Genomic DNA, 59,856 nt, shown 5'->3' with positions numbered 1-59,856 from the left:
AATTATAAATATTTTTATTTTAAATCTATTTTTCTAGCTTTTTGAGATGCAAAGTTGCTAATAATTTTTGTGTAGTCAATCTCTTCTAATAATTCTTTTTCAATCGATAATATAGCCAAACCACTTAATCTTTCTTGAGACATTATCGATCTTAAATAATATTTTATTATTTTTAATTTTGAAGAACTTCTTTCGACTGAGGCGACTGTTACGGGAATTGTTAACATTATTCTATAAGCAATGTAAGCATTTGGAAAAGAATCAAGTCTTTTTATTTGATTGAGTATCTCAATTAGAGTATTGTCTTCTGCTTTTATGATTTCCCTTAACACTTTTAATTCAGAAAATAAGTCTAAACCGTCAATATCGGAGTGAGTATTATGTTTTAAGGAACATTCAAGTTTAAGACAATATTTTTTCAAATTCTCATCATCTAATGATCTCAATTTTTTCCCACTAAATAGAAAACCAAAAATATTTTCATATACTTCAAATTGTTCAAATCTATTTTGAAGTGAAAAGATGGCTTTGTCTACTATGTATAAGAAGTAATCAACTCTAAATGATTCTTCAAGAGATCTTGTGATTTCATTATCAACATTCTCATCAAATTATTTTTTTCTATAAATTACACGGTTCTTACGAAATACAGGTTCTATATTCATCTCTAATGCAATTTTCTTAGCCGAAATCATAGTACTTGTAAATCCTTCTTCTCTATATGTTTTAAAAAAAGAAACTAAACCTCTTAATTGATCTATAGCGACATCAAAATCTAACAAATATTTTAAAACACTATTTACAATATCAAATAAAAAATATAATAAACATAAGACACAAAACAAAAATAATATTAGAAATTAGAATGATATTACCGAATTCAAAAGCTATGAAGACTTGATTTCCCAAAATGAATCGGACTGCTACAATATAGTTTTCTCCAAATTTAAAATATAAACTATTAATAGAACGAGTAAATTTTTAAGCTTTGAATAAGAGGGAGATGTAAGATTAGAAAAAAGAAAGTGAGAAGAAATAGAAGGGAGGAGGATATAATATATAAAAATAAAATTAGAAAAAAAATAAGGTAAAAAAAAAGATAACTTGTACATTAAAAAAAAAAAAGTACACAACTTTTTATTGAAAAGTCAAAAAGTCATAGTCATATCTATCATACTATCTCTTCATTGAGCCGTTTTGCATTTATTGTCTTGGTTCTAACAATTTTTTTTTTTAATTTAATCCTTCCTAATTAATTAAAAAATGGGGCCTTTGCATTTATTGTCTTAGTTCTAATATATATTTTTTTAATTTGATCCTACCTAATTAGCTAAAAAATGGAGCCCCCTAAAATTGGGGGCCTAGGACAAAAGACTTTTTTTTAAGCCTTACCAGCCGCCTCTGGCTCTGATGTGAGGGGTTAAATTAGCGGATTGGATTAGTGTTAAAACCGGTAAAATTTATAAATGAGTCACAATTCAAATAGCCTAATTAAATTATACTTTTCTCCTCTGGTAAATATAGATGAAATTGATCGATCCACATTAATTTAGTTGGAGGAATGTGTTTTTTCGGTAGAGTTTAGGACTCAACTCTTGTTCAAAGCTTGTCTATATATAGTATTATTGGATTGTTTTATTTTGGAGGGGACAAATCAAAAAAGTTGCTGCTGAATTGGTAAAGGATTATTACAATGAGCTTGAATCTCCCTGAAGAGAACGAGATATCGCGCCTCAACCTAAAAATATTTTATTTTCCAGAAAAAAAAACCCATAGATTGCAAGAAAAAGTGAGTTAGGAAAAGAATTTTATTTAATTGAAGGAAGATATATACCCTTGGTGCCTCTGCCATCCAAAAACTAAAACATATATACCCTTTATATTAACGTATATACACGTGTCATAATCTTATCCACCGATCCGACATTTATTAAATATCGAATCGACGGATAAGATTGTGCCACATGTTCCTATTTAGTCTTCCATTAGAGTGAACGGCATATATGCTCTAGTTTTTGGACGACAGGGGCATCAATGTCCTAAAAGTATAACGGAGGCTATTTGCATACCATTTACGATAGTTCAAGGGATATATTTATCATTTTTTCCTATTTTTTTTGGTGGAGCTATAGACTCAACTCTTATATAAAGTTTGTTGAATTATATAGTATTGTTGGGATATTTTATCCTGAACTAGGGAACAAGGCAAGAAAATTACTGTTGGATCGATGAATAATTGCTATAGTGGACTTAAAACTCATTGAAGATAGTGAGATACACGTGATATTTTATTTTCTTCATTTTGTTTTTTTTTTTATTTGTAATTGTACTTTCGCCAACAATGGACATTCATGATAAGATACAGTTATTATATATTACATCCTTTTAATTATATGGCATTATTTTATTAACGAAATTGCTATACAACTACTCTTTGTCAATTCCAAGTGTGTTAAATAAATTCATTTAAATAACCAAATTCAAACTAGATTTGCTATCATACCTCATTTTATCAATAATGTCGAATAAAATAAAATAAAGTTGTACAATTATTTCAATATTTTACGCTACTATTCAATATGTATTGATATTATCGTACTTCACGATGTATAAGATTTAAATGACACGACAAATGCATACTCCTTTATTTCAAATTAATTAAATTGTTGAGATATTTTTTATTTTTTTATTTTCAAATTAACTTAATTGTTCAATATTCAAGATTACTTTTAGAATATTCTTCCAATTTTACCCTTCATTAGTTAGTATTGGAATTGGTTATTATAATAAATGTTAGTTATTTTAATAATAAACTTGACAATAATTAATAAGGGTAAAAATGAAAAGCTATGTCCAATTTATGTCTTAATCTTCTTTTTTTAAAGGGTGTGGAACACCTCAATAATTCAATTAATTTGAACGGAGGGAATAGTATTTTAATTTTCAATTATTGAAGATGATGAGCAAAGAGCTGAAGTATTACGACCAAGTATATATTTATTACTATTAATTATATTTTGCTGAATAGGATAAGTCAGCGATATGATTTATAAGGATAATGCACTTATCTCTTTAATTAATAGTCAACACAAATGAAAATAAAACTATGGTTATAAATTTCAAAGATAGCTTCACGTACTTCTTCTCTGAGTGATGTGATTATCTTATTTGAAAAATTAAAATATTTTCACTTATCTAAGATTTTTATTAGTTTTGATGTCAGGTTGAATTGCCTGATCATCTCATGTTTAAATTGTTAGGGAAATAATTTTTGTTTATTTAATTTATAATTCTTCAATGTTAGTGAGTTTGACATATGAAAAATGATGAAAAAACATATAATTTTGTAATTGGGAAAATTATATAAGAAATATGTTTCTTTCGTTTTAATTTGTTTGTCATATTTTGATTAGGTAGGAGTTTAAGAAAGTAAAAAGAAATTTTAAATAAAGTATATGTCACATGTATCAAAATATTCTTTAATCTTGTAATATTAAACATGTCAAGTGAAAAGTTAGAATATTTTTTTTTAAAAATAAAATAAAATTTTAAAAAATCAATTAAATCAAACAAATTGAAAATTTATTCCGTAAGTTATGGTTTAAAGGTCAAGTGAAATTTTGGCCACTAGGACGACAACTACTTATTATATTGTCAAGTGCTTAAGCAAAAATAGGATGAATAAGAGCAAGGTATAAATGTAAGAAAACAAGTTATTTAAAAATAAGAAAAATAATTTTTCTAACGAAAATAGAAAAATATGTTCCAGAAGTGATATTTCATATTGAATATTGTGTTTTTCTCACCCTAACACACCTCATCTTCATCCGTATCCTCATATCCACCCACTAAATCAAAAACAATTTTTAGCGACAATAAATATACACAATTAACAAAGAGTGTTAAATTATTTACCGGTATTACTTAATTGTCATTGGATCCAATGTCGCTATAGGTTTTAAGGACATTTACATAGAGTATTAGTTGCCTCTAAAAATACATATTTAGTAGCAATTAAGTTATTACCGTTAATTAATTACCACTATAGATCATTTGTGGTGTATTGACCACTCACACCCCTCTCTCTCACTTTTCCATTACATTTGTGATCTAAATTATATACAAATATCTTTTAAGATAAAATTTTAGTATATATTTATGCATTGAATAAAAAATAATAATCAAAAACCACTTATAAAAACATTTTCCTCCTCCCAAACACACCCCTATTGGTCAAGCTATTCTTAAAACCATTAAATTTTGGATTAAATTATTTATATATTCCATTTCTGTTTAAGTTTGGTAGGAAAAGGGCAACAGGGGATGCATTTGGTGTGATGAACCAAAAGTAATCTAATTTATAACTATTCTATAGAGAATAATGTCATTAATCATTTATATTCTTATATCATAAGAGGGAATATTCAAAATAATATTTTTCTTCTTCTTTTGCAATTTGCCCAAGTATGGTTTCTGGCTAATTATCATTTACTTTTCATTTGCAAATGTACATTATACATCTGGACTTCCATGTGTCCTATTCATGTCCCTCTAATTTCCAGTAGTCATACGCAACTGAGTCTTTGGAATCGACTTTCATATTATATTTTATGTTCTTTAATACTTTATTCATCTTAATTTATGTGGTGTTTTTCGAATTTTGATATTCAAATAAATTTATATTTGATCAAAATTTTTTTATATATTTTTTAAATATTTTAAATTGTTAATTATTGTGACTTAAAGTACTTTTTACGTAATTTACAAATATAAAAAAATTCATTTAAAAAATTTGAAAATTTCACAAGCAAATTTCCAATCAAACTTAAATGGTTTGACTCTTGAAAAAACGAAAAAATGCTACATAAATTAGAACAAAGGAAATAATTATATTTTGTTATAATAATTAAAAATATCCAAACAAACGATATCGATGTAAATTTTTTTGGAGGTTATTATTAATTTATATGGAAGTTTTTGGATTATAATATATATGTCGACAATACACAAAATTATCCATACAATTGTTTATTATGAATATGGACATCTCAAAATATCTAAACATGTTGTCGACACTCTATCCACTCTTCAACTAGAATAAGTACACAGGGTTTTATCTTGCTGGCACAAAAGACTTTTTCTTGAATTGGAAAAATTATATAAATACACCGTTTAATCTATCATAATTTCTAAAATTTCCTTCTATTTAAAATTTTTATAAATATCCATATATAGATCTCAATCCTCTCAGTATATTAAGTAATGTATCATTTGCAATGTATCAAACAAACAATGAATGTATTCGAGAACAATAAAAAATACGAAATTTTTATAATTGAGGAAAATTTCATATTTTTTAGAGATAAAATGTAATTAGCCCCAATTATATGGGATTTGTGTAAGTTATACAATTTTTTTTTATCAGTATGTCTATTTGAATTATTGAGTCATATTATATTTAGAGAATCAATTCACTCAATTGATCAAACATACATTAATTCTAGTTAATATTTGGTGATAAAACTGTTGCTCATAACTGTAACTTAAGTTATCCCACAAAAGGTAGAAAAGGGAAAAAAATGACTAATTTGAAATTATACAAAAGAACGGTCATCTCTATAGGTTTAATGAAATAGTGACATAAATAAATGTATATAAATAGGTAATTGAGAGAAAATTTAGATGGATAACCTAAATTATATGTAATATGCTCTATTATTGTCGTACCAAAATGTTTTTATATTGAATCGTCAATTGACCGGAATTTGAAAAGGAAAATTTTATGCAGTGTAAATGCCAGAATTTTATTAAGGAAAATTTAAAAATATGAAGAAATAAATATCCTCAATGTATATTACTATAAAAAAATAAATTCTCTTTTGATATTGAGTAATAAATATTCTCCGGTTTGTACGTCAGTAGCACTTTTAAAATGCATTTTTAGCTTTTACATTATCAACTTTTGTCTATTTTTTTAAATTTATTTTTACTTGTAAATTGTAATGACATAGCGCACGCGCTCTCTCTCTTTAAATTGATTATCGATTTATAGGAAAAATAATTTTTCTTTGAAATTGAAAAAAAGTATGAGAAATTATGACTCCCAGCTTACGATTAGAAGTCTCACATCGGCAAAACACATGAGAGAGGCTGAGTATATAAGTAAGCAAGTTCTACCAACTAGTGACGCATTTTAAGCCATGTGGGTCTAGGCCAAAGTGGACAGTAACACTAGTGGGCTGAGCTATTACAAATGGTATCAGAGTCACTCATGTGTCAGACTGTCAACCTTGTCGATGTGGGCCATAGTTCAATTGAGTTTAGGCAAATTCTTGTAAGGCATGGCAAACCTCAGTGTTGAATCTAAGAAAATCCCATTCGGTGGGGGCAAACCTCAACGAGGACTCTGAGTCCATAGATGGGGTGTATGTGACGCCCCTTCTTAAGATTAGAAGTCTCACATCGGTAAAACACAAGAGAGATGTCGGGTATATAAGTAAGCAAATATTACCAACTAGTGACGCGTTTTAAAGTCGTGCGGGTCTAGACCCAAAGTGGACAATATCACTAGCGGGCTGGGCCCTTACACAAATAATAAGGGGAAATTACAGAAATCAATACTTTTAAGGCAATCGTTAAGTAAGATACATTACATTTTATACATGATACACTAATATGATATACATTTTATACATGATACACTAATTTGATGAGCGAGATACACTAATCTGATGCACGAGATACATTAATCTGATGCGCGAGATACACTAATCTGATGTGCGAAAATGAGGGATTTTGGAGATTTATGAAACTTATAGGGGATAGTGGTGATAAATAAACTAAAAGGTGGGATTTCTGTAATTTTTTCAAATAATAATCAAGTGTGATGCCCGACAAAGTATTGTTACATAAAAGTATTTTTTTAATCTCTTTATAAGAGTTCCCACCTTTTTTCCTCACGTAGTTATGTGACTCGAACTCACAATCTTAGAATTGAATTGAGAGTATTATCATCCGAATGCAACCCCCTCTTGTCAAATTAATTTTTATTGTTATATAACGATGAATTTAATGTTATAATATGACAAAATATGTTAAAAAGAATCGAAATAAACATTATATTAAAACTAATCATCCATACTGTCAATCATCTAAACAATCATCTAAACAAAAAGGAGATTATTGTCCATTAGAAAGTGAAAAAGAAAAGATTACACATGGCAACACGACATGATGTAAAGAAATATATATATTTATTATTCCTATAGTTGACATCAATAAATGCATATAATAAATGAAATTGGGAGAAGTCATATAGTGCATTATTGTGGTACCAAAAATGTTTTTATATTTAATTGACTCGTGAATTTTATTACAACGTGCTTTAATCTAAAGTTTTTCCCCAATCCCTGGGTCCCACCACCACTAACCCCGGCCCCCTTTCAGATTCTACATTTCTGAATATTCTTTTAAGAAATTAAAATTTATTTAAAACCCTAATTGAATCTATCATCTCTTATATGCACTTGTTCACCTCTTTTTAATGAAGAAAAAATTAATTAAAATTTTAAATTAGTCTTACATATTCAAATTTTAATTTTCAAAAACAAATTAGAGAAAATTGTATAACTAATTTTTTTTCTTATCGTGAATGTGAAGAAGCTACAGAGTGAAAATGTTAGTATAAAAAAATTCAAGTGTAACACTTGCTATATGTATCTTTATTGTCTATCTAAGCAATTGACTTATTGTTATTGGGGTTGGAGACTCGAAGTGTGTGCTTTCTCAAATCGCATGATATTTTGGATATCAAAATTCAAATGCTCTGTCTGTCTGTGACTCAAACTCACAACATTAAGGTTGAAAGTGAAGAATGTACTTTTACTTGTCACTTTGTATCAAGCTGAAAAGACAAAAACAAAATCATATTTTATCTTTAACAATAAGAACTTGTTCCGTAAATCATTTTTGAAGATCTAATACTTAAAAATCAATTAATACAGATATTGTAATAAAATACTCATATTAATAATTTTTAAAGAACATATAAATTTAAAATGAATGAATAAAAGTGAAGGGAGAACGTATTTTTTTACAACAAAACTGAAGTTTTTCCTCGGTGTAAGATGTGTAAATGATTTTTTAACGGTATTTGGTGTTTAAATGACTAATATGATAAGATGAGTATGTTACTACATCCATTACTCTAAAAATAAAATGTATATTTTTATTATGTAATATAATAAATTTTTCATTTTAAATTGTCTTGTTCTAAAATAAATGTATATTTTTTACTTATGTTATACTAATAAATTGTGATTTTATTTATTATTCCTGCTAAGTAAATACAAGACAATTTAAAATGCAACTGAGGGAGGGAGTATCTAGTTTGTACACATTTCAACTCATTATGGCCAAATAATTCATTGCTACACGACGTGAATACCAGAAGACAGACTCGCAATTTCATTGCTCCAAACTTGGAGGAATTAAAAATAATTAAAGAAAACAAATCACTTTAGAAAGGAAAAATACATATCAAAGTTGATGCTCGAAATTACTCTCTCTGTCCAATAATAATTGTCAACTATTAACTTGATACACTAAGAAACACTAGATAATAAGAGTAATAATATTATATCACCCTTTGAATATATTAAATTTAATGCATTGAAAATTATATTAGATATTAAATATTTAATAGCAAGAATAGAATAAATAAATTATCGTTTAATTTTTCAAACTGAGCAAATATTATTAAATAACTATTTTTAATATATGAACAAATAAAAATAGACGGAGCAAGTACTAAAAAGAAAAAGGAAAGCGAGAGAAAGACTTTTTTAATCGCAAAAGCCAAGTTCCGTTAATGTGATGATAATAATTATTAAAACATGGTTGACTTATTATATTATTAAATTTATCCACCAAAAGGGTATAATTGGCATATCAAAACTTGGTGGCTCCATATAAATACAGGAGTTGAATGCCCTATGTACGACACACAACTCTTTTAATTGCAAAAGTCAAGTTCCCTTAGTTCCTCACTCTATGGAGTACTAAGTTTTTCTTTTCTTTTTTCCTCAAGAATCTATGAGATTCTAGCCGATAACCTATCTTATTTTTAAGGTTATCAATTTTAGACTTCACTTATTATAATTATGGCGGTTAAATGTGGATCATCGCCGATGCATGCCACCTCTAGCGGATTACTACAAGGAGATAATCCGCTGCATTATTCACTCCCTTTGGTGATTGTACAAATATGTTTGGTGCTTGTACTCACTCGAGTCCTCGCCTATATTCTCCGTCCACTAAGACAACCGCGTGTTGTTGCTGAGATTATTGTAAGTTTTTCTTCTTTTACATTGTCTTCTTTCTCACGGCTTAAGCCAATAGTTTTACACTCTCCTTCTTTTGATCTAATATAATATAGTGCTAAATTTTCACTTCATTAAATGAATATTTCAATTAATTTATTTTATATTACACTTTTATTATTGAAGATATGAACTTCTCTTAACAAATTAATCATTATTGTTGCCTCCACGTTCAAAGGACTAATTTGGCGTCGAATTGTTGGTACCACATTTATTCATGCAACCAGAGTTTTTTTTTTTTTTTTAATAAAAATAATTAAAAATTCCACCTTAAGAACGTACATATTACTCCATTTAATTATTTATTCTTTTTAAACGTGCCTCGGGTAGGTTTTAACCTGACTGTTGCTAGCCAACTCTTAGGAAAAGCTGTCTAGAAAATATATTTTATGTATGAAAATCATAGTATCCAAAATTAATTTACTTATTGCACATCATATATATATATATATATATATTGACTTTGTAGCATGGACTTATAATATATGATGAAAATCAATTCTATAATAGAGGAGATTCTTCAGATCCTCTGCATCAATTGTGAAAAGTACATTTAATTAAAAATGGAGGGAGTAGTTAAGGTTTATAAATGAAAGAATCAATTTTTATAACAATAAAGCTTGGTTCAACTTTTTTGATAATTTTTTAATCTGATGAATGTAATTTTCTTGCTTTGATTGCTTATATTGATCAAGTATACACGTCGATATTTTTTAGGAGTCAAATTTTTTTTCTTAATGATATACATGGTTTCATGATTTTTTTCTTAATTGAATCGCAGTTTATAATTTGCTTCAGAAAAACTTAATCCTAAATCATCATTACTTTTTTTTTATCAGAGGAAAAATTCAAAATTTAAATCTAATGAAATTAAAATGAGTGACATCTTATCATAAATATACATTTTAATTTGAATTAGTATTGTAATATACATGTAATTTAAACCAAAACCAACATGCATGTTGATCAAGTGATCAATGTCCTAGATCCGCCTCTGGTACCATAAAAAAAATTGACAGTTGATTATTTTTATTTTTTGCTAGGGAGGTATTTTACTAGGTCCATCTGCGCTCGGACGCAACAAAAATTATCTAAACGCGATATTTCCACCAAATAGCCTCCCAGTGTTGGACACGTTGGCTAACCTTGGCCTTCTATTCTTTCTTTTTCTCGTTGGGACTGAGTTAGACCCAAGATCTCTTCGTCGAACCGGAAAGAAAGCTCTATGTATTGCCCTTGCTGGAATTACTCTCCCTTTTGTTTTAGGAATTGGGACATCTTTTGCTCTTCGATCCACAATTGCCCAAGGGGTTAATCAAGCCCCTTTTCTAGTCTTTATGGGAGTTGCCCTTTCTATCACTGCCTTCCCTGTCTTAGCTCGTATTTTAGCTGAACTCAAGCTATTAACAACTGATGTTGGTCGAATGGCTATGTCGGCCGCGGCGGTTAATGACGTGGCAGCATGGATTCTACTAGCTCTTGCTATTTCACTTTCAGGTTAGATACATGTTGAACATTTCTTTTTGGATAGTGTATAGTTGAAGAAATATAAATATTTAAATTCTGAATTCGCATCTTTTATGTTATGTTGTAGGTTCGGGGTCTCCTATTGTTTCTTTGTGGGTCCTGTTGAGTGGGACAGGTTTTATCCTTCTTTGCATATTGATTGCACCTAGAATATTCAATTGGATGGCAAGGCAATGTCCTGAGGGAGAGCCGGTGAATGAGTTGTATGTGTGTGCTACATTGGCGATTGTTTTGGCAGCGGGATTTGTCACTGATGCTATTGGAATTCATGCTTTATTTGGGGCTTTTGTGGTTGGTGTTCTTGTACCAAAAGAAGGGCCATTTGCAGGTGCTTTAGTGGAAAAAGTGGAGGATTTGGTCTCAGGGTTATTCCTACCATTATACTTTGTGTCTAGTGGATTGAAAACAAATGTAGCTACTATTCAAGGTGCTCAATCTTGGGGTCTTCTTGTTCTAGTTATAACTACGTCTTGCTTTGGGAAAATTGTTGGTACTGTTTGTGTATCTCTCATGTGCAAGTTATCTGTTCAAGAATCGTTAGCACTTGGTTTCTTGATGAATACTAAAGGACTAGTGGAACTCATTGTCCTTAACATTGGCAAAGATAAAGGGGTAAGCTTTTTTCATCTGTTTCATTTTACGTGACATTCTTTCGTTTAAAAAATAACCTTCATGACATGCTCTTATAGCATTACTCCAAAGAGTCTTTCGTTCTTTCTGAAACATATTTTCCAATCAAATAGACAAACATCATCATATTTTGCAAGTAACTAAAACGATATGTTTTGTGGTATTAATTTTGTAGGTATTGAACGATCAAATATTTGCCATTATGGTGTTGATGGCACTCTTCACAACATTCATGACAACACCGCTAGTTATAGCGACCTACAAGCCAGCCAAAATGGCCGTAACAGAGTACAAGCACAGAACAATGATGAGGAAAGACTCAAGCAAGCAACTTCGAATCTTGACATGTTTCCACGGCACAAGAAACATTCCCACACTCATAAATCTCATCGAAGCCACTCGAGGAACAGAGAAAAAAGAAGGACTCCGCGTCTACGCAATGCACCTCTTGGAGCTCACCGAAAGACCCTCAGCAATTCTAATGGTCCACAAGGCCCGAAAAAACGGACTCCCCTTATGGAATAAAGAGAAAACAGGCGAATCAAACCAAGTGATTGTCGCATTTGAGACATTCGGACAACTCAGCAAGGTGTCTATAAGACCAACCACAGCAATCTCCCCCATGTCCAGTATGCACGAAGACATAATTGCTAGCGCGGAAAGAAAAAGAGTTTCGATGATAATTGTACCATTCCACAAACATCAGAGACTCGATGGACATTTCGAAACAACTCGTGCTGATCTCAGAAACGTGAATCGAAGAGTCCTCGAACACGCACCGTGTTCAGTTGGAATAATAATTGATCGAGGACTCGGTGGGGCATCTCATGTGTCCGCTAGCGAAGTTAACTATACAGTCCTAGTTTTATTTTTCGGGGGCCATGATGACCGCGAAGCACTTGCCTACGGCATGCGCATCGCAGAGCACCCTGGCATTACATTAAACGTAGTCCGTTTCATAATTGATCCGGCAGTTATTGGAGCGAGTGTCCACGTGGACATCGCTCAGAATTCCGGTCCTGTACCGGAGTCATCACAAGAGGACGATATTTTTCTTTCTGATCTGAAACAGAAATCAAGCGGTGACAGTTGTATTGTTTTCCAAGAGAGTATTGTAAAGGATGTAAGAGAAACTATAGAAGTTATTCGCGGATTTAAAAAGTGTAATTTGTTTATAGTTGGGAGGATGTCTGAGGGACAACTGGTTTCAGCATTTGATTCAAGAAGTCATGATTGTCCAGAATTGGGGCCGTTGGGGAATTTGCTGATTTCCGGTGAAATTTCAACATCGGCATCAGTGTTAGTTGTGCAGCAATATCGAAGCGAATTACCTCAAGAATCACTAAGGTCTTTGAGGGTTGGAGATTCATCAAGAGTTGAGTCATCAAGGATTGGGCATTCAGCAAGAGTTGGACATTCAACAAAAGGAAATGATGGTGATGAAGAAGTAACTGAAATTTAATTTTTCTTGTAGAGGGTAAATAAGGTATTTTACCAAATATCACAAGGTTAAAATTATGTATATATGTTTCTTAACCTATGTATCGTTTTTTTTTTTGAGTGGGTTTTGTTGTAACGCAAAGCGTATATATCAAGTTAATTAAAGTTCTTGCCTCCTTGCATCATATTCGTAACTAACTTTAAGCTTTTGATTATTGTTGAGGTGTGTGGTTATTCCATCTAAAAGAAATTCTAATTGTTTGATAGATGAGAGTTTTATTATTTAATGTATTTTTAACATGCATCCTTACATGTGATCGATTTCATTTCACGAGTAAAATATGTTTTTTAGTATCATGTTGAAGTGTATGATCATTTCCATGTAAAATAATAAAACTCTTGAAAATAATAGTAGATTTTTATTATTTAATTGTATTCTAAGCAATCTTATGATATGATACAATTTTCTTCTTGTCTAATCAAAATAGGAAATGTCCCATCATTGTACAAGATAATCTTGAGTCCGGAGCCTAAAGGGCAAAAAAAAAATTGTCAAAAATTCCAGAAGGGCACATCACTTTTTATTCTAACCAAAAGGGCAAAATCGCTGCGTCAGCAGCGATTTCGTCTAAAAAAAATTTTTATTTTTTTAATTTAAAAATCGCTGCCACAGCAACGATTTTGTTATTTTTTTTTATTATTATTATTAAAAATCGCTGCCATTGTAAAAAAAATAAAATTCTTTTGCTGTGGCAGCGATTTTAAGTCAGAATATTTTTTTTCCTTACACATCGCTGCAGGGCAGCGTTTTCATGCCGAGTGCTATTATTTTCATGCCTATTATTACTTATTAATAATATAAAAATGATAAACAAGACGACAGTTTACTCAATAAAATTGTTGAAGCATGAGGAAAATTGAATTACATATCATAAATAATAATAAAAGAATATTAAATTCAAATTATTTTTTTTTAAATTCTTAACCAAATTCGCTGCTATAGCAGCGATTTTGAAGAAAAAAAGTTATTTTTTTTAAAGAAAAAGCAGCGATTTTTAATTTAAAAAAATTACAACATCGCAGCGATTTTTAATTTAAAAAAATTACAACATCGCAGCGATTTTTAATTTTTTAAAAAAATAAAAATTTATAAAATCGTTGTTGTGGCAGCGATTTTTAATTAAAAAATAAAATAAAAAAAATTTAGACGAAATCGCTGCTAGGGCAGCGATTTTGTCAAAGGAAAATCGCTGCTGACGCAGCGATTTTGCCCTTTTGGTTAGAATAAAAAGTGATGTGCCATTTTGGAATTTTTGACAATTTTTTTTGCCCTTCAGGCTCCGAACTCAGATAATCTTATTTTCCTTAAAAGGAACTGGTTGTACTTTTAATGAATCAATGCAATCAGTTAGTTACATTAATTTATTTTAATAAAGTCAACTCACGTTTCACAAACAACTAGTACTATCATGTCAAGCCTTTGTATATATCAGATTCACTATATGCTAGTCTTTAATTGTATTAAGAGATTTGTATGTCGGGGTGTTAATCTGTCGATTTGGGTCATGAGTTATTGATCAAAATTAAAATTAAAATCAAATCATTTTAATCAGTTTTTAAATTCTCAAACCAAATCAAATCAATTGTAATATATATTTATCGATTTGATTGTTATTAATTTTGATTTAGTTTGGTTCGGTTATTACCCAGCATAAGTAAAAGTAATCATTCATTCATAATGAAAAAAAGTGACAACAATTCATTCAAAATGAAAAATAGTTAGAACGATGACATTATAAAACTTCCAGTTACTAAATTTATTGTGCATAAAGCTTCAAAATATATAATCATTTTGGCTTAGAAGGAACTACGAAGGATAATGACATTTCTAGTCCTATCAAAAATTGACATGATACTCATATACAAAAATCAATAAGATAAATGTTCTCGTCTTATACATTTTTGCTTTCATAAATAGATTAAAAAAATGGATGAAACATATATAAGATCTTTAAATTGTTTGTAAAAATAATATATTACGTTTGGATAATAATAAAATATATGTATATAATTTTTCGGTTCAGTTTTTTCTAACAAAACCAAATCGAAACCAAAACTATCGGTTTTAAAAAGTCTAAAATCAAATCAAACCAAACCCAAATAAAATCGATTTATTTAATCAATTTGGATTGATTTTTATCCAAATAGTGAACACCCCTATTTGTATGTGTAGAGAAAAATAGAAAGCTCTCATTTATTGTTTTGTTGTTAGAAACCCGAATTATTGGAAATTGCAAAAATAAAAAATAAAAGGTTTGAATCGAGTGAAATGTATACATAGTAGTAAGAATTAATTCATAATATATACTTCGACTACATTGTGATTAATCTTTAGAATCTTTAGATGTTGTCCTTTAATTTACGTGTAGAAGAGTAAATTGATGGACTCAATATTATGTAAAACAAACGACCTTTTTAGTTCAAATTTTGCTAATATTTGTGGTCTAATTTCAGTAATCTAGACAAATTTGTTATGTCTGCTTAATTTGGAGTTAATCAAATTTCATTTTGAAAATTAAAATAGCACAATTTTTAGTAATATTACTTGAATCACGTCATATAAAATCATATGTCGAAAGCAATAAATCTGTAATGAGAACACCACCAATCCATTATTGTATTGTGGGATCCCTTGTATTATTTATAATGATGAAAAGACATACAACTTTTTTTCCTTTCATTATAAATATAGCAACTTTAAGTTGGCTTGAATGAGGAAAAAAAAAATTATAGTTATTTTTCAATGGGTGGCAAGTGCAACCACGTGATAATTTAGTCCCTTTAATTAGCACTTAAGATTGTGGCCTAGTGATTGAGAGTTATGAGGTCTCAAATTCAATTACTAGCAGAGATAAAAACACTAGGTGGTCTTTCCATCTGTCTTGTTGGATAGAGTTACTTAGTGGTAGATATCACGTAAAATTGATCGAGTTACACACAAGTTGATCTGGACACAACGATATAGATTAAAAAAATAACTTATTTCCTTTTGGCATAATACATAAACAGGACCTTTAACTTGGCTTCAATGGACAACTATGCCTTCGAACTTTGAGTGTGCACAAGTAAACACTTAAAGTTGTATAAAATTGAACAAGTAGATACACGTACGATGCCACGTATGACACAAAATTGTCATGTAGGGTGTCATGTAGGACGAATGTGTTTATTTGTTCAATTAATACAAGTTTATATGTCTACTTATGCATACCCAAAATTAAAGATCATAATTGTCAACTAACGCCAAGTCGCCAACTTATATTTATGTATTATATCCTTCCTTTTTTAAACTCCACGTTATTGTATACTTTGAATCCAAACGCCTTTTGATAACAATACTAGCTATCACATATCATATCATTATCTTTATTTAATATATATTTCCCAAACAATAGGGGGCATATGTAGTTGTAACATTTAACAAAGCCCAATAATGCCCAATAATAGAGATAAAGTCCACACATTATAAGCACCAATAATATGCTTACCTCTCAAATCAATTACGTATTTCAACTTTTTTTCCCCTCTTTTTTCAACACCAAATTTGTATAAAAATAATAAATTCCCATTAAATAAGGAGTTAGACCTGCGATATATACAAATTAAGGATGCCATCAGAGTACAAGTCCATTGACAAATTCAATAATTGATCAATGAAATGTTTTATTTTAAATGTATTACATCAATATTTCTGTCATTAACACGTGGCCGACAATGTGGTCTATTAATTTCTAATATCTTCAACCGACTAACTTTGACATAAAACCTTCAAAATAGACAAAATTAAAGGATAATGATGGTTAACTAATTTCCTATTAGAAAGTTATTACAAACTTTGTATGTAAAGAAATGCTTAGATTCAGTAAATCTAATGATTAAGAGGTGTACAAATTTGGCTAAGAGAAAATCCAGGGTCAATTAATTCAAATTATTGACTATTGTAATTTAAACTATATATGACTTCAATCATATTTTTTTTCTTTCTTAAAATTGAAGGTAGGGGGAGAGGATACGAGGTACGAAATCGAATCCTCACTAACAAGGTGAAAATTTACCTAGGCAACCAAGCAAGTTACTAAAAAATTGTCTCTCACTTGATCATTGAGCCATGCATTAGTGACAAGTATGCAAATAACATATGCAATCAGATCAATAATTGATATTATGTGTGAAAAAGCTAGTTTATTTTGGTACGGAATCGCCTTTGTTAGAGAGTGTTTTATTTCCTAATTTGGAACTTTTGAACTCAAATTCAAATTTAATCAGACTCCAATGTGGATACCGGACATGATGTAGAAACCAAAAAGAAAAAGAAAAATGGTGATTTAGGCTTGTGACTCTAGTCCAACTTATTGGGCTGCATTTTATAAAGAAAATGGGCTATAGATTTGATTTAGCTATGCAATATAGATTGAAAATAACAAGAAATAATGGTGGGACTAATGTTTTAGTTCAACTTGGACTGGGTCAGCCACCAAATGGGCCTCACAAGGCTTTAGACAACATTTTCCCCCTTGAGTTGAGGGTTTTCCGAAAATAGCCTCTCCACCTTTATGAGATAGTGGTAAGGTTTGTGTGCACTCTATCCTCCCCACCGAGTGAAATTTCATTGGGTATGTTGTTATATTCTTTTATTTTTTATTTTTAAAAGAGGCATTCTATTTCAAAGCAAAAGGTTACATAAGAGGACCAAACCTTACCTCATACAAGAGTAGCTAGAATGGTAAGCCATTCTTACAATTTTAGCTTCCAAAAATAAAGCAAAAGAGGAGGATTGCTCCTAGTACAATTAGGCTTCCAAAAAAAATGTCTAGGATAGAATACCTAGTACCATTCAAGAAGAGCTCAACCAGGGTCGAAGATAAAAGTGTTTTTTCCGATTCTAAAGTAAGGACAAGCTTCATCATCATTCTTCGTTGTGGCTATAATCTTCCTTGGTAAGTGTCTAGTTTCAGTAAAGAAGTCATTTTTTCTATCGAGCTCCGCAAAGTTGGTTAAGAGATCAGCAGTGGTATTTCCTTCCCAGAATATATGAATGAACTAAAAAATTCCCTATGAAGTCATATTATGGATGTCATTAATTTCCTCTTTAATTTTTATTTACTTTTTTCCAAGATCTAAATTTCTTATTTACTAGATTTAGAACTTATAAGGTAAATGACTACAAGCACACCCCAACACAAAGTGAACATGGTACAAACAAATTATCAAATGAATCATGTGTCTAACGTAACTTATATTCAAAAGCTGACTCAAAGACATAAGAATTGTCCAAGTCTTATAAGGAGTACTCCAAGATTCCCGTCCTTCACAGATGAGGGGAGGGATTCATTCCATTCATAAGAAGTTAATAAGAAAAGTTGAAGCTTTGCTTACTCTAAATAGATTTAAATTAGGATGAGCCTACAACTATTTAAAAAACGGCAAATCATATCAAACAACTTACACTGAACGACAATTCTCATTTTTTTATAAGTTATTTCAAAAGTTGTTAGTGCCTATTATTTTTTGAGCTAACTGAATAGATTTCTCAAATACTTTGAGTTATCTAATTGTCCACTTTATCATCTACTTTTAAATTATTTCAACTAGCTAGTAACTTCTTAATGAAGCAAAACAGACAGATTAATTAAGAAAAAGATGAAGATTAATTATTATTAATTCTTTTGTTTGATGAGTACTATTGACAAATATAATACTGCCAAAGGAAAATCCCGTATATAAATCAGCAAACCAGACAAGTAGAGATGAATAAGGTAACATATAGATATTTGAAATTTCCCATAGACATTTTAAGAAAGAGACAAAGCTTATGATTGATGCTTTTGTTTTGGCCCAATATGGATACGTAACGATTGAAATGTGCCTGATAGTGATACGACGTTAAATCAACTTCGAACCTAACCAAGCTTAAAAGTTAACACAAAAAAGAAGGATAATCCAAGACAAAAACCTCCATCTCATATTAGTTATTCACTTTTCCATCAACACGCCCTTAATATAAATAAGGACAATTTTACTAATTTATCCCTTATAAAACTTTTTGGAGAATTTACAAATTTGTTTACACTTTTTTAAGCAGAGAAATCTTCACATTTACATATGATTCAAATTCTGAGAATGATTATAAATTATCAGCTTGATCATCTGAGGATTTAACTTCACTTGTTTTTGCCTGTAAATCATCCAGATAATGTTGATAAATATACGATGCATATCCCCATAGTCCCAATAACAATGAAAAAACCTTCAATCCACTCATCTCATCTTTCAAGAACAACATCGCAAAAATTGGCACAACTGAAGATCCCAAATTGAGAATAAAGCCGAAGCCTTGTAAACCAATCCAACTGATCCAATGGCGTACAGCTGCCATGAAATCGCAGTACAAACCAAGTTTATAACATATGACAATTTCCCCGTTCTGTATTCTCCTATTTCCTTCTCCAAATCATTCCAATTACCGCTCGCAAAAAGCCCTGTTAACGAAGTAAGTGTCACGAAAAGACAGATGAAAAATGACATTTTCATGACTTCTTTTAACGTGCCACTTTTGAATACCTTTTGGAATGCTAGTTCTGTTAATGAGAACTGTAAAGCGTATCCTAGAGACCCGAATGTAGTAGCTGTAAATCCGATTAGCAGAGATATTTCTCCGCTATCACCCGTCTCATTCTGGAAAATAACAGCAGAGGATGAAAAGGAGAGAAGCACGATGGAGTTGAGTATAATTGCAGTGATTTTTTGTCTGTTGAGGAGGAAGGAAGTGAGCGCGGTGAACGCCAATTGAGAACCGGAAATGAGGGAGTAGGTAGAGACGGGAAGGTACTGTACTCCAATTGTAAACAACATAGAGTTTGCTACTTGAAATATACCGAGGAAGATGTAAACTGAAGCGCGAACAAATATACTAGCGCTATTAACAGGTTGTTCACTGTGATTTTTGGCTGAAGAATAGAAAATAAAAGGCAGAAGAATTGGGAATCCAGCAGTTTGTGCTAATGTAGCAATCCATCTGCTTTTGCCACCTTGTTCATAGTATACTCTACCCAACAGAGTGCCAGCTGCTTGACCACCAACAGTAAAAAATGTGAAGATAAATATTTGAAGCCATAGTATGAATTTACTTGATTCAAAGCTGCTGTTTTTCGCATTTTCAGACGACTCTGTTCTCTCTGCTTCTTCAACTGTCAAATGAAACAGGGAAACATAAAAACAGAGAGATCTCAATCAAAATTGACTTGTATTTTGGCAAAATCAAATCCAACGCGTCCAACTCTTTCAATCCGATTAAGTTTGGGCGAGTTATTAACTCGTCCATTCATTTCAACCCAACCCATTTCAGTACTTTGTTTTGATATGTAACCTTTAATTATTTGATCAAAATAAGATTGAATTAGGTCTTGTCTCGTTATATAACTCATGACCTAATTCCAATACTTTTTTACCCAAACAAATCATATGTGCCTTAAATTTAATCCAACCCGTCCAATATCCACCGCTATGGTAAATAAACAATCGTGCCTCAATCTAAATACGTAAATAAACAATCGTGCCTCATCAGTTACTGCAACAAGTTGGAGGCCATGAATCGATTCCCCAGTCAAAGCCATATAACTCTAGATTTATCAAAATTGATGCAGCGGCTTTGCCTATTAGATTTATCAAAATTGATGCATCGACGAAGCCAAAAATTCAAAGTAAGGAGATTCAAAATCAAAAGAAATATTTTTTGCATGTTTACATAGTATAATTTTTCAACGAAGAAGATTTAATTGACTTTGACTCGGCCTCTAAACACATATGACTATAAATTGAGATGACGATGAAGAATAAGAGTAACTAACAAGTTAGATGCAGCAACTTTTCATGAGCTCCTTCATCCATGCTAACGGACGCCTTCTCTAAGAAAGTTTGTATAAACCGTTTTTCTTCTTTTATTGATGAATGAATTATGGACACCCCAACCACATTTTATAAAAAAAAAATGTTTGTGGCAGGCTACTTCTCAGTTTAAAAATAATGAACTAATTTGATTTGACACAAAATTTAAAAAATAAAAAAGACTTCTTAATTTTGTAATTCTAAATTAAAGATAATAAATCATTCTTTCTTAAATCGAGAAGGAGAGGAAGTATAATTTATAGCTAGATTAACATTTCCTTTTCTACGTTTGGGTTTCTTGACATATTCTATCGTTTTTATTTGCATCTTAGGTGGATCGTTAATAAGATCTGTCCATTTTTAATTAAAAAAATAATAATTACACCCAACGTCCTTCTGTTCATATAATATATTTAATTTAAGTGATCTGCTTTAATAAGTCAGCATTTGTCCGTGTGAATCAGATTTTAAATTTTTTCTTCAAAAATATATGCTTTGTTATGAGATTTGATCAGATTTTTTCAAATTTTTAAAAATTAATTGCACTCATTCAACTTTAAAATTTACCATGTAAAAAACATTTTCATTTACAATTTCAAAAACTTAAATTTCTAAATTTCGATCTTAAAAATGTATAACTAAACTGAAGCTAATTTTAATTAGTTTTCTAAAAAAAGTTGATTCTATCCATATTGCAGATGGTGCTCACTAGACAGCAACCTCAGTATTTACTTGTTTATACCATATAAGTTTAAGTGATTATTTATGTATATTAAAATTAAAGGATTTGTTTATATATTATGTCTAATATATTTCATCAGTATTAGGCTAGCAGATTAGTAGATCGAAAAAACGATATCTATTAGATTTTTTCCCTATTTGATTTGATTTGTTGTTTGATTTGATTTTCGGTTCCAACCAAGTGTGATGCAGTACTTGAAGTAATTGTTACTCACTTAATTAAAGATCTTGAGTTCAAATCTTGAATATGATTTTTTTTATAAGGAGTAATTTCCCCAAATAAAGTCTTACACGACACGAATTCAAATTAATCAGTCTTCAAAATGAATACTTGAACATCAAATAAATAAATAAATAGAAGTAAATTACCACCAAGACATTTCAGCTACTAGGGCACTTTCAACGGAGAAACCACTATTTTCTGTCACGACCCAAACCGTCGTGAGTGACACCCACACTAATCCTCCGGTGGGAGAACTAAAACTATAGCCCAACTAATCAACTTAACCAAAGTAATATATATTTAAAACTATGGAAGCAGGTTTAAATAACAAAAAAAATGGACTCCCCATAAACTTCAAAGGTTTAAATAAACTAGCCAAACTAATGCGGAAGAACAACCCCTAGAACCTGAAAGTTATTGTACCAAAACTCTAATAATGACAAGTCTAAGAACAAGGGGTACAAACCCTGAAACTAAACAACACCTTTAAGAAATAGTCTGAGTCCAAAAAGAGTGAACTTAAACAAGAAAGATTCATGGCAGCCTGAAAGAACTGGCTTACATTTGAATCCAATCACGCTCATTAGTCATCTAGCTGAAGTCTATCAATAGCCACCTAAAGATGCTCTGTACTCAACAAAGAAAGAGCAAGTGCAGTATCAGTACACAACCACAGTGTACTGGTAAGATCACACAACTATCCCAATAAGTGAAACACATGCAAGTAACCACAACATTATAAAACAGGCATATACCGAACATATACAATATTAGTCATCTTTTCAAGATTAATGTAGCATCTCACATTCTCAATAATACATATTGGTTATCAATTTAGAGCAACATACAGTCTTACAATATCAATCATCATTAGATATGAACGTAATCATCACAAGTAGATACACAATACAATTTAATGGTCCTCTCACAGAACCCTATTCAATGGTCCTCTCATGGAACCCACACCCAAACTGTTAGCATACCGGAACGTGGTACCCGATCCAATGTTTATGCTGGAACGTGGCAACCGATCCCATATTTATGCCGGAACGTGGCAACCGATCCAAGTTAGTGTGTCGGATCGTGACAACCGCTTATTCAATAAACCACAGTCACAATCACAATGTATATTGTCACAATCATACAACAAGAAGTGATTCATGACATACAATTATTCAATTATCCTCATTTGCGATTAGGGTGATCAATAATGCAACATTCACATACATACTACACACATGTATTATAATGAAACAATTACAAACATATATCACACAAACATGAAATCACAACTATCACCTACCTCGAATCCAAGCTTGAATCCCCTAAGGCACTTGAATCTTCCCTTTCCAGATTATTTCCACTTGTTCTAGGTCTACAAACAATTAATATACGCAAGGATCAACAATCAAAAGTCTAATTATCCGAATTATAACAAATCCAATAACCCTAGACCATACCCAAGATCTTAATACCCAATTTAGGGCTTTTTCCACCATTAGTTTCAGATCAAAACCCTCCCCAAATAGTAATTAACCAAGAATCCAAGTTCTACGGATCAAAAACGGATTAGGGGAGTAAAATCCTTACTTTTAGTGCTAGAAGAGGTGGAAAACCTTCAAGAAATAGCCCTGGGTCATTTTTTAGCTCTTAAGAATAAACTTTCACAGAAAATAACGTTTTTGGAGTTTTATTTCCGACTTAAGTCACGTGTGTCCCGCTACGGCGGACCCCATCCCCCTACAACGAGATCCCGCTACAGCTGGATGCATGGAGACAGAATGTTGAAATTTGAGTTCCAAGCCTCCATTTCACTATACACCTTCAACCCTTGACATTCAACAACTACCGGTTCACACTAAGATCATTTTCGGGAGTTCTACTCGCCCGAATTTGATTCTGTAAAGTTGTACGGGTTCCTTAACATCTTAGCTATCCACTCATGTAATCAAAATTATAATTAAATCACCCGATTGTTACCAGATATCCCTACACCTTAAAGACTCCAATTTAGTCCAAATCTGAACTAGGTTGGAAAGTTCCAAGTTACTACAAAAAAAAAAATTCGACCCAAAATTTTTCTCTGTTGATTTTTCTATAACGACGGAACCCTATCATTACATTTTCTTTTACTCAGTGATGAACTATGGTCTATAGACACCCAATTTTATAACTTATAGAATTGCATGGACAAAAGTTTGTTTTATTATACAGACGATTTATATTGGATACACTTTTATTAAAAAGTTGTGTATAAATATTTTCATCATCTAACAAATTATATATGTTTACTCTTTTGTTAAAAGTCTAAATTAATAAAATCTCAAAAAATATTTTTTTTGATGTCAAAAATGTCATATGACATAAAAAAAATTACTTCACCTATTTTTAACCCCTCCAAACCTGACCATTAAAAAAATTACTTTTCCAAAATTTCAAATCCTAATTTAATATTTTCTCATAAAAAAACTAATTTCTTCAAAAAAAATCTTTCACCATAATATTAAAAAAAAAACATAAAGAGAAATTTAAAAAGAAAGAAGTCATTTATTAAAAATAATTTACTAAACAATTAAGTATATTGTAAATAGAAGCATAATTGTCCTAAATATATAAGAAATACGTTGTCACAACTCATCATCAAAGAATATTATGCAACAAATGAGTTGTTCTTTCTTCAATTAAAATTTTGAGTTTAAATTTTAAATATAAAAATAATACTTAATACAAAATATTTTTTCTTCTGATTAAAATATAAATATCAAACATCGAAAAATATGGTCACATCGCATAAAGGACCCCTCCATTTTTGTTGGTGTGTGTCTTTTTGTACATTTTGGTAGATAGTAACTATGTCACACACCTAATTGTCGGTGGAGTCCGGGTATAGATTATTTAAATTATACATTATACAAACGATATATAATTCTATTATAGATACTTGTCTATGTATAAAAAAAAACGTTTTACAGAGTAAAATCTTTAAAATAATTTATTTAAAGAAAAAAATAAAATAAAATAATAATAATTACTATATAAGAAGAGTGAATAAATTCACTCCTCTTTCGACACGTGGCACCAAAAAAAAGGAGAGGGTTGAACATAAGTGTGAATGTGAGGGTATTTTGGGTATTTAAAAATACCCTCACATTCACACTTATCTACTAAAAAAAAATTACTATGTAATATATATAATGTATAATATATAAGTACTAGATAAGTGTGAAAGTCAGGGTATTTTGGGTATTTAAAAATACCCTCACATTCACACTTATCTACTAAAAAATATATATATAAGTAGTAGATTTAAATATATTTAAAAATAATATAAGTAATACTATACTTAGTATTACTATATAAGAAGAGTGAATAAATTCACTCCTCTTTCGACACGTGGCACCAAAAAAAAGGAGAGGGTTGAACATAAGTATGAATGTGAGGGTATTTTGGGTATTTAAAAATACCCTCACATTCACACTTATCTACTAAAAAATATATATATATAAGTAGTAGATTTAAATATATTTAAAAATAATATAAGTAATACTATACTTAGTATGCTTAAAAATAGTAAAAACTACATAAAAAGTACTACATATCATATTACAATAATTAACAATTATTTGACACTTTCAATTCTATCAATGCCATATAAATTAGGATAAAAAAGGTAACATTTATATTCAAAAATAATATAAGTAATACTATACATTACAATAATTAATAGCTTAAATATTTAAAAGTTATATAAAAAATTTAATTGACTCTCTAAATTCTATTGCTACCACATAAAATGGATTATATGATAAACATATATTGTTTGAAATTGACGAAAAATAAACTATAAATTACAATAATTAACAAAAAAAATTGTCGGCTCCAAAAAATCTATCAATTAAGAACATATATTGTTTCAAATTGACGAAAAAGAAACTATAAATTACAATAATTAACAAAAAAATTCTCTCGACTCCAACAAATCTATCAATTAATGCCACATAAATTGGGACGTGGAAAATAACATATATTCTTTAAAAATTAAGTTCAAAATGTACTATAAAATACAATAATTAACAACTTAATATAGTAAAGAGACATATAAAAAATGGTTAATATTTGAAATTTTGCATGTGCCACATAAATTAGAACAAAGAGAGTAATAAATATTATTTTCAAAATTTTGTAAAAAAAAAAAGGTACTACAAATCACAATAGCTAACAATTTAAAATATTTTTAGAATCATATAAAAATTTCAATAACTTCTCAAATTTCATAATATTACTATATAAGAAGATGGAATAACCAATATATTTATAAAAAGAAATGACATATAAAATGAAATGGACAGAGTATTAGTTTTTCAAAATGGAAAAGGACAAAACACATATAAAATTAAAAGACATATAAAAAAAATTGGTTTAACTCTCAAACATAAAAAGTAACATATGTTATTAAAAACTTTAATAAAAAGTACTATAATTTACAATAAATAATAACTTAAAATATCTACAAGACAACAAAAAAAAGACTAATTTTTGTACTGCTTGTGTCACATAAATTAGGATTGGGATGATTTTAAAATTTTAATTTTGGTTATACATTATAAAATAGCCGAAAAATTGAATGATATAATTTTTTTAAAAATAACCGAATGAATCATCCTATCGATAACCCTAATGTTACTTCTACTCTGTTTATTTTTACTTAAATTTAGAAAGATATGTTTCATTTCTACTCTCAATCTTATCGGTACATTTATTTGCTATTTGAAATTGAAATTAAAAAGACAAATGACAAATAAGTTTTTATATTAGCTCACTTATGAGCAAAATATATTATAACAATCTTTACTAATTTTATAACAATACATAAACTATACTCTCTCCGTCCCATATTAGATGGGCACTTCCAACTTTACTCGGTGATTAAGAAATCATTAATACATTGGAAGACTTCACCATTTTACCCTTTGTTTATATCAATGCACATTGAAATGAGTTACAAAAACTACACATACAATATAGGAATGGTCATATTAATTGTAGGGTAAAATGGAAAAGAATTAATTAATTCTATCCTAATTTAATAAGTGCTCAAATAATATGAAATTTTTTTTTTTAGTAAGATTCTCATCTAATATGGGACGGAGAGAGTAACAATATAACTTTATTAATGTTGGGCCCGGGCAGCGGCCCGGGCTTTCTTTACTAGTAATATATATATATAGAGAGAGAGAGAGAGTAGTGCATAGAAGCCAGTCTTAAAATGATACAAAAATAAGTGTCAACGTCTTAATAAATAATACTACACTCAACTACTAATGACTTTTTATGATATTTAGATAAAGATAAATAATAGTATAAAATAATTGGACATCAGTAAAATTAAAAGGGAAAAAAAGTTAAGAGAATAAATATAATAATCTTTCTTAGCCATAGTTTATCTAATTATTTATACAAATTGAATTTATAAAGTAACATATTATATATAATTATTTGTATTGTATACACACTATTAATATAGATAAATAAGTAATTGTATATAAGTGTTGAAATTATACAATTGATTTGTATAAAGTATTATGAGTGATAATATACCAAAAAAAATATACAACAAAAAATAAAAAAATATTTAAATATACACAAATACGTATAGATATGCACAATAAAAGGTATTAATACATATATAAATACAAAAATATATACAAATAGGATCTTTACAAATACCTGAAATTCTTTATATTAAATTTCATTAAATTGTAATCGTGATTCATAATTCTATAAAACTATAACTATATTAAATATTATACTAATAATATTTGTCAATTCACCTAATTTTTCCTAAAATTAATTAGTTCAACAAATATCAAACAGAGAAAAGGACAGTACAACAAGAGGGGGGGGGGGGGGGGGGGGTCCCAAAGGACGAAATAATTGAATCTTTGAAAAGATCCAAAAAGTTTCTTTTTTGTTTGTTTGGTTCAAACGAGATTCTAAGGTCATTTTGGACAACGAAATAATTGAATTTCTTTTTTTGGGTTAAAAAAAGATTCTAAGGTCAATTTGGATTGAATCATGATTTGAAATTTAATTTGAATACGCAACTTGGATCTTTTATGTTTTTTTTTTTTATATTAAATTCTTCAGGTTGTAAAAATTATTCAGTTTCTTTAAAGAAAATTATATAATCCTATCAAATGAGCAAATTATAATTCATACAATAAGATATTAGAATATTTTAAAACGACGCATTGATAAATCGTATGTATGCATGTTACTTCAATAAATAAATATTTATAATTATAAACTTCCAAATATATATTATTTTACTAAGATCCACTAATCAACAAGAGTAGTAACTAGTTATTTTTTGATAGAATATTTTCACATGGTACAAATAATTTCTTCATATCGATCTTTTTTGAAAAAAATTAACACAAATTCTTTATAAAATATAAAATTTATAGGTTCAAGTTTTATAATATAAATAGAATTAAATGCACACTCAAACATTGATTTAAAATTATGACTTGACGTGACCAAACGCAAGTTTGATTGGTTAGAAGTTGGTGCCATTTTTTGTTAATGGGGTGAAAGTTTGTTGTGTTGGTTGGTTGTGCGTGAGTTGTTTTATAAACAATAAGGGCATGCCATCTTGACAAATGACACCTAACATCTTTGTATTTCAAGTAAATTGAGTGAGATTTTTCCACGTTTTGTATTCTTATTTACACATAGTAGATTGCTCATCTCCTCTTGTGATGTTGGTTGATTGATTGAACCACGTTAAATCTTTGTCTTTTGGTAATTTCTCGTTTGTCTTCTTACTTACTATCTTTTGTGGTTTGCTTTGTTAGCTTCCACATGACACTTGATTATTTCGATCCTATCATGGCAAACGGTGAGAGCACATAATCAATATGAAACCAAACTTATTTGACCACGAAATATGAAAAAATTGGAAACCAGACACACCGTTTATATCGAAGAACAAAAGATACCCAAATACATAGATATATGAATAGCAGTTCAATTTACACGGAAATCTTGAAATTTACATGATTAAACAATAAGCTATAACTTTACATATTGAACTTATCAATCATAATTACAAAGCTAATTGTTCAGATATTTAAGTTTCTTGAATGAAAAGCATACTAAAAATCATCAACCTGATCATCTGAGGCCTTAATTTCACTTGTTTTTGCCTCTAAATCATCAAGATAATGTTGATATATATATGATGTGTATCCCCATAATCCCAATAACAATGAAAACACCTTCAATCCAGTCATTCTATCTTTCAAGAACACCATTGCAAAAACTGGCACAATTGAAGTTCCCAAATTGATGACCACATTAGAGAATAAAGAAGATGCCTTAAAAACCAATCCAAATGATCCAAGAGCGTATAATTGCCAAGCAATAGCAGAACAAACTAAGTTTATAACATATGACGATTTCCCTGTTCTGAATTCTCCCATTTCCTTCTCCAAATTCCTCCAATTACCGCTCGCGAAAAGCCCAGTTAACGAAGCAATCGTCACGAAAAAACCTATGAAAAACGACATTTTCATGACTTCTTTAAACGTGCTACTTTTGAATACCTTTTGAAACGCGAGTTCTGTAAATGTGAACTGTAAAGCGTAACCTAGAGACCCGAAAGTAGTAGCTGCAAATCCGATTAGCAGAGATTTCTGAGATATTTCTCCGCTATCACCTGTCTCATTCTGGAAAATAACAGCAGAGGATGATAAGGAGAGAAGCACGATGGAGTTGAGTATAATTGCAGTGATTTTTTGTCCGTTGAGGAGGAAGGAGGTGATCGCGTTGAACGCCAATTGAGAACCGGCAATTAGAGAATAAGTAGAGGCAGGAAGGTACTGTACTCCAACTGTAAATGACATAGAGTTTACTACTTGAAATAAACCAAGGAAGATGTAAACCAAAGCGCGAACAAATATAGAAGGCTGGTGAATGGTTAGTTCATCTTCATTGTGATTTTTGGTTGAAGGATAGCAAATGAAAGGCAGGAGAATTGAGAATCCAGCAGTTTGTGCCAATGTAGCAATCCATCTGGTTTGGCCACCTTGTTCATAGTATACTCTGCCCAACAGAGTGCCAGCTGCTTGACCACCAATAGTAAATAATGTGAAGATAAATATTTGAAGCCATAGTATAAATTTACTTGATTGAACACTGCTGTTATCTGCATTTTCAGATGGCTCTGTTCCCTCTGCTTCTTCAACTGTCAAATGAAACAGGGTAACATAAAAACAGAGAGATCAAAATCATAATTATGCCACGCAATTTTAATGACTCAGTTGATTAACTAAATTTTCACCTTGTTGAGAGTTCGAATGCCAGGCAATATTATTTTCTCTTCTATCCATAAACTAAATCCTTTAAAATAAACTAAAAGAATAAAACTATGTACTCTAAGGTCGAATATATTACGTCAGTATTTGGTGGAACCAACAATAATCAAACTTTTGGTACTGTTTACCTAACTTATGAGTTCTAAATTCATTTTTTAATAATAGAAAACAATGTTCTGTTCGATAGAGAGTGCAAAACATAATAAGTTAATTCTGGGCAAGACACGGAATCAATAGCATATTTAGACTATTCATAAAGATAAGGAAATTTATTCACAAGTTCTTATCCAATAATACTTCAGAAATTGGGATAGGTTTAGAGCAGGGACGGAGCTAGCAAGAGTCGAAGGGTTCATCAAGGGGTATTTCATAAGGGAGCTCAGAGATCGATTCCCCCTGTCAATTCCTGGTAACTCTAGATCTGTCAGTTTGTTGCATAGGTTTTGCTTAGTACGGTTTACATCTTCTATGTGATTTCCTAGTTATTACACAAAAACGGATTTTACCGAAGAATTACAACATAGACTTTTCAGCTACTCCACGATGGGAATTTTCTTTGAATTAAAGTTATAAAAATGGCGATGAGTTAGAAGAAGTAGAAAAATGGTATATTCACATGAACCTTATATAGTAACCAAAATCAGTGAAAGTTCCGTTTAACACTGAAAGTGGCAAAACCAGGAATTCAAGCAAGGAGATTCAAAAATCACATAATTTCTAATACCAAGGAGATTCGATAACTTATAGTATATATATGCAAATATTTTATTGTTTCCCTATCTACATAATATAATTTTTCAGCGAAACACACCTCTGAATCCGCCTCTGAACACAGAGGACAATAAATTGAGATGAGGAAGAAGAAGAAGAAGAAGAGGAGAAAACTAACAAGTGAGATGCAGCAGCTTTTCATGTGCTCCTTCCATGCTAACACGCGCCATAAAATTTGGATAACCGTTTTGGTAACTTACAGAAGCACAATGTATAATTTATAAGTCCATCAATATTTTGCTCCACTAAATTATTCTATTGCTTTTATTTGCACCACTGGGTGTATCGTCACCGTGACTAGGGATGTTCACGGTTTGGATAAGAACCGATTCAAATAGAAAAATCAAACCAAACCGATAAAATAAAACCAATTTTATTTGGGTTTGATTTGGTTTGATTTTAGATTTTTGAAAACCGGTAGTATTTGGTTTGGTTATGGTTTTATTCGAAAAATCCAAAGAAAATAATTAAACCGAACCGATGAATTATATACATATATTTTATTAATATACATACTTAATATATTGTTTTTATAAACAATTTTAAAGATCTTATATATATTTCCATTAAAATTTCTTTAAACTTTACTTATTGAAAGCAAGAATGCCCAAGGTGAAAACATTTTTCTTATTGATTTCATATATATGAGTGTCTATGACAATTCTTTGTGGAACTGAAAATGTTATTGTCTCTTCCTTCTAGGAAAATATAGTGAATTTTAAAGCTTTATTGATAGTAAATTCAGTGATCAAAAGTTCGGTAATTTAAGTCATTCTAACTATTTTTTGTCGGATTGTTGTCACTTTTTTCACATTTTGAAAGAATTGTTTCTTTTATTTTTGTGTATGGTTAATAACCGAATAACCGAACCAAACCAAACCGAAACTGATAACCACCAAACCGATAAATGTATATTATATTTGGTTTGGTTTGGTTTTGATGATTGTAAAATCGATTAAGTTGATTTGATTTTGATTTTGATCAATAACCGATCCAAACTGACATGTGAACACCCCTAACCGTGACCATTCTTAATAAAGATGACAATTGGACGGATTGAGTCAAATTTAGACAGGGTATAATGGGCCAAGATAACAAATAAGGCAACACAACAATTCAGTCCAAATTTGCTTATGTCAAACCGGGTCAGGTAATGAGTTATGAAACGGATCAAGATCCAACCCAGTCTATCTTTTTTACTAAGTTTTAATTGTATTGTTTGTGCTTCTTAAAATATTTTTGTATCTAATAAAATTATTTTTTCTTTACTATGGTTATATACAGCATATCAAATAAAAAAAACTTTGATTAGATTTCTCATAAATCAATTTGGGTTACATATCAAGTTTATCAACTCAATTTTTAATAGGTTGAAATGAGGTGAGCTAATAAATGAGTGGGTCACTTAAATGGGTTGGGTGAATTAAACTGTCGGATTTGACTTTGCCACCACTAATCCCCAGTAAGAGTTGGAAAAACTACCTAATTACACAATCCTACCATATTTACTAATTCTTCTTATAATCTGAAATAATTACATTCTATATCACTAATTAATAGTTTCATACCAAATTTTAAGTCAGATACACTTAGATACATGTTTTTAGCAACTAGATATACTGAAATAGGGAGAGGCGAATGAGAATAGGAAGAAGACAAGCGAGATTCGTATATTTATTTCAAATACATGTGAATCATTAGATATATGTATATGTATGTATTTGGGGTATCAGGTACATAAAAAAAAAAAAGGCAAGCGAGATGAGAGGGAGGCGAGCGAGATTTGTTTATGTATCCCAAATACATGTGATTAATCCACTTGGATAGAAAGGATTTCATTGTCTTTCTTCTTCAAATTACGAGTTGAGATTTGAGAAGAGTGGATAGGAAAGGGTGATGGATGACGTAAAGGAAGGCTCTATTATGCACCAACGACGGTCCCTTCTTTTTATCTTTCCCGTGCCCTACCTCATTCCTTTGCTGGCTCTTGGAGACCAAATCAGAAAGATAATTGATCAAATGAGATCGGAAAAGAAGCTAGCGAACCTAGGATCAACACCAAAATAGGGACAAAAGGGAAAAGAACGATATTTGATGTGAACAGAAGCACGAAACCCTCCCCATTCTTTGAATTTTATCAATCATATGAAAAAGAAGACATTTTTTTTCCTAATATGATCAAAAGTTATTTTTAACGTAAATTGTACATAATTTTGCCCTCATATATCCCGAGATACATTTATCTAAATGTATCTGAACACAACAAAAATTTATAAAAATCGTAACATTACAAACTAACATATATCTAAGTAATCAGCTCCTAAACTAATAAAATTTCGATAAGTTATAAGAGTGTAAAAATATCTATCTACTATGACTTTGATATCCGCGGTTAATTTCACATTTTACCTAATAAGTTTTCATTTTATTCCCAAAATGGAGGGAATATTCATATGCTAGGATGGAGTTTCTTTTTATTTTTATTGGTTTAGAAAGCATGTAGTAAGAATAGATTTAATGAAAGACAGAAACAAGTTGGGCAACAGTAAAGCATGTGGGGTACCAAAAAAAATGACATTCAACAACTACAAAATGAGGCAAGCCACTCATATGAATGTTGAGGAAAGGACAAATAAATTCATTAAATAAATATCAAATAAATTGGAGGGAGAAAATACAATAGCTCTCAAATATAAATACCATTTTAACATAATTAAAGTATTTAACACAAAAATATATAAAATTATTTCCTTGTTTAAATAATACTAACTGTATATGAATATTAATATTGTCTTTTTTGTAAATTGACATTCAAAATACTTTTTTCTTAAAACTGATCAAGTACGATATATTTGTCAAATATTAAAAAAAACACTTTTCGAATAATTGGTCAAATAAATTGTTTTTTTTTTCAAAAGTACTTTACATTAAAAAAACTTTTTGATAAAATTATTTCTCAAAATAATTAATTTATAAAAAATTGGACAAACAGGTTCTACTACATGTTCTCCATTAGGTCCTTAAATATTCTCTGCCTTACACAAACTTAAAAGAATACCTAAAGTGAATTTTATTTTAAAAATATGTGTTTGTTTATAATATTTGAACAAATTTCAACTTCAATTTAAAGTTTTAATTTAAATTTCCAACTTCAATTGTACTAATTTTATGAAAAATTTCATCTTGACTTTAAAAAAATACCTCATTCATTATTTTTACACCTTCAAATCCGACTCAAATGAAAAAAAAATAAAAAAATCCCTCAGTCATCAAATGAATTTGGGTCGGATCTTAATGAAGGAGGAATTGTTTTTTTTTTATTTTTTATATACTTAGAGAGGGTCCTCACGAGTCACGAGTAAAAAAACAAGTGAGATAATTAACCTGCCTGATATTTTGCAATTTTTTTAAATAAATTATAGGATTTTGGTTTATACAAGTAACATATTATATACAATTATTTGTATTGTATATAAACTATTAACATAGACAAATAAGTTATTGTATATGAGTGTTAAAATTATACAATTGGTTCGTATAAAGTATTGTGGGTGATAATATATCGAAAGAAATATATTTATATAGATACAAATACGTATAGATATACATAGTATAATAACAAAATTATTAACATGTATACAAATATAAAAATATATACAAATTAATATATACAAATAAAATTTATATAAACACCTGAGATTCGTTATAACAAATTCCATTAAATTATAGCCACAATTCTTAATTATATAAAATTATAGCTATATTAAATAATATACTAATAATATTTGCCAATTCACGCAATTTTTCCTAAAATTAATTAGTTCAACAAATATATGAACAGAGAAAAGGACAACACAACGTGCGGGATCCCATAGGATGAAATAATTGAATCTTTGAAAAGATCCTAAAGTTTCTTTTTTGTTTTTCGGTTCAAAATTGGACATTGGTGAATCATGATTTAAAATTTAATTTGAATATGTAATTTGGATCTTTTATGATTTATTTCAATATAAAATTCTTTCGGTTATAAAAATTATACAGTCTTATCAAATGAGCAAATTATAATTCATAAATAAGAAATTAAAATATCCTAAAACGACACATTGATAAATCGCATGTATGCATGTTCCTTTTATAAATAAATGTTTACAATTAAACTTCCAAATATGTATAATTTTACTAACATTCACAATCAATAATATTAGTAACTAGTTATTTTTTGATAGAATATTTTCACATGGTACAAACAATCTCCTCATATCGATCATAAATCTTTTTTGAAAAAAAAATCAAAACAAATTCTTTTTATAATATATAAATTTTAGGTCAAGTTTTATAGTATTTTTTTTAATTAAAAAAATCACTATTTAATATTCTGGATTATACTTTTTTTTAGGAAATATGAAATTTAAATTTAATATGATTGTCATGAAAAATGCACGCTCAATAATTGATTTAAAATTATGACTTGGCGTGACCAAATGTAAACATTGATTTGTTGTGTTGATTGGTTGTGCGTGAGTTGTTTTATAAATGATAAGGGCATGTCATCTTGAGTCTTGACAAATGACATGTAACGTATAAAATAAAAAGTCGTCCCTCAGTCTCTACCTAACAGAGTGCCAACTGCTTGGCCACCAAAAATAAAAAAATGTGAAGCCATAGTATAAATTTACTTGATTGAAAACATAAAATCAGAGAGATCTCAATCAAAATTGACTTCAAATTCTTGTTGATAAGCTATTGTGTCGGGATTCTAGTAACTCAGTTGATTGACTATTTTAATTTTAATCATTTTAAATAAACGAAAAGGATAAAACTATATACTCTAAAGTTGAATATATATATAACATAAGCAGTTCTGCAGTTGGTGGCTTCAATAATAATCAAAATTTTGGGACTGTTTACCTAACTTATGAGTATTAAATTCATTTTTCTATTCGATAGAGAGTGCAAAAAAAAATACTAGTAAATTAATTCCGGGTAAGACACGGAATGACGAGCATATTTAAATGAATAAATTGAATATTTGGACTATCCATAAAGATAAGGAAATTAATTCAGAAGTTCTTATCCAATAATACTTCAGAAATTGGGATAGATTTAGAGCAAGGGACGGAGCTAGCAAGAGTCAAATGAAATTTAAACTCAAGTAAAGATTTCAATTTCATGATTTCTTGTAATTTATCTGTTAACAAAAAGGATAAATATACGTTACTTATTAGCCGATATCTCATATACATAATTTGTGAGATAATAAAAGTAGATATATATATGCGTTAGTTTTTTAAACGAAGAATATATATCTACTCTAAGGGTGTGTTTGGTATGAAGTAAAATATTTTTCGAAAAATGTTTTCCAATTTTCTCATGTTTGGTTGGGTTAATTGTTTTGGATAATGTCTTTCAAATCAACTCATTTTCCTCAAATTGAAGGAAAATGCTTCCCTTCAAAACTTAGGGAAAACATTTTCCAAAACTCTCTTCCAACTTCAAATTACAATTTTTTTTGTTGAACAAATCAATTTAGTTTGTCCCTACCCTCAAACCAGCCCACCCTCCAAAAAAATAAAATAATTTAAAACTTGTTTTTAAAAAATATTTTTAACTTCAATTTTTTTTTACCCCACCCTCACCCCTACCCCAGCACCCTACCACCCCCCTCCAAAAAGAAAAATTACCGTAATTCATAATTATATAAACCTATAGTTATATTAAATAATATACTACTAGTATTATTTGCCAATTTACGTGATTTTTCCTAAAATTAATTAATTTAACAAATATATGAACAGAGAAAAGGACAACACAACGTGGGGTCCCAACGAAATAATTGAATCTTTGAAAAGATCCTAAAGTTTCTTTTTTGTTTTTTGGTTAAAAAAGATTCTAAAGTCAATTTGGACATAGATGAAATTTAATTTGAATATGTAATTGGGATCTTTTATGGTTTTTTTTTAATATAAAAATCTTCAAGTTGCGAAAATTGTTCAAATTATCTAAAAAAATTATACGTCTTATCAAATGAACAATTATAATTCATAAATAAGATATTAAAATATCCTAAATCGACGCATTGATAAATCACATGTATGCATGTTCCTTTTATAAATAAATGTTTACAATTATAAACTTCCAAAGATGTATAATTTTACTAAAATCATCAAGTAGTAATTAGTTATTTTTGATGAAATATTTTTACATGGTACAAACAATCTCTTCATATCAATTTTTATGAAAAAAAGGTTAAATAAATTATTTAAAATTTAAAATTATATTTTTTTAGAAAATATGAAATTTAAATTTAGAATGATTATCATGAATTAAATGCACACTCAAATATTGATTTAAAATTAGGGAAACTTTCGCAAATAGCCACTATAATAAGCTTATTATGCTCCATAACTATAGTTTGCATATTGATGGGTTGTAGCTACAATTTAAGCTGTCTCATTTGTATAATTTGCGAATAAATTTATATAATTCAATTAATTTTATATTAACTCAAAATAACGAATTTATATAATTACCAACCTTGATTTGTTGTGCCATCTTGACAAATGACATGTAACGTATAAAAAGTCGTCCCTTAGCCCCCACTTCTAGACTTCTTCTTTTTTAGCTGGGACAGTGAGGATGAGGACTACTAACAGAGGCGGACCATCTGTTAACTTCAAAAAAAAAATCATGTGTATATATGTATATATATTTTGAAAATTTGATAAAAATTAAAATATAATTAATAGCGCGCATCCATTGAAAAATAAAGAATTGTCAGTGTGTTGCTGGTACAAGTTAGAGTATCCACACCAAGACTTGGATTTGAATCCAGTTAGAGTGTTTATTTTAAGTTTATCTTAGAGCTCATATTTGAGTTAAGATAATATTGGTCCAATCTTTATATGGAAGAACAAAAGATACCCAAATACATAGCCAGAAGGCAAATCCAATATATTAACACGATTGAATAATAAGCTATAACGTTACATATTGAACTTATCCATCTGAATTACAAAGTTTCTTAAGTGAAATGCTTACTAAAAATCATCATCCTGATTATCTGAGGCAATAATTACCCTTGTTTTTGCCTCTAAATCATCCAGATAATGTTGATAGATATATGATGTATATCCCCATAATCCCAATAACAATGACAATACCTTCAACCCAGTAATTCTATCTTTCAAGAACACCATTGCAAAAATTGGCACAATTGAACCTCCAAAGTTGATGATCACATTAGAGAACAAAGAAGATGCCTTAAAAACCAATCCAAATGATCCAAGAGCGTATAATTGCCAAGCAATAGCAGAACAAACCAAGTTTATAACATATGACGATTTACCTGTTCTGTATTCTCCCATTTCCTTCTCCAAATCCCTCCAATTACCGCTCGCGAAAAGCCCAGTTAACGAAGCAATCGTCGTGAAAAACCCGATGAAAAAGGACATTTGCAGGACTTCTTTTAACGTGCTACTTTTGAATACCTTTTGGAAAGCGAGTTCTGTTAATGAGAACTGTAAAGCGTAACCTAAGGACCCGAATGTAGTAACTGTAAATCCGATTAGCAGAGATTTCTGAGATATTTCTCCGCTATCATCTGTCTCATTCTGGAAAATAACAGCAGAGGATGAAAAGGAGAGAAGCACGATGGAGTTGAGTATAATTGCTGTGATTTTTTGTCCGTTGAGGAGGAAGGAGGTGATCGCGTTGAACGCCAATTGAGTACCGGAAATTAGAGAATAAGTTGAGGCCGGAAGGTATTGTACTCCAACTGTAAATGACATAGAGTTTGCTACTTGAAATAAACCAAGGAAGATGTAAACCGAAGCGCGAACAAATATAGAAGGCTGGTGAATGATTAGGTCTTGTTCATTGTGATTTTTGGTTGAAGGATAGCAAATGAAAGGCAGGAGAATTGAGAATCCAGCAGTTTGTGCTAATGTAGCAATCCATCTGCTTTTGCCACCTTGTTCATAGTATACTCTACCCAACAGAGTGCCAACTGCTTGGCCACCAAGAATAAAGAATGTGAAGATAAATATCTGAAGCCAAAGTATAAATTTACTTGATTGAACACTGCTGTTATCTGCATTTTCAGATGACTCTGTCCTTTCTGCTTCTTCAACTGTCAAATGAAACAGGGGTACTTATAAACAGAGAGATCTCAATCAAAACTGACTTCAAATTCTTGTTAATAATCAATTGTATCGGAATCGTAATAGCTCAGTTGATTGACTAACTAAATTGATCCATTTTAAAATCTCCAGGTATTATTATTTTCTCATCCATCCATAAAAAAAAACTAAATCATTTTAAATAAACGAAAAGAATAAACCTATATACTCTAAAGTTGAAAATATATAACATCAGCATTTGGTAGCTTCAAGAATAATTTAACTTCTGGTACCGTTTAGCTAACTTATGAGTATTAAATTAATTTTCTTAAAAAAAAGTACTAGTAAATTAATTCTGGGTAAGACATAGAATGAAGAGCATATTTAAAATATCTGGACTATTCATAAAGATAAGAAAATCTATTCAGAAGTTCTTATCCAGTAATACTTCAGAAATCTGATTAGATTTAGAGCAAGGAGAGCCAGCAAGAGCCGAGGGGTTCATCAGGTGTAATTTCAGAAAGGAGCTCAGGGATCGATTCCCCTGTCAATTCCTGATAACTCTAGATCTGTCAGTTTGTTGCATACGCTTTGCCTAGTACGGTTTACATCTCTTCTATGTGATTTGCTAGTTATTACACAGAAACAGGTTTTACGGAAGAATTGCAATATACAACGTAGACTTTTCAGTTACTCCACGATAGGAATTCTCCTTGAATTAAAGTTTGAAAGTGGCGAGGAATTAGAAGAAGAAGAAGAAAACTGGTATATTCATGACCACAGTAACCAAACTCAGTGAAAGTTCCATTTTGCTTTATAAATTTATAGAGGCGGTAATACCATGCCTAATTTAACACTGAAAGTGGCAAAACCAGGAATTTAAGCAAGGAGATTCGAAAAACACACAAAAATTCTCATAAATTATTTTTTTCGTATCTGCATAGTATAATTTTCAACGAAACACAGCTCCGACTCCGCCTCTGTACAGTGATGACAATAAATTGAGATGAGGAAGAAGAGAACTAACAAGTGAGATGCAGCAGCTTTTCATTTGCTCCTTCCATGCTAACACGCGCCTTAAAATTTGGATAACTGCTTTCTTCTCTTATTGATCTATATTATATATACTAGAAATGGGACCCCGTGCCAGCACGGGCCCAATATATATTATTTCTTTATTTAAATTTATGTCATATTATGGAATTTGAGAAGTTATTGAAATTTTTACATGATTTTAAAAATATTTTAAATTTTTAGCTATTGTGATTTGTAGTACTTTTTTTTAACATAATTTTGAAAATAATATTTATTACTCTGTTTGTTCTAATTTATGTGGCACACGTAGAATTTCAAATATTAACCATTTTTTATATGTCTCTTTAATATATTAAGTTCTTAATTATTATTTTATAGTACATTTTGAACAAATTTTTTTAATAATATATGTTATTTGCCATGTCCCAATTTATGTGGCATTAATTGATAGATTTGTTGGAGTCGAGATATTTATTTTGTTAATTATTGTAATTTATAATTTTTTTTTCCGTCTATTTCAAACAATATATGTTGTTAATTGATAGAATACTTTTAATGTAATTTTTAAAAAAAATATGTGTGACTCTCCATGTCCCAATTTATGTGGCACATGTAAAGTTTTGACAATTAACCAAAATTTTAATACATTTAAAAAAATATTTTAAGTCGTTAATTTTAAGTAATTTAAATTGTTGTATTATTTATTACAATTTATAATGCTTTTAAAGTAGTTGAAATATTGTACTATTTATTATGATTTATAACACTTTTTTTAATTTATGTCATATTACGGAATTTGAGAAGTTATTGAAATTTTATATGATTTTAAAAATATTTTAAATTGTTAGCTATTGTGATTTGTAGTACTTTTTTTTAACATAATTTTGAAAATAATATTTATTACTGTATTTGTTCTAATTTATGTGGCAGATGCAGAATTTCAAATATTAACCCTTTTTTATATGTCTCTTTAATATATTAAGTTGTTAATTATTGTATTTTATAGTACATTTTGAACCTAATTTTTTAATAATATATGTTATTTGCCATGTCCCAATTTATGTGGCATTAATTGATAGATTTATTGGAGTCGAGAGATTTATTTTGTTAATTATTGTAATTTATAATTTGTTTTTCGTCAATTTCATCGACTATTTTTTTTATTAATTATTGTAATTTATTGTTTCTTTTCGTCAATTTCAAACAATATATGTTTATCATATAATCCATTTTATGTGGTACCAATAGAATTTAGAGAGTCAATTAAATTTTTTATATAAGTTTTAAATAATTAAGCTGTTAATTATTGTAATGTATAGTATTACTTATATTATTTTAAATATATTTAAATATTATATGTTAGGTTTTTTATCCTAATTTATATGGCATTGATTGAATTTAAAGTGTCAAATAATTGTTAATTATTGTAATAGATAATATGGAGTATTTAAGTCATTTATAGTATAGTAATTAATATATAATATGTAGTATTTAAGTGTTATATTATGGAATTTGAGAAGTTATTGAAATTTTTATCTGATTTTAAAAATATTTTAAATTTTTAGCTATTGTGATTTGTAGTACTTTTTTTTAACATAATTTTGAAAATAATATTTATTACTCTGTTTGTTCTAATTTATGTGGCACAGGCAGAATTTCAAATATTAACCATTTTTTATATGTCTCTTTAATATATTAAGTTGTTAATTATTGTATTTTATAGTACATTTTGAACCTAATTTTTAATAATATATGTTATTTGCCATGTCCCAATTTATGTGGTATTAATTGATAGATTTGTTGGAGTCGAGAGATTTATTTTGTTAATTATTGTAATTTATAGTTTCTTTTTCGTCAATTTCAAACAATATATGTTGTTAATTGATAGAATACTTTTAATGTAATTTTTTTTTAAAAATATGTGTGACTCTCCATGTCCCAATTTATGTGGCACATGTAAAGTTTTGAAAATTAACCAAAATTTTAATACATTTTTAAAAAAAAATTAAGTCGTTAAATTTTCAATAATTTAAATTGTTGTATTATTTATTACAATTTATAATGCTTTTAAAGTAGTTTAAATATTGTACTATTTATTATGATTTATAACACTTTTTTATTTATTTATGTCATATTATGGAATTTGAGAAGTTATTGAAATTTGTATATGATGTTAAAAATATTTTAAATTGTTAGCTATTGTGATTTGTAGTACTTTTTTTTAACATAATTTTGAAAATAATATTTATTACTCTGTTTGTTCTAATTTATGTGGCAGATGCAGATTTTCAAATATTAACCCTTTTTTATATGTCTCTTTAATATATTAAGTTGTTAATTATTGTATTTTTTAGTACATTTTGAACCTAATTTTTTAATAATATATGTTATTTGCCATGTCCCAATTTATGTGGCATTAACTGATAGATTTGTTGGAGTCGAGAGATTTATTTTGTTAATTATTGTAATTTATAATTTGTTTTTCGTCAATTTCATCGACTATTTTTTTATTAATTATTGTAATTTATTGTTTCTTTTTCGTCAATTTCAAACAATATATGTTTATTATATAATCCATTTTATGTGGTACCAATAGAATTTAGAGAGTCAATTAATTTTTTTATATAAGTTTTAAATAATTAAGCTGTTAATTATTGTAATGTATAGTATTACTTATATTATTTTTAAATATATTTAAATATTATATGTTAGGTTTTTTATCCTAATTTATATGGCATTGATTGAATTTAACGTGTCAAATAATTGTTAATTATTGTAATAGATAATATGGAGTATTTAAGTCATTTATAGTATAGTAATTAATATATAATATGTAGTATTTAAGTGGAAGGTGGTGGGGCCCACTTATATAGTTTGATAAATATATTGGATATTAGTTGTGATTTATAGTATAGTAATTAATAATATATAATATGTAGTATTTAAGTGGAAGGTGGTGGGGCCCACTTATATATTTTATAAATATATTGAACATTAGTAGTGATCTTATTGGACCATTGGTACTCATTCCTAGACTCTTCTATAATATAGTAACTAATTACAGTAGCCCGTGCTAGCACGGGCCCAACATATATTTTTATTTTTTATTTTAATTTATGTGACATTAATAAAATTTTAACGGTCAAACAATTTTCTTGTATGTTCTTTAAATTTTAAGTTGTTGATTAATGTGGTTAATAATACTTTATATGTAATTTTCAATATTCTCTTTGTCCCAATTTATGTGTCATTGATAGAATTTCGAAAGTCAAGCAAATTTTGTATATGTCTTTTAGATTTTGAAGTTATTTAATTATTATGAGTTATAGTACATTTTACGTATATGCTACTTTTTCTATCTCAAATTATGTGACATTAGTAGAATTTTGAGAGTTGATCAAATTTTTGTATGTCCTTTAAATTTTGAAGTTGCTAATTATTGTGTGATTTGTAGTACGTTTCATGTTATTTCAAATAATATATGTTATCTCCTCTATCCTAATTTATATGGCACTACTAGATTTTGAGCTTCAACCAAATTTTATAGATGTCTTATAATATTTTAGGGTTTAATTACCTCTTTTTGATTTTAATCCATTAATATGCTTTCTTCACAATTATCAGTAGAGCTACCTTAAACGGTGATGTGGCGCTCTCTATGACCTTCATTGTCATTTTTCTTTTTTCTTTTTTTTGAATTTTTCTCAATTATATTATTTTTAAAAGTTATATTCATAACTCACACTTCTTCATCTTCATAAATTATACTTTTAATTAGTATTAATAATATTCATAACTTTCAAACCTTTTATATTCATAACCCCAAAAAAATCAATTTTACATTAAATTAAAATATTCAATGCCTTTCTTTCTTTGGAGAGAAATGACATTAAATTAAAATGTTTGCCTCAATATGCTTAAGATGCTAGAATTCTTAAAGTTCATTTTAACTTTATGTATTCTTTTGTTGGAATAGCTTTCTTTTTATTTTGTATGTTGTTTGTTGATGATTTTTAAGAAATTTTTTTATTTTCCTTTTTGTTAATCTTATTAGAACTTTTGTTATATATGTTGTATGTTGTTTAATATATTGATAGATTTTTAGGATTTTTTTATTTTTCTTTATGTTAATCTTATTTGAACTTTTATTGTATTAGTAAAAAGTATTCTAATTAATTCTACTAAAGATTCACTAATTGAATGCTGAGAGAAATTAATTAATGTGAGAAAAGTACTGAAAGAAAGACTTAATCCTACTCCATCCGTCCATTAATTATTGTCTATTATACTATTTTGGAATGTCCTAGAATACTTGTGCACTTATATATCTTTTATCGGTGACACATAAATTGAACAAATGAAATAATATATATCTTTTACGCAATTTTCAAATAATAAAGGTTATTTCTTCTTTATCAATTTATGTGGTACTAATAAAATTTTGAGAATCAATCAATTTTTTTTGTCTTTAAAATATACTATTGTTAATTACTGTAAATTATTGTACTTTCTAAGTAATTTTCAAATAATATATATTATTTCATTTGTCCAATTTATGTGTCACCGATAAAATTTGAAGAGTTAATAAGATCTTTTACATATTTTTATATCTTTTGAATATTTAAGTAAATAATTATTTTGATTTATAATATTTATACAATTATTTTTAAAAAAATTAAACAACAAACAAACCGAATTCATCATAGGAAATTACCAAAGCATCCTTCAATACATCAATAACGGGTCCCACTTTTTGTTAAAAAAAATATGCATATTGGGAGGATATTTTTATCCAAAGTGGAAATAGAATAAGTATAAAGCATTAAAGTCTTTTAAAATTTAAAATTGTTAATTCTTATTGTATGATTGTAATACTTTACGCCATTTTCAAATAATAGAGGTCATTTCTTCTTTCTCAATTTATGTAGTACTAAAAAAAATTGAGATTCAATCAATTTTTTTTGTCTTTAAAATATTTCTAGCTGTTAATTACTGTAATTTATAGTACTTTCTAAGAGATTTTCAAATAATATATATTATTTCATTTGTCCCAATTTATGTGTCACCGATAAAATTTGAAGAGTCAATCAAATCTTTTATATATTTTTATATCTTTTAAATATTTAAGTAATTAATTATCGTGATTCATAATATTTTATACAATTTTTTAGTATAGTAAAATAAATTTAAAAGAAACAAACAAAACGAATTCATCATAGAAAATTACCAAAGCATCCTTCAATACATCAATAATGGGTCCGACTTTTTGTTTTTAAGAAATTGTACATTCGAAGGATATTTTTGTCCAAAGTGGAAATATTGTGTAAAAAATGTGTATTTATTGTGATTTTGAATGTTTGTCATGTGCTAAGTAGTAGATATTCCCACTTATTATATATATATATATATATATATAAATGGGCCCAAATGAGGTAGGTAATTAATGGTGTTAAATTGTCTAATAATAATAATATAAATTTTAAAGGTACAACCATAAATGAAGAATGTACAACACTATCTAAGCACATATCATCCAACACTTGTCATGTGCTAAGTAGTAGATATTCCCACTTATTATATATAGTAATACTAGTAAAGAAAGCCCGGGCAACATTAATAAAGTTATATTGTTACTCTCTCCGTCCCATATTAGATGAGAATCTTACTAAAAATATTTTTTTCATATTATTTGAGCACTTATTAAATTATGATAGAATTAATTAATTCTTTTTCATTTTACCCCTACAATTAATATGATCATTCCTATATTGTATGTGTATTTTTTGTAACTCATATCATTGTGCATTGATATAAACAAAGGGCAAAATGGTGAAATCTTTCAATGTATTAATGATTTCTTAATCACCGTGTAAAGTTGGAAGTGCCCATCTAATATGGGATGGAGGGAGTATAGTTTATGTATTGTTATAAAATTAGTAAAGATTGTTATAATATATTTTGCTCATAAGTGAGCTAATATAGAAACTTATTTTTCATTTGTCTTTTTAATTTCAATTTTAAATAGCAAATAAATGTAGCAATAAGATTGAGGATAGAAATGAAGCATATCTTTCTAAATTTAAGTAAAAATAAACAGAGTAGAAAGTAACATTAGGGTTATCGATAGGACGATTTATTTGGTTATTTTTAAAAAATTATATCATTCAATTTTCAGCTAGTTTATAATGTATAACCAAAATTAAAATTTTAAAATCATCCCAATCCTAATTTATGTGACACAAGCAGTACAAAAATTAGTCTGTTTTTTTTTTGTCTTGTAGATATTTTAAGTTATTATTTATTGTAAATTATAGTACTTTTTATTAAAGTTTTTAATAACATATGTTACTTTTTATGTTTGAGAGTTAAACCAACTTTTTTTTATATGTCTTTTAATTTTATATGTGTTTTGTCCTTTTCCATTTTAAAAAACTAATACTCTCTCCATTTTATTTTATATGTCATTTCTTTTTATAAATATATTGGTTATTCCCTCTTCTTATTGGAACACATGTTGACTTGTGGTGGTTGGTTATTCTCTCTTCTTATATATATATATATATATATATATATATATATATATATATTACTATATATTATAATTACTATATATTATAAGTGGGAATAGAGAGGAGCTTGGGGTCAAGTTTCTCTATTTATATATAAGTGGGAATAGAGAGGAGCTTGGGGTCAAGTTTCTCAATTTATAAATAGAGGAACTAATTTTCATTAAATACGAAGAGATTACTGACTAGTGACTACTGAGAGCAACTTTATCGACCTATCACAAAGCCCACCTACTTTTATGCACTCCTCTTCCATTATATTTTAATATTTTCCTTTTTAATAGTACTAAAAAATAAATTTAAAATATTACAAATTCGGTTAACTCTCGAAATTTTGCATGAACTGCATAATTGGAACGAAGGAAATAACATATATTATTTGAAAAATTACATTAAGAATATCATAAATCACAATAATTAACAACTTACAATATTTAAAAAGCATATTAACTCTCAAAATTTCACATGTGTCGCATAAATTGGCACAAATGAAGTAACATATATTATTTGAAATTACGTTAAGATTACTATTAATCACAACTTAAAGTATTTAAAAATAGATAACATATATTATTTAAAAATAATGTAAAAAATATTATAAATCATAATAATTAACAATTTACAGATATAATACCCGTGCTTGCATATAGAAGTGAGAATGTTTAGCAGCTTAGGGTCGGTCGATCAATTGCCGGATTTGCCCTTCTTCTTCAACTTCCTCTATTCACTCCAAAAATAGTACTAAAAATCAATTTAAAATATTAAAATTTTGGTTAATTTCACATGTATTGCACAATAGAATAGAGTGAGTAATATATTTATTCAAAAATTATGTAAATAGTACAAAAATCTATCTATATATAAAAGGAGAGGAAAAAATGCCACATGTCAGTGTCACAATTAATCTCAAAATTTCAGTATTTAAAAAAAAAAAAAAGTTTTTTTTTTTAAAAAAAAATCCACATGTCAGCAATTACTAAGAAAACTGCATCTTTCTGTTCTTCAAAATTTGATTTTAAAATATTTTTAAAATGTAATTTTCCAGTTAAAGCCAACTGTCAACAACAAAAAAATTAGGATTTAATATTTTTAAATAAATACACCGTTCGGATATTCAATTAGTTCAAACTTTTATTTAAACTTTACATTTTTATATATATATTTTTTATTTAAATATGTCAAACATAAAACAAACTTCACAAACTGTATTTCTTTTAACATAATAAAATACTAATAACTTTTTTTTAAAAAAAAATAGTTAAGTAATAAATTATTACATTTTAAAAAAACATTTATTACATTTGAAGAAATTTTTTTTTAAAAAATATCAATCAATTCTTCATTTAAATTTTTTTAAAAAAAAATTCTAAAAACAAGAATTGCCATCCTATTTTCTTTAATATTTATAAAAACAAATAATCTACAATTCTTTTAAGAAAATATGCAAAATTTATGGAATTATTAAAATTAATTTAAAAATCTGAAAATAAAATAAAAATTGTTAACACTCAAAAAAGATACAATTTTAGAAAAAATAAATAAATAATACAATATAAAATAAAATAAAATAAAATAAAAAATTACGTAACTCAATCTTAGGTCTCCTTTTTTTACTTCATTTTTGAAAATGATAGTTATCCAAATCAATATCCAAACGAATAAAGTTTTTGAAAGTAATAAATTTTAAAAGATAAAATTGTATATTAAGTATTAATATGGCAAAACACCTGTGGTTTTGTCGGTCTTCATAATCCATCCACAGAGTTAAAAGAAAATTGAAAAAGCAAGAGTGATCAACAATCCTCATGAACATGAAGGGGCAATTTTTTTTTTAATGAAGGAGCAATATTAACGCATTTTATATTGAGAAATAAGGACTGAGGCTTGAACACTTCATTGTTTTGTTACTTCCTCAAAATTCCTTTTTACAGAATAAGAAAATGTATGGTTCCATGGCACCAGGTTTGGGTTGCTGACAAAAACAGAGTAAATTGCTTCAGTTACTTTATTTTATATAGTTTGTTGGCAGATGCTTAAAATATTTGCAAAGCTTTTTTTAAATATTAACTGATTTATGTTGCTGACCCACAAGATGCTCTTCCTTATTATTATTTGTATAATTCTCCTTAAATTTTTGATGCACCAAAATCTATTGAGTAGAAAAAAATTCTATTTCTTTTATCAATAAGTAAAATAGTACTTCTAACATGTTATTAAAATTTCATTTGGTTTGTATAACACGAAGTAATAATAGACAAAATAGAGTAAATTAATACTCTATCGAGTGTAGTCCTATCAGTGAGAAATTCAATATCAAGAGGATCACCATTAGTGGGAGATTTAGCACCTAGATAGATAAAAATTGGATAACTTTAGTTGGAACTTTATTCTTTGAATTTTATGGGATTTTAAAGTCTCTAACACGATATGATTTTAAATTTACATCTTAAGTTGTATAAAAATGTGTTTGATAGGTTGAGAAGGTGTCATGACTTGAAATTAACGACATAATTTGTTCTTTTGTTGAGTTGGCTAAAGGAGAGTCGAAACTATGTTTTGTACTTATCATAAACAACTAATAAACCTTGGTGAATCAAGGGAAAATAAAGAATGTACAATTATTTTAATTCATTTTAAATTAAATTTTTTAAGATATGTTATTATTTAATTAGACCCACTATAATTATCTTTAGATCTAATCATTAACTTCAATAGGTACTCTAAACATGCTTAACTATTGCCTTCAATTTAATTGATTCATTTAAAAGGAAAAAACTTTTTTTGGATAGTAAAAACAATTGTTTTTAACGACTAATTTGAGTTGAGTTTTTATGCTCTTAAATTGATACGTCATATTTTTTTTTCATAAAGCAATTTTATATCACTTGCTGATGTTTGAAGATATTAACATATAATTATTTGATAATTTTTTAATTAAATATTAAATAATAATAACAATAATAATAATAATCTATCTACATATAAAAGGAGAAGAAAAAATACCTACGTGTCAGGGCTTAAAAAAAGAGAATTTAATAATTGTTAAATTAATTTAAAATCTAAAAATAAAAAAGAAAAATTACAAACACTACAAAAATAAAGAAAAATCAACAAGCAGTTTTTACAGCTTTTTTTAAAATTCAAAAATTTAAATTTACCTTAACTTTTTACTGTTTTTTAAAATGATTTAAAAGTAGTTTTACAACTAAACGATAAATAATTTTAAAACAGTTCGAAAAAATAGGATGCATAATTCTTTTTTTGTGGAATTAATTATCTGTATTTTTTTTAGATATAGAATCTTTAGAAATAAAATAAAACTACAAAAGGGGTTTTAAAATTAATGTGGTTTAGTTAGATAAATGTCATCCAATTCAAAAAAAATAAATTACTACCCACGTTTGCCAAGTGTAGGAAGATCAAACATCAGATTAACACATTCTAAAACTTACTTAAATTAACAGTATAAAAGGAGAAAAAAAACATTGTCACTTTGATTATATCTCTAAATTTTTCCAATTAATTTTATTTTTTTAAAAAACTGTTGTGCATCAATCATTTTAAATAAATAAATAGTAAAACTGCCCACTAACTAAAAGAAACGGTTATAAAGATATATTTTATTTTTAAAAAATATAACTGATTCTTTAAATTAAGTAACCAACTTACATATTATTAAATTATTATTTTTTTAAAATGAAAAATTAGTAATTTTTTGTATTTGAATTTAAAGTGGTTATCTAAAATTGCTCTATCCATTACCTATTTTTTCTCTATATATCCACAATTAAGAAATTTCAAAAAGTCAAATCCATCAATGTTTTCAGAAATATATGCAGATAATTCGGCACAATTGGATAAAGGTACATTTATGGATATTGCTTTTATCCATTTGCTGATTTTATTTTTAGTTTGATTTTTGTTTCAGATTTCTTGAAACTTAACATTATTTTTTAGATTTCGAGAATTTATTCGGCGTATGATTCTATAGTGTGATAAAAAAAAATTCCTTGCACTTTCTCAACATATATTATGTAATCATTGCAATTTTTCATATTAATTTTATTGATTAGTTTGCAAGTTTAAGATATTCATTCATATGATCTGTAGCACTAATATATTTTGATGAAATGTTATCACTAATTTAAAATGAGAGTTCACTAGAAGAAGAAACTCACGAGAAGTTTAAGTATTATATCCACAAAATATGTTTGAATAGAGTACGAGAAGTTTAAAAATAATTAATTATCTATTGTGTTTTTATTTTTTACAAAAACAATTTTTAAGTTTGTTGATTTCCTTATTCAAATACAAATATGTATAATATATTGTTTTGTGGTCTTGCATGATTATTATATACCAGTGATTCCATTTTTTTTTGACAAAATAAGAAGTTAAATATATGATTGGATATTATCACTAATTAAAAACAAACCCAGAAGAAGAAGATACATATAAGGATGTTGAACACTATACTTATATGTTGGTAAATCAATTTAAGTAAAGCTTAATCAATGGAATTTTTTGTTTTTAAAAAAATCGTTATATCACTTAAATCGTGCATATAAATTTAAACAAAAAAATATCAAATAACTTGACAATTTCGTGTAGTGTCATATGTGTAGTAAAAGAACTATATTGATTGTGGTTTGTTAGATCGTCATGTAATTTTTGTTCACCATCTTATTTGGAGATTCAAGTTTGAAAAAATCCTAATCTATTTGGAACATATTGGTGTTATGAGACGTATTTTAAACACAATGTAATGACTTCTTTTGTTTCTTTCTATACTAACATTAAAATTTAAACGTGTATGATATTTTTTTTGGAAAAATATTTTTAACTATCTTTCCACAACCTCCTTATTTATAGCAAGACAATGATAATATTAATAATAATATTAATAATATAATAAAAATAATAATAAAAATAATTACCAACTCAACTTTTTTTTGAACAAATATTTTTAATTATCTTTCCACAACCTCCTTATTTATAGCTAAATAAATAAATAAATAAATAAATAATAATAATAATAATAACAACAACAACAATAATAATAATAATCAAATTTTAAAATCCGAAAATAAAAATAAAAATTACAAATATATAAAAGGAAAAATAACTGGAAAAAACATAATACTATTTTTTAAAACATAAAAGTAACCAACCCAACTTTTTTTTTTTTTGGAAAAATACTTCTAACTATCTTTCCACAACCTCCTTATTTATAGCAAAATAAATAATAATAATAATAATATAATAATAATAATAATAATAATAATATTATTATTATTAAATTTATTAAATTAAGTTTAAAATCCGATAAAAAAAAGAAAAATAACAAAATTTAAAATGAAAAAAAAAACTGATAAAACATGTAGTACTATTTTTAAAAGAAACATGGCAGAGTAGTTAAGTGGTATTTGTTTTGTCCGTTATCTAGATTTTTATAATATTAATAATGATAATAATAGAAACAAATATAAAATGAAAAAAAAAAAACTGAAAAAAACGTAACAAACCGATCCACGTAATATTTTTTTTTTAAAATTACGACAGAATAGTTACTTTTTGAATTTGAATTTAAAGTGGTCATCTAAAACTGCTCTATCCAGTTTCTAGATTTTCAATATATACATAAATAAATTCAACTAAAAAAATTAATGAATATATTCTTCAAATGTGTAATGTTATTTGTGTTTCAATTCTTCTTTTCATCATCTTTTTCTTTGGAGGCGAATATGTATATTATTTGATGCCAGAAGAAAAATCGAATATATTTGCAAAGAAATAAGTGAAAGTACAAGAAAGAAGAACAACAATATTTATATAAATCTTATAACACATAATTTGTATAAATTTTTTATAAAGTGATTTATTCATTTAAATCAAGATATAAATATATATTTTTTAAAATATTTGATTTATTCATATATATATATATATATATATAATCACACTTAGCGGTCATCTTTAATTTATATTTATATTTTTAATTGATTATATATGCGGTAAAATTAAATGATAAATTTTTAAAAATATTTTCAGTTTTGAAAGAAAAAACGGGAATATAATATTATGGGCCAAAATTAAACTAAAAAGATGAAAAATGAAATTATGAGGATAATGATGATGATGAAATTACTAAACACGTGCATATTACCAAAATAATTATACACTACTCAAATTTTTAAATCACGTGATAACGTATTATTTATTATTAGATTCCCTTCAAAAGCAAGGTAATTAATAATATTAATTTTCTATTGTTCCTTTATTTTTAAAGTACGTCTATAATAATAAAAAAAAAATTGAGTCATATCTTTTTGTTTAGTTCTTCTATTCTAATATATATATATATATATATATAACACGACTAAAATATACATTTTGAGACAATCTATCTAATTATTGTATTTTAGCATTTCGTATCCATTACTCATTTAATTCTGTATTAAATAATTTATATAACATTTGATGCTCTTAACAAATTTGTTCATAATTTTCGGGCTACATAGCATTATGGTTGAAAAAATTATTTTGTTGTTGTATGGACATGAAAATTACAAATATACCATTCAAGTATTCAATATATGTTAAGAAGTGATGAGAAACTTCCTATGTTAATCGCCATAACAATACGCAAGAGTAACTCATGAATGGAAATGTGGCACTCATTAAAGAGCGTAGAGATTCGAGTCCTCTTCAAGGCATAATATTGAGAAATACTGATTTAAAATATTTTTTTCATATAGACAAATGTATAATATATGTTCGAGAATAATATACAACATAATTATTTTCTTTTATATTATCCGCGCATCGCGCGAATACGTATACTAATAATAATAATAATAATAATAATAATAATAATAATAATAATAATTTTCATTATGTCAAGAATTTGATTATTGTAGACCATTATAGCAAATTAAGACTTTTTTATACGATGTGTCGTTTCCAAAAGCATTATAATTAATTGTTTTTAAAATATTAAATTTGTAAAACTAATTTGCCTATTTTCTCAAGCACATACCCTATCCTCCAATTGCAAATCAGATTATCTCTAAAAATGAATGCATTTAAAATTAACATTTTATTACTAAGTATAACAGGTTTAAAACATCTATAAATTAATTAATAAGTAAAGATAAAAGGTTTTTCTTTAAAACATCTATGTAGAAATTACATTGTGGACAAAATTCTAATAATGCATGAGAAATATGATAAGATTTTATTAGTTTAAAATACAATTGATTTTATGCATCTTTATATTTAAAACAATGTTCCAAAAAGAGAGAAAATAATACTAAGTAAAACATATTACCCTTATTTAGAAGAGGGAGTTGTGAAGGACTAACAAAACTCCAAAAAGTTGTTCTTAATGTAATTTAAGTTGTACTATGTTAGGGCCTATTTTATTCAACAACTATTGTACTAACATCTAAGTTGTACTATGTTAGGGCCCACTTTATTCAACAAGTATTGTACTAGCATTGATGATACATAAGTACTCCCTCCGTCCCTATTTAGTTGTCCATATTTTCTCTTTTAGTTGTCCCTATTTAGTTGTCCATTTTGACAAATCAAGAAAGGACAATAATTTTTTTCCTATTATACCCTTATTTAAATAAATTGTCATAAATAAAGTAAATAAACTTATGAACTTCCAAACATTGATTAGTTATCTTGAGTGAATTTATTTTGGAATTGTAAATTTACTACAAGGGTAAAATTGTAACTTCACTATGCTAATCATTGTTGCCTTAATCTGTGTGTCAATTCTAAAGTGGATAACTAAATAGGGATGGAGGGAGTATTAATTATAACTTGGCATGTAAATTCTTTTAAGGCCCCACGTGTCTTTGTTTTATTATATATATATTTTACTATACTTAACAAGGATAATTATGTAATTTTACCATGTAATTTAGGGAAAGCTGTTTAAATTGTACACTAAAGTTCAACACCAGTGTGAGACGCGTGTACTCTATGAAACACGTGTAATGTATCCTAGATAGAGAAATATAGGACCCTATACTCTCTGGTCCGTATTTCATTCTCTCTCTTCTTACCTCACTGTGACGTTTGCTTTGATATTTTTTCTTCCCAATTTTCATGCTATTGCTCTCTTCAAATCTTTGACATTCAGCCTAACTTTGATGAATATAGGTTGGTTTTTTCTTAATATAACTTTTGAATATAGGAATCATCATTTGGTATGTGTATCTTAGTTTCTTATTTTTTGCATACAATTTCTAGCTAAGATTCTTCATGCATGTTTAATTGCCTGATTCACACATGCTTTGTGTTTCTTTGATGAATTTTGTCCTTGTAATCAATTTATTTCTATAAAGTTAGACGTCTTACAAAAATCTAAAATTTTAAAGATAACTTAAATTTAAAGTGGATTGTGCATCCAAGTTGTTTGATAATATGCCTCAGTTAACTTATTTGGAGTTTCCTGTTGTCATTCTCCTTTTTGGATTGTAACATGATAGAATTTATCATCAAATGGGTAAAGACACTTTAATAAGAAAGTCAATTTATCTTCATATTGATCATTCTAGGGCTACCATTCAACACTTGAGGTACTATAGGTGTTGAGACTATTCGTGTTGCTTCCAAATTAGTTATAGTCTGTTATGAGTTAATTAGATATTTTATCTCTTTATTTTCAGTTGTGTATAGTTCCAGAATCAAGTTAGTTAGGCATATATTTTCCTTCTCTTTGTATAAATAGATGATTTGTAGGACTCTTTGACCAATTTTCACGATAATGAGATCCTAGGCAGTTTCCAATTTCTGTATATATATATTGAAGAATTCTCCATTAATGGAGTTCATCAAGCTTTAACCCAAGCTAAAGTAAGCTGAATTTAACAATAATATTTCATTTTCAACTTTTGTTGTTCCACTTGGTGGTCTACTTTTTTTTTTATTTTTAAATAGACAAGTAACAAGACTGCAAGGATGATATCCAGTGGGAGCTAATTTTCTACATATTAAAAGAAGTTTTATTATATTAATTTGATTATTAGATATCTCCTTTTATAGGTAACACGATAAATATCTCTTCATCTTTAAGTCATATTGTGCATACATTCCACTAAACGATAACACAGAGAGTTTGTTACTCAGAAGAGTACAAGAATCGTACTGTATAGTCAACATATACAACCGGTTAAAATAGTCTAATGAGAAAATATATGTTCCCGTTTGTAGTTGCAAAAGAGATTGACTTCGTATATTTTAGAGCACACACATTTAAATTCATGATCTTATAACGAAAAAAATGAAACACAATTAGATAGTTCAGTGATGAAAATTTCATGCTGAGTTTTTCAAACATGCTATTTGAATATGGTCACTAACCATATATTTAATTAGTTATATTTTCTTTATGTATTCTATATTTTTCTTGCTTGCTTAGAGATTAGCTATAGTTTTCCAGTTTTTTGGGATTAGAGTATATTTACTTGATTTGAATTCATTGATAAGTCATAATATTGTAAGTTTGATGTCTTGATTGTCTACAGAAGCGTATGTTTGGGGAGGGTGAGTGCTAGCATCTTTAACAATGGAGAGAGGTATTTTGGCGAGTAGCTCAGAGGCAGTTTATACAACAATCTCTGGGTTAATCAGTTGTTAGGAAGTTTGAAACCGGAGAAGGAGGAGAGCAAGATCAAACCCGAGGTTGCTTTCTCTGTTATCACTATACAGAATGACAAAGAGACTCTGGTAAAATTTAATTATTTCTCTTCAATAAGACATGTTTACTTCAACTAATGTCACATTAGTGTGTAAATATGATGAAAATAAGTTGATATGTGTGATATGAAATATATATTGTGAATGAAAACGGATGCAGCATTTAAGCTTGATAGGTCCAGTACATAAGATTTTTAGCGTTGAAACACACTTATGAAATTATGGCCCTGTCTTAAGGGAACTGCTAATTTCTTAAATTATTTGCAGTCGGGTAAATATTTCTCACCCCCGATAGTCATCGGGATCCACAAACTCTGTCAAAATCAAAGAAAAGAGATAGGGTTCAACCTTGAATCGATCAGCTGGTTAGGCAGTTTGACTATCGCAAGTTCTTGCTACCCGAAGATTTTCTGCAAAGAGAATTTCCTACTAGGGGGCATAACATAGTATAGTTGTCCAAATCATCTCTTGCTCTTATCATTTGAGATGCAAGCTTTAATTTGCACGTTATGCAGCTATTTAAGATTAAGCACCTGAGAAATCACTTGTTATGTCCAGTTAGAAGCTATTAATAGTGCAACATATTTATTAAAAATATATTTTCTATCCATTGCTAAGAAGTTTGACGTTTTTGGAGCCATGAGCACTAACGTCTGAGATGTTTAGAGTTTCTAAATAATGGCCTGTCAATGTTTTAAATAGGTTTTTCTGTATTTCCTTTCTCCTAACATATTTTGCTATCGCCTTTGTCATGCTTCTTTAGTATCTTTATTAGGCTCTATATACAAATATATAATGTGTAGTCTGGAATTTTTCAGCTTTGTCTAGATTGATTCTTTTTTAGAACAACAAGACTCTCAGAAAGAAATTTTACAATTCAACAAGTTATTTAAATTCACCATCTTTAATTTGTTTAGAAGTATGAATTATAGTGATTAAAATAGTATGTTAAATGGTCTCTTATGTATAGTTAATGCTAAGTCAAGTTGAGAGTGATATTAGATTTATAGTAGTTATTACTAATAGTTGGAAGAACTTCTCATTTTTCGTAATAAATTATAGTAAAATTTATCCCCTTTACGAGCCTATCAATGTGTCAGCTAACCTACTTGAGAGAGTTTTTTTTGTTTTTGATCAACTAAATATTTTGTGGTTATGTTGAGAATGATATTGGTACTTCATGGTTTTCGTTGATAAGAGACAATGGTTTTTTAGTGTATCTTTCTTAGTATTGTAATTGAATTTGGTAAAAGCCAAAAGTTGATTTTTGCTTTGGTGGGTTTGAGCAGGACTGAGGACTTTGTTGCGGCATTGAATGAGTAAAGAAAATCAAGATGTATTTATTTCATTGTTTCAGTCTTTTTTTTGTGCAAATTGGTCGGAAAAACTCAATATTTGTTTGTTTCCCTGTCTTTTGAATTGATAAACTTGAGCCTTGAAATATAATGCAACTTAGACTTTCTTCTTTCCTTACGACTGTTTTTATGTGTCTTCCTTATTTTGGATTTTTTAGTTACTGAAAACAAAACATTACTAGGTTCTTAGATTAATGGAACAGTCTCACTCAGTATCAGGATCATGATCAATCATTCGATACCACGGAAGATGAACTAGAGAAAATATGTGCTACTTATTTTAAGGTTTTTGCTGCCTCAGTGACCGATTTACAGGTAAGTCAGTATGCTTCTTTCTGTTAGATTACCTTAATTAACTCTTGACTCTAACCAAATGAGATTAGTCGATTTTAGTAGATATTAACATCTATTTGGATTTGATTTTTCATTTTATTCTGACACTTGATAATTATGAAAGGCCACTATTTCAAATGTTTTGTATATAGTGTTGTTATGATTTATGAGATGGTGTCATTTTCATTACATGTATTTTTTCCCTTTATTGTGTGAATCCCAATTTGGATATGAGAACTGAACATGTGAGCATGTTTTTGTTAGTACTGGACCCCGTTCTACTGTAGTCCTCTGAAATTTGGTAAAATAGCTATTGAAAAAATTTCTATTCTAAAATTGGAGTGATCTTAAAAGAAGAGAGAATCAATGAAAACATGAATTGTCAATTCTGTGATTTTTGGTAAGACTAAGAATTCAAATATTTAATAACTCTTTAATAAGTGTATTCTCTCTTATAATTTAAGAAATTCTTATCTGCACTAGACTTTCTTTTATAGTTATATACTACCTTGCATGTAACAAAGTTATTATAATCAGAAACCTTGGGAGCATATGTCATGTATTTGAGAAAGTGAATAGGGCAAGAATGTAACAAGTCAAATGAATATCAATTACTTTGTTATATTTTCATCATGAGCTGAATAGCTCTTTAGTTCAAATTCATAATCCAGAGCTGATGAATCCGAAGCTTAAATGAAATATTTTGATGTCAACTTTTTAAAAAATAAGTGGCAGTTAGTATAAGACAAAGAACGAAGAAAAAAAGTTAATATTCTACAGTTATCTTCTCCTCCACTAGAGGTGATTTTTGAAATATTTATTATCTTGTGTTTCTCTTATTGAGTATTGAGAAGGAAGACACTGTTATGGGGAGATCACACCATTATGAAATGTGATAACTTGAAAATATTTAAAACTATAATGCTGTGAAATAGTGATGTTAGTTGTTAGTATAAAGAGATATTATGTCAACGTTAGAAAACAGCTAGCCGCCAAAATGCATTAGAAGTCCTCCGTTAAAATAAGAGAGTGAGAAAGAAAAATTGAATGTGTAATTTATTATTTTTGTATAAATGGATATTTGAAGTTCTTATATGCATATATGTTTTTTTTTGTACTTAAATATTTGTTCATCATTTTACTGGTAATTCGTAATAAATAAATTTTTTCAGTTCTTTCAAGTCCAACTTTATTAGTTGATATGTATTCGCTTGATTTTCTAGGTACCTCCAGATCTTCTATGTTGTAGTTATTGGGATGCAGAGGATTGACTACTAAGCTTAGGAATCTAGCTCCAGCTTTGTAAATATTGAATTAGACTATGTTTGTGTTGTATTTGAAGCAAAGGACTCAACTATTTAATTTTTTTTTGTATATATACATTTTTCTTATTAGATATTGATGCTTCTTCATTAATTATTTGCTTTTCTTTAGTGAAATTCGTTCACTACTTATAATTCCATAAAATGCATGTAAAATTATTGATGAGAAGTTGTGGAATTGCTTACTCTTTAGTTTGAACAACAATTTAATTTGATAGTGTTGGGCCCATGCTCTAGCACGGGCCATACCCATCTAGTGTAATATATATACGCTCAATAATAATTCATATTAGTCATTGTTAAATTAAAAAATTATTCATTTTAAAATATTCGCGCAACGCGCGGGCACGTATACTAATATAATTAAAAATAGTACTAAA

The 59,856-nt window shown here is 28.1% G+C and overlaps 4 protein-coding genes across 4 annotated transcripts; 1 reads left to right on the top strand and 3 right to left on the bottom strand.

Moving 5' to 3' along the window:
* The first annotated feature begins 9,000 nt into the window (after window positions 1–9,000).
* LOC125836320 (cation/H(+) antiporter 18-like) lies at window positions 9,001–12,999 on the top strand. Its single transcript, XM_049515503.1, has 4 exons — window positions 9,001–9,347; window positions 10,424–10,877; window positions 10,975–11,519; window positions 11,713–12,999. Exons 1-4 carry the CDS (start codon window positions 9,162–9,164, stop codon window positions 12,997–12,999), a joined length of 2,472 nt encoding a protein of 823 aa, XP_049371460.1. The 5' UTR covers window positions 9,001–9,161.
* A 6,308-nt stretch (window positions 13,000–19,307) lies between these two features.
* LOC125836361 (purine permease 21-like) lies at window positions 19,308–20,924 on the bottom strand. Its single transcript, XM_049515538.1, has 2 exons — window positions 20,885–20,924; window positions 19,308–20,224 (listed from the first exon to the last, which is right to left on the bottom strand). The coding sequence occupies exons 1-2, from the start codon at window positions 20,922–20,924 to the stop codon at window positions 19,308–19,310; spliced, it is 957 nt and encodes a 318-aa protein (XP_049371495.1).
* Window positions 20,925–29,042: 8,118 nt separating this feature from the next.
* LOC125836417 (probable purine permease 10) lies at window positions 29,043–31,226 on the bottom strand. The gene is made up of 2 exons (XM_049515587.1): window positions 31,153–31,226; window positions 29,043–30,133 (listed from the first exon to the last, which is right to left on the bottom strand). The coding sequence occupies exons 1-2, from the start codon at window positions 31,202–31,204 to the stop codon at window positions 29,043–29,045; spliced, it is 1,143 nt and encodes a 380-aa protein (XP_049371544.1). The 5' UTR covers window positions 31,205–31,226.
* A 6,736-nt stretch (window positions 31,227–37,962) lies between these two features.
* On the bottom strand, window positions 37,963–40,215 carry LOC125836360 (probable purine permease 10). The gene is made up of 2 exons (XM_049515536.1): window positions 40,179–40,215; window positions 37,963–39,162 (listed from the first exon to the last, which is right to left on the bottom strand). The coding sequence occupies exons 1-2, from the start codon at window positions 40,213–40,215 to the stop codon at window positions 38,072–38,074; spliced, it is 1,128 nt and encodes a 375-aa protein (XP_049371493.1). The 3' UTR covers window positions 37,963–38,071.
* Window positions 40,216–59,856: the final 19,641 nt, after the last annotated feature.

This window comes from Solanum verrucosum, unplaced genomic scaffold (genome assembly GCF_900185275.1).
Source record: "Solanum verrucosum unplaced genomic scaffold, falcon-dt-bn FXZP01000278.1, whole genome shotgun sequence".
NCBI lineage: Eukaryota > Viridiplantae > Streptophyta > Magnoliopsida > Solanales > Solanaceae > Solanum > Solanum verrucosum.
Note: the sequence above shows the minus strand (reverse complement) of the source record. Positions and strands in the feature narration are given on the sequence as shown.

What these genes read in the sequence shown, in the direction of transcription:
- LOC125836320 (XM_049515503.1), top strand. Translation starts at nt 9,162, where the DNA reads ATGGCGGTTAAATGTGGATCATCGCCGATGCATGCCACCTCTAGCGGA. An exon ending in GTGTTGTTGCTGAGATTATT is followed by an intron (nt 9,348 to 10,423) that starts GTAAGTTTTTCT and finishes ATTTTTTGCTAG; the next exon opens with GGAGGTATTTTACTAGGTCC. An exon ending in ACATTGGCAAAGATAAAGGG is followed by an intron (nt 11,520 to 11,712) that starts GTAAGCTTTTTT and finishes TTAATTTTGTAG; the next exon opens with GTATTGAACGATCAAATATT.
- LOC125836361 (XM_049515538.1), bottom strand. Translation starts at nt 20,924, where the DNA reads ATGGATGAAGGAGCTCATGAAAAGTTGCTGCATCTAACTT. An exon ending in AAAGTTGCTGCATCTAACTT is followed by an intron (nt 20,225 to 20,884) that starts GTTAGTTACTCT and finishes TTCATTTGACAG; the next exon opens with TTGAAGAAGCAGAGAGAACA.
- LOC125836417 (XM_049515587.1), bottom strand. Translation starts at nt 31,204, where the DNA reads ATGGCGCGTGTTAGCATGGAAGGAGCACATGAAAAGCTGCTGCATCTC. An exon ending in AAAGCTGCTGCATCTCACTT is followed by an intron (nt 30,134 to 31,152) that starts GTTAGTTTTCTC and finishes TTCATTTGACAG; the next exon opens with TTGAAGAAGCAGAGGGAACA.
- LOC125836360 (XM_049515536.1), bottom strand. Translation starts at nt 40,215, where the DNA reads ATGGAAGGAGCAAATGAAAAGCTGCTGCATCTCACTT. An exon ending in AAAGCTGCTGCATCTCACTT is followed by an intron (nt 39,163 to 40,178) that starts GTTAGTTCTCTT and finishes TTCATTTGACAG; the next exon opens with TTGAAGAAGCAGAAAGGACA.